The sequence below is a fragment of the Tachyglossus aculeatus genome, chromosome 2 (genome assembly GCF_015852505.1).
Source record: "Tachyglossus aculeatus isolate mTacAcu1 chromosome 2, mTacAcu1.pri, whole genome shotgun sequence".
NCBI lineage: Eukaryota > Metazoa > Chordata > Mammalia > Monotremata > Tachyglossidae > Tachyglossus > Tachyglossus aculeatus.
Genome location: NC_052067.1, coordinates 129,527,665 through 129,586,206, shown reverse-complemented (window position 1 = coordinate 129,586,206; position 58,542 = coordinate 129,527,665). Strand labels below are relative to the sequence as shown.

The window sequence follows — 58,542 nt, the reverse complement described above, 5'->3', positions numbered from 1 at the left end:
CATGACCTCTGACTCCAAAGCCCGGGCTCTTTCCACTGAGCCACGCTGCTTCTTTATCATGGTAATAATAATGATAATAGTATTTGTTAAGCACTTACTACGTGCCAGGCACTGTTCTAAGAGCTGGGATGGAGACAAGCAAACCGGGTTGGACATAGTCCCTGTCCCACGTGGGGCTCACAGTCTCAGTCCCCATTTTACAGACGAGCTAACTGAGGCATGGAGAAGGGAAGGGACTGGTGTGGGCAGGGATGGCTGAACTGTAATTGTAACTCTGTATTGCTGAATTGTACTTTCCAAGCGCTTAGTGCGGTGCTCTGCGTATAGCAAGCGCTCAATAAATACGATTAAATAATACTGATGGCATTTCAGTGCAATAAATATGGTTAATTGACTTACTGATAATAATAATAATAAAGATGGCATTTATCAAGTGGTTACTATGCGCAAAGCCCCTCCTCTTTCCACTGAGCCAGGCTGCTTCTCTAATAGAATAAATGAACTTCCCTCCCTCCTCCTTCCCTTCCCTCCTCTCCCCCTCGTCCCCCTCTCCATCCCCCCATCTTACCTCCTTCCCTTCCCCACAGCACCTGTATGTATGAATATATGTTTGTACGTATTTATTACTCTATTTGTTTATTTATTTTACTTGTACATATCTATTCTATTTATTTTATTTTGTTAGTACGTTTGGTTTTGTTCTCGGTCTCCCCCTTTTAGACTGTGAGCCCACTGTTGGGCAGGGACCGTCTCTATATGTTGCCAATTTGTACTTCCCAAGCGCTCAGTACAGTGCTGTGCACACAGTAAGCGCTCAATAAATACGATTGATTGATGAGAGCTCACCTCCTCCAGGAGGCCTTCCCAGACTGAGCCCCTTCCTTCCTCTCCCGCTCGTCCCCCTCTCCATCCCCCCCATCTTACCTCCTTCCCTTCCCCACAGCACCTGTATATATGTATATATGTTTGTACATATTTATTACTCTATTTATTTATCTTGTACATATCTATTCTATTTATTTTATTTTGTTAGTATGTTTGGTTTTTTTCTCTGTCTCCCCCTTTTAGACTGTGAGCCCGTTGTTGGGTTGGGACCGTCTCTATATGTTGCCAATTTGTACTTCCCAAGTGCTTAGTCCAGTGCTCTGCACACAGTAAGCGCTCAATAAATACGATTGATTGATTGATTGATTGATGTTGCCAACTTGTACTTCCCAAGTGCTTAGTACAGTGCTCTGCACATAGTAAGCGCTCAATAAATACGATTGATTGATGATGAACTTGTCACACAGTAGACAAGGGGCGGAGCAGTTGTTATTTCTTCACATCTTCTGCCAACAGAGCCGCGTTGCTTTTCGCATTGTTTCGGGGCTGCCAAGGGCTGTCCCAAGCGCTTAGTACAGTGCTCTGCACACAGTAAGCGCTCAATAAATACGATTGATTGATTGATTGATTCTGTCTCACGCCAGTCAGCCGTGCTGGTGGGCATCGGTGAATCTGCTTTAGAAGCTCTGTGTGTCTTCTATAATAGTAACAGTGGTACTGTTTTTTAGACCGTGAGCCCACTGTTGGGTAGGGACCGTCTCTATACGTTGCCAATTTGTACTTCCCAAGCGCTTAGTACAGTGCTCTGCACACAGTAAGCGCTCAATAAATACGATTGATTGATCATATCACTACTGTTACATGTCATTGTAAGTACCTAGTCTTTTAGACTGTGAGCCCACTGTTGGGTAGGGACCGTCTCTATATGTTGCCAACTTGTACTTCCCAAGCGCTTAGTACAGTGCTCTGCACACAGTAAGCGCTCAATAAATACGATTGATTGATTGACTGATTGATTGATTACCTAAATTTGCAGTTGGCACTGAAGTCCTGGTGTGATTTATCGAGGGAATTGAACCCGGAGAGAAGATAAACTAATCAGGGAAGGCCTCCTGGAGGAAACGTGATTTCAAAAGGGCTTTGAAGATGGAGTTTGGTGGATCTGAAGAGGAAGAAGTTCCAAGCAAGAGGAAGGGCGTGATCATGAGGTATAATAATAATGATAATGGCATTTATTAAGCGCTTACTATGTGCAGAGCACTGTTCTAAGCGCTGGGGAATTTACAAGGTGATCAGGTTGTCCCACGTGGGGCTCACAGTCTACATCCCCGTTTTACAGATGAGGGAACTGAGGCCCAGAGAAGTGAAGTGACTTGCCCAAAGTCACACAGTTGACAAGTGGTGGAGCCGGGATTTGAACCCATGACCTCTGACTCCAAAGCCCGGGCTTTTTCCACTGAGCCACGCTGCTTCTCTGCGTGAGAAGCCAAAGATAAAGTAGCATGGCCTAGTGGATAGAGAACGGGCCTGGGACTCTATCTTTGGCGTCAGGTATGAAGCAGGACAGATGACTGTGAGGTAAACTGAGTAAGAGCAAACAGGGATATAGAGGAAGTGAATGGTTTAGACGTTGAGCCCCACGTAGGACAGGGATTGTGTCTGATCCACTTGCGTCTACCTCAGCACTTGATCCGAGTCCTAGTATAGAGTAAGCACTTATTCTGACGGTTTTGACACCTGCCTACGTGATGGTGGTGGTATTTGTTAAGCGCTTACTGTGTGCCAAGCACTGTTCTAAGCGCCGGGGGGGATACAAGGTAATCAGGCTGTCCCACGTGGGGCTCACAGTCTTAATCCCCATTTTACAGATGAGGGAACTGAGGCCCAGGGAAGTTGGGTGACTTGGCCAGAGTCACCCAGCGGACGAGTGGCGGAGCCGGGATTGGAACCCGTGACCTCTGGCTCCCAAGCCTGGGCTCTTTCCACTGAGCCACTCTGTTTTGTTTCGTTGTCTGGCTCCCCCTCCTAGACTGTGAGCCCGTTGTTCATTCATTCAATCGTATTTATTGAGCGCTTACTGTGTGCAGAGCACCGTACTAAGCGCTTGGGACGTACAAGTTGGCAACGTATAGAGACGGTCCCTACCCAACAGTGGGCTCACAGTCTACCCGTTGTTGGGTAGGGACCGTCTCTGTTGCCGACTTGTACTTCCCAAGCGCTTAGTACGGTGCTCTGCACACAGTAAGCGCTCAATAAATATGACTGAATGGATGAATGAATGGCAGGAAATAGAAAAGGGTTTAGACTGTGAGCCCACTATTGGGTAGGGACCGTCTCTATATGTTGCCAACTTGTACTTCCCAAGCGCTTAGTACAGTGCTCTGCACACAGTAAGCGCTCAATAAATATGAATGAATGAATGAATGAATGGCAGGAAATAGAAAAGGGTTTAGACTGTGAGCCCACTATTGGGTAGGGACTGTCTCTATATGTTGCCAACTTGTGCTTCCCAAGCGCTTAGTACAGTGCTCTGCACACAGTAAGCGCTCAATAAATATGACAATGAATGAATGAATGGCAGGAAATAGAAAAGGGTTTAGACTGTGAGCCCACTATTGGGTAGGGACTGTCTCTATATGTTGCCAACTTGTACTTCCCAAGCGCTTAGTACAGTGCTCTGCACACAGTAAGCGCTCAATAAATATGACTGAATGAATGAATGAATGGCAGGAAATAGAAAAGGGTTTAGACTGTGAGCCCACTATTGGGTAGGGACTGTCTCTATATGTTGCCAACTTGTGCTTCCCAAGCGCTTAGTACAGTGCTCTGCACACAGTAAGCGCTCAATAAATATGACAATGAATGAATGAATGGCAGGAAATAGAAAAGGGTTTAGACTGTGAGCCCACTATTGGGTAGGGACTGTCTCTATATGTTGCCAACTTGTCCTTCCCAAGCGCTTAGTACAGTGCTCTGCACACAGTAAGCGCTCAATAAATATGAATGAATGAATGAATGAATGGCAGGAAATAGAAAAGGGTTTAGACTGTGAGCCCACTATTGGGTAGGGACTGTCTCTATATGTTGCCAACTTGTGCTTCCCAAGCGCTTAGTACAGTGCTCTGCACACAGTAAGCGCTCAATAAATATGACTGAATGAGTGAATGAATGAATGGCAGGAAATAGAAAAGGGTTTAGACTGTGAGCCCACTATTGGGTAGGGACTGTCTCTATATGTTGCCAACTTGTGCTTCCCAAGCGCTTAGTACAGTGCTCTGCACACAGTAAGCGCTCAATAAATATGACTGAATGAATGAATGAATGAATGGCAGGAAATAGAAAAGGGTTTAGACTGTGAGCCCACTATTGGGTAGGGACTGTCTCTATATGTTGCCAACTTGTACTTCCCAAGCGCTTAGTACAGTGCTCTGCACACAATAAGTGCTCAATAAATACGATTGATTGATTGATTGATTGGTAGGCGGTCTCTTCCCAATTTGCAGTAGACATAACCTAAGAGCGTTAATTGAACCAGTGGGGAGTCCCTAAGAGAGGACGCCAGTCAACTGACAACTTGACAACTGTCCACATGTTTTGTTCTCTGTCTCCCCCTTTTAGACTGTGAGCCCACTGTTGGGTAGGGACCGTCTCTATATGTTGCCAACTTGTACTTCCCAAGCGCTTAGTACAGTGCTCTGCACACAGTAAGCGCTCAATAAATACGATTGATTGATTGATTGATTGTGTGCTCACTGTTTGCAGAGCACTGTAATAAGCCCTTGGGAGAGTACAACGGAGTTAAAAGACACGGTCTCTGCCCACAAGGAGCTTACAGTATAGCCAGGGAGACAGGCACCGAAATAACTTTTATTTTTTAATGGTATTTAAGCCGAAGCACCAAAGCCGAGTCACCTGTGCCGGGCGGCAGTGTCACGGGAAAGAGTCAAAGGCGGATGATCGAGCGATCAAAATGCGTGGAAGAAGAAGGCAAGGGTAAACCGCTTTTAAATCTTTCCCAAGAAACCTTTATGGATACACATTCCAGACTGACCGGAGAGTCCATGGAGTGGCTATGGCTCAGAAACAATTCGACGGCATTTGAAGAGGATTTAAGCCCTTATCCCGGGCCTTGCACTGTTCTAAGTGCTGTGGTAGATGCGTGTTAATCAGACCAGATTAATAATTAATAATAATAATAATGATGGCATCTATTAAGCACTTAGAGCAGTGCTTTGCACATAGTAAGCACTTAATAAATGCCATTATTATTATTATTACTACTACTTAGTGCAAAGCACTGTTCTAAGCGCTGGGGAGATACAAGGTGATCAGGTTGTCAATCAATCAATCATATTGAGCGCTTACTGTGTGCAGAGCGCTTGGAAAGTACAAGTTGGCAACATATAGAGACAGTCCCTACCCAACAGTGGGCTCCCAGTCAATCCCCATTTTACAGATGAGGGAACTGAGGCCCACAGAAGTGAAGTGACTTGCCCAAAGCCACACAGCTGACAGTTGGCAGAGCCGGGATTTGAACCCATGACCCCTGACTCCAAAGCCCGGGCTCTTTTCCACCGAGCCACGCTGCTTCTCAAGATTACACACGGGGCTCACTGTCCAAGTAGGAAGGAGAAGAGGTGTGGCATCCCCACTTTTACAGATGAGGTAACTGAGGCACAGAGAAGGAAAGTGACTTGCCCAAGGCCACACAGCAGGGAAGTGGCAGAGTTGGGATTAAAACCCAGGTCTTCTGACCCCAAGGCCCGGGCTTTATCCAATCCTCCATGCTGCTTCCCAGGTAGAAGGAAGAAGTTGGGGAATTGGTGCTTCAATCAATCAATCAATCAATCAATCGTATTTATTGAGCACTTACTGTGTGCAGAGCAATGTACTAAGCGCTTGGGAAGTACAAGTTGGCAACACTTAGAGACAGTCCCTACCCAACAGTGGGCTCACAGTCTTAAATAGAGGGGTATTTAAGTTTGTATGTATAGACAGGCTCTGAAAGGTTGGAAGTACTTAGTAATATCAATCAATCAATCGTATTTATTGAGCGCTCACTGTGTGCAGAACACTGTACTAAGCGCTTGGGAAGTACAATTCGGCAACACATAGAGACGGTCCCTACCCAACAGTGGGCTCACAGTCTAAAAGGGGGAGACAGACAACAAAACCAAACATATTAACAAAATAAAATAAATAGAATAGATATGTACAAGTAAAATAAATAAATAGAGTAATAAATCTGTACAAACATATATACATATATACAGGTGCTGTGGGGAAGGGAAGGAGGTAAGATGGGGGGGATGGAGAGGGGGGCGAGGGGGAGAGGAAGGAAGGGGCTCCCAACTTTTTCCTCTCCTCCTCCCCATCCCTCCCGCCCCACCTCCCTCCCCTCTCCACAACACCTGTATATATGTTTGTACCGATTTATTACTCTATTTTACTTGTACAGATTTACCATTCTATTTATTTTGTTAATGATGTGCATATAGCTGTAATTCTATTTGTTCATTCAATCGTACCCATTGAGCACTTACTGTGTGCAGAGTAACAGTAATAATAATAATAACGATGATGGTATTAAGCGCTTACTCTGTGCCAAGCACTGTTCTAAGCGCTGGGGTAGATGCAAGGTAACCAGGTGGTCCCACGTGGGGCTCACAGTCTTCACCCCCATTTTCCAGATGAGGGAACTGAGGCCCAGAGAAGTGAAGTGACTTGCCCAAAGTCACGCAGCTGACAAGGGGCAGAGCTGGGATTAGAACCCATGACCTCTGACTCCTAAGCCCATGCTCTTGCCAGTAAGCCACGCTGTTTCTCTACTTAGTAGAGCGCAAGTGCTTAGTACAGTGCTTTGCACTCGATAAATACGACTGAATGAAGTACCAAAGGGCAGAGCTGGTTCAGGAGAGCTGAAAGGTGGCTGGGATAGAAAACGGGTCGAAGATTCCTAATTTTTTTTTTTATCTCCGCTTATCGCAGTCTGTCAACACCTCACGGACTAGTTGTTTAGGGGAAGCAGCGTGGCTCAGTGGAAGGAGCTCGGGCTTGGGTTCTAATCCTGACCCGCCACTTGTCAGCTGTGTGACTTTGGGCAAGTCGCTTAACTTCTCTGGGCCTCAGTTCCCTCATCTGTAAAATAGGGATTAAGACTTGTGAGCCCCACCGTGGGACAACCTGATCACCTTGTATCCCCTCCCAGTTCTTAGAACAGTGCATCGCATAGAGTAAGTGCTTAACAAATGCCATCATTATTATTATTATTTAGGGGAACATTATTGATCATGCCATCATTATTATTATTTAGAGGAACATAATTGATCAACCTCTTTCTTGAGGCCTTGTCTTGAGACCGTTGCTTTCCCGAGATTTGCTTCTTCAAGCGGAATCCTTGGGCCCGATCTCTTTTTCCCATTTCAGTCCCTTTGAGAGTTTGGTTCATCTCAAAGCCTGTGGCCCAGGCTTTTTCCCTTCTCTTTATAATGCCAGCAAAGAAGAACATCAGAATTTAACTTATTAAAGAAATCCAGAATAGCGTTTATTCATCTTCGTATTAATTTGGCAGCAGTAATTAGGAAAGGGGAAAACGTCAAGTCTTCAAAACCCAATAAAACTCCCCTGAGTGAATCTTAGGAAAACTTCCCAAATACATCATTTGACACTTTTTATGTATTTTTACATTCTACCGGCCTGTACATTGCTGTTGCTCTTAGGGCTTGGGTTCACCGAGCTCAACTAGAAAGAGCAGAATTGCTCCCTTGTGACTCACGTTTAGTCATCTAAACTGATCAGGTCAAATTTAGCCGGGGAAATTCTAGAATTTGCTATGTTTGGCAGGGACGGTGCTAACGATTCTTCGTTGGAAGAATAGCTGGTGCCTCCTCATCCTCATCGTTATCAGGCTCTGGCCTGGAAATGCCCTCCCTTTTCCTAGTTGATAGATTTTCATTCTCCCCAATTTCGAAGCCTAATTGGAGGCACATCTCCTCCAAGAGTCTGTCTCCGACTAGGACCTCATTTCCTCTTCTCCCCCTCCTTTCTCCATCCCTCTTGCACTTGGATTTGTACGTCTTATTCACCCCTCCCTCGGTACTCATATATATATAAATTAATTATATATATAATATATATATATTAAATATAATTATATATAATTAATTTATATTAATGTTTGTCTCCTCTAGACTGTAACCTCGTTGCGGTCTACCAACTCTGTTCAGTTGTACCCTCCCAAGTGCTTAGTATAAAAACTACCGCTTCACAAAATGGTATTTGGGCGCTTACTGCGTGCAGAGCACTGAGCGAAGCGTGTGAATCCACATTAATGAGGTTGTATGCCTTTTCCCCTAAGTAGTGGGGAGACTGTGAGCCCACTGATGGGTAGGGACTGTCTTTATATGTTGCCAACTTGTACTTCCCAGGTGCTTAGTACAGTGCTCTGCACACAGTAAGCGCTCAATAAATACGATTGATGATGCTCAATAAATACGATTGATTGATTGATAGTGGATGAGCTCTAACTATACGCCTGGTTCCACAGCTCTCTAAAGTTACTTTGGTCTAACAGGTAATATTTAGAAACTTGACAGCCAGGATGGGGAGGATAAAGGAAGGGAAGGGGAGTTGACCAGCATAATTAGTGCTCCTCTCTCTAAGCTGGAGCAGTTACCAATTTAATTAGACTAATAAAGGACAGAGGGCCGGAAAACTGATATCAAAAGATCTCAGCCAAGTATCCATCTCTTCCCGACTAATGCTCCTATTCAGAGCTGGCCTCGTTGAGTCCAAATTGATGGAATTCAGTTTCACTTGCTAAGAAAAGGTAAAGTGGTTAAGCAAAGCCAGAAAGAAGAAGCAAGAAAACCTGGCACTCCCTGAAAAACTTTTTTAGCTGCCCTCCTTTCGTTGGGGTATTTAAGCACTTACAACGTGCCAGGCACTGTACTAAGCGCCGGGGTAGATACGGGATAATCAGTTTGGACACAGTCCCTGTCCCACATGGGGCTCCCCGTCTAATGGGAGGTTAGCCAGCAGGATCAGCACCCATATTAAAAATCCAGCCATTTTTTGTTTTGTCTCGGCAAAGGAATTTCTTCATACGTTATCTTGATAAATGGAAATTTCATGGGTAAAAACCAGTATTCAAAATTATAAAATAAGTAGAATTCTCTCCTCACAACTACCGATTCGAAAATTTTCAAGAGATTTAAAAGGAATTCCTTTGTCGACGCATGAGGTTTGAATGGATAATAAAACTTCCTTAGGGCTGCAGCGACTGTCGTGTTCCCTCTGGGTCCAAAAATGGACGTTTCGTTTCCCAAGTAAACGGGTTCCCCGCTGTATAAGAATATCCTGGTGTAATTGGTTTCCACTTTCTTGAACTCGGCCCCAAGTTCGGCCAGCTTCTGGTACGTTCTCAAGACGAACCTGGAGCAGTCGTACGATTCGAACCAGACCTCCGACTTCTGGGCTGGGCCGGCTTGGACGGTCCACGTCTCGTAATAAATGCCGGTTTCGTTGTCACGTTTCACCCACTTGACCATCTGATTAAACACGCTTCCTGTAAAAGAGGAAACGGAAGGGTTTATTAAAGTACAGTGAGTGGAAAGGGTCTGGCCTTCGGACTGCACTTCCATCTTTTTTTATGGTATGTGTTAATAATAATAATAGAGAAGCAGCGTGGCTCAGTGGAGAAGGGCACGGGCTTTGGAGTCAGAGGTCCTGCCAGCATTATTATATCATATTATATCATAAATGCCATAATAATAATAATATATAATAATAATTATTATAATTATTGTAATAATAATGATGATAAAAATAATAATAATGGCATTTATTAAGCACTTACTATGTGCACAGCACTGTTCTAGGCGCTGGGGAGGTTACAAGGTGATCAGGTTGTCCCACGGGGGGGGGGAATCACAGTCTTAATCCCCATTTTACAGATGAGGTAACTGAGGCACAGAGAAGTTAAGTGACTTGCCCAAGTCAGCTGACAGTTGGTGGAGTCAGGATTTGAACCCATGGCCTCTGACTCCAAAGCCTGTGATGGCATTTGTTAAGCGCTTACTATATGCAAAGCACTGTTCTAAGCGCTGGGAGGGGGATACAAGGTGATCAGGTTGCCCCACGGGGGGCTCACAGTCTTCATCCCCATTTTACAGATGAGGTGACTGAGGCTCAGAGAAGTGACTCGCCCAAGGTCACACAGCAGACATGTGGCAGAGCCAGAATTCGAACCCATGACCTCTGACTCCCAAGTCCACTGAGCCACGCTGCTTCTCTACGTGCCAGGCACTGTACTAAGCACTGGGGCCGATACAAAATCATCAGGTTGGATACAGTCCCTGTCCCACATGGGGCTCACAGTCCCCATTTTACAGATGAGGGAGTTGAGGCACAGAGTAGTTAGACTAACCTCCCCCTCTAGACTGTAAAATCGCTGTGGATGCCGTGTACTTCCCAAGCGCTTAGTACAGTGCTCTGCACACAGTAAGTGCTCAATAAATACAATTGATTGATTGATTGATAGGGAATGTCTGTTTATTGTTATGTTGTATTCTTTATTCTACCAAGCGCTTAGTACAGTGCTCTGCGCACAGTAAGCACTCAATAAATATGACTGACTGAATGAATGAAAGGTCACACAGCAGGCTTGTGGCAGAGCAGGGATTAGAACTCGGGTCCTTCTGAGTCCCAGGCCCGTTCTCCGTCCACTAAGCCTCGCTACTTCTCTATCTTTGGCTTCTTTCCCCTTCACCCCCCACCCAAAGCAGAGCTTCCCTCGGAGTAATTTTCCTCTCCCAGATCATCATCGGCAGAAAGAGCCCGGGCTTTGGAGTCAGAGGTCACGGGTTCAAATCCCGGCTCCGCCAATTGTCAGCTGTGGGACTTGGGGCAAGTCGCTTCACTTCTCTGGGCCTCAGTTACTTCATCTGTAAAATGGAGATTAAGATGGTGAGCCCCACATGGGACAACCTGATCACCTTGTATCCCTCCAGCGCTTAGAACGGTGCTTTGCACATAGTAAGCGCTTAACAAATACCATCATTATTATTATTATGATCAGCGCCGAGATTTTAAGACTAGTCATCAGCTACGCTGTGCGATAGTTCTTAACTCAAGCTCCTCAGCTGATGGGATATCTTTTTGGCAGAAGACAACCTCTGTCCCTGCCACCTCCATACATGAAGTCAGTTTTTGGCTTCGGAAAAGAGGGACAATTCCCAATTATTTCCCAACTCACCTCCGCCTACTTCCGTCTCAATCCCGGCCAGTGGCCCAGAACCCCTTGATGAGAATCATAATTTGGGTATTTGTTAAGCACTTACTATGTGCTTTTTTATCTTTTAGACTGTCTTTTAGACTGTGAGCCCACTGTTGGGTAGGGACTGTCTCTATGTGTTGCCAATTTGTACTTCCCAAGCGCTTAGTACAGTGCTCTGCACATAGTAAGCGCTCAATAAATACGATTGATTGATTGATTGAGATGTGCAAAGCACCGTTCCAAGCGCTGGGGAGGATACCAGGTGATCAGGTTGTCCCATGTGGGGCTCACAGTCTTCATCCCCATTTTCCAGATGAGGTAACTGAGGCCCAGAGAAGTGAAGTGGCTTGCCCAAAGTCACACAGCTGACAGGCGGCGGAGCGGAGATTTGAACCCGTGACCTCTGACTCCCAAGCCCGGGCTCTTCCCACTGAGCCACGGTAAGCTTCCCTCTTCTCCATCCCTGTTACTTCGGCTCTCCCCCGTTACTGCAAGGGAAAACGTTCTTGACCAACCTCACTTTAATCAATCAATCAATCAATCGTATTTATTGAGCGCTTACTATGTGCAGAGCACTGTACTAAGCGCTTGGGAAGTACAAGTTGGCAACACATAGAGACGGTCCCTACCCACCAGTGGGCTCACAGTCTAAAAGGGGGAGACGGAGAACAGAACCAAACATACCAACAAAATAAAATAAATAGGATAGAAATGTACAAGTAAAATAAATAAATAAATAGAGTAATAAATATGTGCAACCATATATACATATATACAGGTGCTGTGGGGAAGGGAAGGAGGTAAGATGGGGATGGAGGGGGGACGAGGGGGAGAGGAAGGAAGGGAGGAAGAGGAAGAGAGGAAGAGACTTTAAGGAAAACTTGTTATAAAGAATTTGTGTGCTTTGAACGACACTATGCGCATTCATCGCCTCCAAAAATCACATCACACTCTACCTACAAAGTCACAGATCGACAGAAGAACGTCTCCTAATTCCCTAACGCTGTCGCTTCCCAAATGAGAACATGCGATAAGAAAGAATGGAGTAAAACTACTTCCATCTAGAGTAGATCACTAGCAATAATAATAATAATAATAATGTTGGCATTTGTTAAGCGCTTACTATGTGCGAAGCACTGTTCTAAGTGCTGGGGGGGGGCTACAAAATGATTTAGACTGTGAGCCCACTGTTGGGTAGGGATATATGTATATATGTTTGTACATATTTATTACTCTATTTATCTTCTGCATATCTATTCTATTTATTTTATTTTGTTAATATGTTCGGTTTTGTTCTCTGTCTCCCCCTTCTAGACTGTGAGCCCGCTGTTGGGTAGGGACTGTATATGTTGCCAACTTGTACTTCCCAAGCGCTTAGTACAGTGCTCTGCACACAGTAAGCGCTCAATAAATACAATTGATTGATTGATTGATTGATTGACTGTCTCTATATGTTGCCAACTTGTACTTCCCAAGCGCTTAGTACAGTGCTCTGCACACAGTAAGCGCTCAATAAATACGATTGATTGATTAGGTTGTCCCCTGTGGGGCTCACAGTCTTCATCCCCATTTTACAGATGAGGGAACTGAGGCCCAGAGAAGTGAAGTGACTTGCCCAAGGTCACACAGCAGACATGTGGGGGAGCTGGGATTCGAACCCGTGACCTCTGACTCCAATGCCCGGGCTCTTTCCACTGAGCCATGCTGCTTCTCCAACCTAGTAGATCCCCTCCCCACAGCACCTGTATATATGTTTGTACATATTTATTACTCTATTTATTTTACTTGTACATATTTATTCCATTTATTTTATTTTGTTAATATGTTTTGTTGTCTGTCTCCCCCTTCTAGACTGTGAGCCCGCTGTTGGGTAGGGACCGTCTCTATATGTTGCCAACTTGTACTTCCCAAGCGCTTAGTACAGTGCTCTGCACCCAGTAAGCGCTCCATAAATACGACTGAATGAATGAATGAATGAATGATGATGATGATGATGGCATTTGTTAAGCGCTTACTATGTGCAAAGCACTGTTCTAAGCTCTGGATGAATGAATGACTACCTCGTTTTCCGAGATGGTGTAAAGCTTAACTGATTCTCTCGACGCTTTTAAACTCTTAGCTGAAGGTACTATTTTAAACGTGGAACACCTTCCCTGAAATTAAGATCTGGTTTGTTTGATTTGTTAAGATCAGAAGCCGCGTGGCTTAGCGGAAAGAGCCCGGGCTTGGGAGTCCGAGGTCCTGGGTTCTAATCCCAGCTCTGCCACTCGTCTGCTGGGTGACCTTGGACAAGTCACTTCACTTCTCTGTCCCTCAGTTACCTCATCTGTATTTTGTTTTGTTACTATGTTTTGTTTCGTTGTCCGTCTCCCCCTTCTAGACTGCGAGCCCGCTGATGGGTAGGGACCGTCTCTATATGTTGCCAGCCTGTCCTTCCCAAGCGCTTAGTACAGTGCTCTGCACACAGTAAGCGCTCAATAAATACGACTGAATGAATGAATGACTAAGCCCCACCTGGGACAACCTGATAACTGAATCTTCCCCAGCGCTTACAACAGTGCTTGGCATTCATTCATTCAATCGTATTTATTGAGTGCTTACTGTGTGCACAGCACTGTACTAAGCGCTTGGGAAGTACAAGTTTGGATGGTCCCTATCAATCAATCATATTTATTGAGCACTTACTGTGTGCAGAGCACTGTACTAAGCGCTTGGGAAGTCCAAGTTGGCAACATATAGAGACGGTCCCTACCCAACAGTGGGCTCACAGTCTAAAAGGGGGAGACAGAGAACAAAACCAAGCATACTAACAAAATAAAATAAATAGAATAGATATGCACAAATAAAATAAATAGAGTAATAAATAAATAGAGTAATAAATATGTAGAAACATATATACATATATATCCCTACCCAACTGCGGGGCTCACAGTCAAGAAGGGGGAGACAGACAACAGAACAAAACATTTAAACCAAATAAATAAAAAAATAAATAGAATATGTACAAGTAAAATAGAGTAATAAATATGCACAAACACATATATATAAGCGCTTTAACAAATACTGTTATTATTATTTGTTCACCACAGGTCCATGGTATTAAGAAGGCAAGGCCTGCCAGCACTTGGGGAGCTGGAGGTCTGATGAGTTATATATATGTATATATGTTTGTACATATTTATTACTCTATTTTACTTGTACATATCTATTCTATTTATTTTATTTTGTTAGTATGTTTGGTTTTGTTCTCTGTCTCCCCCTTTTAGACTGTGAGCCCACTGTTGGGTAGGGACTGTCTCTCTATGTTGCCAATTTGTACTTCCCAAGTGCTTAGTACAGTGCTCTGCACACAGTAAGCGCTCAATAAATACGATTGATGATGATGAGTTTCAGGCATGGCCCCAAAGCGGGCCATTTTTTCCTCAGGGACTGGAAAGCTGGCTCAATTCCCTTTATTTTCCACTGACACCGGGAAGCAAATGTCCCAGCCCTGTAGCAGTTCTGGGTCAACGAGCGCTTGCTGGGAGAAATAAAAGCCAGAGCAAAGTGGCGAACAGGCCCATCGGACTACCAGCTGAGCTCCGTTTTAACGCAATTTGGGTGGTCCACTAAGAAAGAAGGTGGGACACCAAGTAACAGAAAACATGGCAAGTTTGGGAACCACTCGAATGAAGGAAGGCGTTATTTAGAAGGCCGAGTGAAAGCTCCCCACTCCCGCAGAGGAAGGCCCGCCGTGAAAGCTTCTCACTAACCCCAAAAGACGAGGTGAGGAAATGGAAATTCAACGGTTGGCACAACGAGTTTTAGAGTGTAAGCTCCCCGCTCCCGTAGAGGAAGGCCTGCCGTGAAAGCTTCTCGCTAATCCCAAAAGACGAGGTGAAGAAATGGAAATTCAACAGTTGGCACAATGAATTTTTAGAGTGAAAGCTCCATACTCCTGTAGAGGAAGGCCTGACATGACAGCTTCTCGCTAACCCCAAAAGACGAGGTGAAGAAATGGAAATTCAACAGTTGGCACAATGAATTTTAGAGTGAAAGCTCCACACTCCCGTAGAGGAAGGCCTGCCATGACAGCTTCTCGCTAACCCCAAAAGTCGAGTTGAAGAAATGGAAATTCAACGGTTGGCACAATGAATTTTAGAGCGAAAGCTCCATACTCCTGTAGAGGAAGGCCTGACATGACAGCTTCTCGCTAACCCCAAAAGACGAGGTGAAGAAATGGAAATTCAACGGTTGGCACAACGAGTTTTAGAGTGTAAGCTCCCCGCTCCCGCAGAGGAAGGCCCGCCGTGAAAGCTTCTCGCTAACCCCAAAAGATGAGGTGAGGAAATGGAAATTCAATGGTTGGCACAACGAGTTTTAGAGTGAAAGCTCCCCGCTCCCGTAGAGGAAGGCCCGCCGTGAAAGCTTCTCGCTAACCCCAAAAGACGAGGTGAAGAAGTGGAAATTCAACAGTTGGCACAATGAATTTTAGAGTGAAAGCTCCATACTCCTGTAGAGGAAGGCCTGACATGACAGCTTCTCGCTAACCCCAAAAGATGAGGTGAAGAAATGGAAATTCAACGGTTGGCACAACGAGTTTTGGAGTGAAAGCTCCCCACTCCCGTAGAGGAAGGCCCGCCGTGATAGCTTCTCGCTAACCCCAAAAGACGAGGTGAAGAAATGGAAATTCAACGGTTGGCACAACGAATTTTATGAAGAATGATTTTCATTCTATCGTATTTATTGAGTGCTTACTGCGTGCAGAGCACTGTACTAAGCCCTTGAATTTTCAGAGAATTTTCCGTATTTTCAGAGACTACGGATTGTAATTAAACCCCTGCAGGTAGGGTGAAGGTGGTTTCCTCTATGTGACTGAAAGCAGAAGGGTAGGAGCCATTAGAGTCAACAGATGAAGAAGACAGTGGGGGCCAAGTGTTATGGGAAGCAGCATGGCCTAGTGGCAAGCTTTGCCACTTGCCTGCTGTGTGACCTTGGGTAAGTTCCTTGACTTCCCTGTGCCTCAGTTCCCGCATCTGTAAAATGGGGATTAAGAGTGTGAGCCTCATGAGGGGCAGGGACTTTGTCCAACTTGATTACTTCTCACTCTCGGCTTCAAGGCTGTCCATGCATCCCCTCACCCCCTCCTACCTCCCCTCCCTTCTGTCCTTCTCCAGCCCAGCCCGCACCCTCCGCTCCTCTGCCACCTCTAACCTCCTCACTGGGCCTCGATCTCGCCCGTCCCGCCGTCGACCCCCGGCCCATGGCCTCCCTCTGGCCTGAAATACCCTTCTGTCCCTCCGCACATCCGCCAAGCTAGCTCTCTTCCTCCCGTCAAAGCCCTACTGAGAGCTCACCTCCTCCAGGAGGCCTTCCCACACTGAGCCCCCTTTTTCCTCTCCCCCTCCCCATCCCCCCGGCCCTTCCTCCTTCCCCTCCCCACAGCACCTGTATATATGTTTGTACAGATTTATTACTCTATTTATTTTACTTGTACATATTAACTATTCTATTTATTTTTGTTAATGATGTGCATATAGCTATAATTCTATTTGTACTATTTTGACACCCGTCTACTTGTTTTGTTGTCTGTCTCCCCCTTCTAGACTGTGAGCACACTGTTGGGTAGGGACCATCTCTATATATTGCCGACTTGTACTTCCCAAGCGCTTAGGACAGTGCTCTGCACATAGTAAGTGCTCAATAAATGCATGAATGATTACCTTGTATGTACCCAAGCACTTAGAACAGTGCTTGGCACAGAGTAAGCACTTAACAAATACCACAATAATAATAATTATTATTATTAGAAGGGACAGGGTTGGAGGCACATGGTAGATTTTGAAAGCAGGAGGGAGATCTCTTCTTAAGAGACAGTTGAGAGGGATGAGAAAGAAGATGGGAGGTGGGAGGAAGGAGGGAGCAGAAGGAAAATGGGAGGTCACAGTTGACGGTTATGACTTTGTCAACAAAGTAGTTGCCATGGTCATCAAGGAGGAGGGGGCGGAGGGGATTGCAGGTCTGGAAGAATTGGCGGGAGCAATAGGCTTGGGAATCCATAAGGGAGAAGTGATGAGACTGAACAAAGCTCCGCCACTTCTCAGCTGTGTGACTGTGGGCAAGTCACTTCACTTCTCTGGGCCTCAGTTCCCTCATCTGTAAAATGGGGATGAAGACTGTGAGCCCCCTGTGGGACAACCTGATCGTCTTGTAACCTCCCCAGCGCTTAGAACAGTGCTTTGCACATAGTAAGCGCTTAATAAATGCCATTATTATTATTATTATTAACAAAGGAGAGGGAGCTGGAGCAGGTGAGGAAGAAATTGAGCCGGCCAAGGTGTCTGAATTACTGCCAACGCCACTTCACCCTAGTTCTGCCTTCAGGATTTGGGGAATCATTTAAGCAATTCTAGGGAGTGTTAATTTCTAATCTCCCCATTTTACTTCCCCTGAACTGCTGCTGCCCCATCTAAACACTGGGTATTCATACTCCTTTGATAATCACCCCAGCCCCTCAATGCTCATGTAAATATCCTTCTATTCTAATAATAATAATAATAATAATAATGACAGCATTTATTAAACGCTTACAATGTGCAAAGCACTGTTCTAAGTGCTGGGGAGGTTACAAGGTGATCATCCCACGGGGGGCTCACAGTCTTCATCCCCATTTTACAGATGAGGTCACTGAGGCCCAGAGAAGGTAAGTGACTTGCCCAAAGTCACCCAGCTGACAACTGGCAGAGCTGGGATTTGAACCCACGATTTCTGACTCCAAAGCTCATGCTCTTTCCACTGAGCCACGCTGAGATAATGGTATTTGTTCATTCATTCGTTCAATCGTATTTACTGAGCGCTTCCTGTGTGCAGAGCACTGTACTAAGCGCTTGGGAAGTACAAGCATTTAAGTGCTTACTATGCGTCAAGCACTGTTCTGAGCACTGAGGTAGATACAAACTAATCAGGTTGGACAAAGTCCCTGTCCAAAGGGGGATCACAGTCTTAAAATTGTACAGATGAGGACCCGAGGCACAGAGAAGTGAAGTGATTTGCCCAAGGTCACACAGCAGACAAGCGGCAGAGCCGGGATTAGTTAGAACCCAGATCCCTCTATCTGGTAGGCCACGCCGCTTCTGCTTATTAAATGCTAATAAACTGACCTAATAAATTGATTTTTAGGTCACACTTCCATTCATATAATGGAACATTCCACTTCGCACTTCAGAACAGGAAGCTTTATTCAAATGTCAGTGATTAAAAAGGGCCTAAAACCATTTAGTTTTGGACAATGCTAATTATTTCTGCTGCTTGGAAAGCTCAAGGCTTCTATGGCAATTCAGATGGAGCACTGCAAAACAGGACCTCCTTTTCATTAATCAGCACAAGTGGTAGGACGGATGAATAGATTTCTCTTCAGCGTGTAGCTTAATAGGCAGTAAATTGCATGAGCGATACCTGGATCCAAAGGTTTTTTGATATAGGAGTTTCAGGCATTATTCTTAACAAGTGGGCTACCAGAAGTGGAAAATTTCAGAGCTTCTATGGCGATTATCTCCCCCTTCTAGACTTGTGAGCCCACTGTTGGGTAGGGACCGTCTCTATATGTTCCCAAGCGCTTCGTACAGTGCTCTGCACACAGTAAGCGCTCGATAAAGACAACTGATTGATTGATTAATCTAGTTTATTTGGCTACAGTTACTCCAAATGGAGACACCGTCTCAACCTACCCGATAGGGTCGCGATTAAAGTCAAGGTTCCGTTTTCCTTCCAGTGGCCATCATCGATTCCTTCAAAGAAGCAGGCAGCCCCCTGATTGCACCAGAAAGGTGCCTCCATTTCAGGTCGGAGATGGGGAAATGTGCAATTTCCCAGCTGGAAAAGCTCATACCACTCCATGGTGTAGTTCTGGCCGGTGAGAGTGCTTCGGAACCCCAGGGCATCGTGCATAATTTTCTGGAAATTGAAGGTGAAAATATTAAATATTTGTCAAGCTGGGAAGCCGCGTGGCCTGGTGGATAGAGCGAGGGCCTGGGACTCAGAAGGACGTGGCTCCGCGCACGTGGCTGCTGCGTGACTGGACTGTAAGTTCACCGGGGGCAGGGAATGTGTCCGTTTATTGTTCTGTTGTAATCTCCCAGGCACTCAGTACAGTGCTCTGCACACAGGAAGCGCTCAGTGAATTTGACTGAACGAACGTCACATCTCAATGACCTCATCTCTAAAACGGGATTCCAGATTCAGATGGATCCCTGCAGCTTCTCTTTTTTCCAAACCTCCAGGGTGGCCTCTCCGTCCGAACCGTTTTCCAAGGACAGGCAGTCGGTTGTGGGGTGTTAATCCCCAGGCTTCCTTCAACCATGGAGCAGCGGCGTGGCCGAGTGGATAGCGGCCCCCTCGTCCCCCTCTCCATCCCCCCATCTTACCTCCTTCCCTTCCCCACAGCACCTGCATATATGTATATATGTCTGTACATATTTATTACTCTATTTATTTTACCTGTACATATCTATTCTATTTATTTTATTTTGTTAGTATGTTTGGTTTTGTTCCCTGTCTCCCCCTTTTAGACTGTGAGCCCACTGTTGGGTAGGGACCGTCTCTATATGTTGCCAACTTGTACTTCCCAAGCGCTTAATACGGTGCTCTGCACACAGTAAGCGCTCAATAAATACGATTGATTGATTGACTGATAGAGCACGGAGAGGGCTGGACCCAGGTTTCCTTCAACCATGGAGCAGCAGCGTGGCCGAGTGGATAGTGGCCCCCTCGTCCCCCCTCCATCCCCCCATCTTACCTCCTTCCCTTCCCCACAGCACATGTATATATGTCTGTACATATTTATTACTCTATTTATTTATTTATTTTACTTGTACATATCTATTCTATTCTATTTTATTTTGTTAGTATGTTTGGTTTTGTTCCCTGTCTCCCCCGTTTAGACTGTGAGCCCACTGTTGGGTAGGGACCGTCTCTATATGGTGCCAACTTGTACTTCCCAAGCGCTTAGTCCAGTGCTCTGCACACAGTAAGAGATCAATTGATTGATTGATAGAGCACGGAGAGGGCTGGAAGTCAGAAGGGCCTGGGTTCTAATCCCGGCTCCGCCCCTTGTCCGCTGGGCGACTTTGGGCCCGTCACTTGACTTCTCTGGGCTTCGGTGACCTCGTCTGTAAAAGGGGGATGAAGACTTTGAGCCTCGTGTGGGGCGGGGACCGTGTCCAACCTGATTAGCTTGCATCTACCCCAGCGCTTAGTACAGTGCCCAACAGAGCGCCTGACAAATAGTGAGTTCTCAACAGATGCGATTTAAAAAAACCCCAAAATAACCCCAAATAACAACAAAATCATCTAACCGCACCAGCGGTCAGCAGAGTGCCTGACAAATGGTAAGTGCTTAATAAACCAACAAAAAAACCCCAGAATCATTCAACAGCACTAGTGCCTGCTGTGTACAGGATAATGAGAAGAAGAATCATAACAATAATAGTATTTGCTAAGTACTTAACTATGTGCCAAAGCACTGTACTAAGCACTAGGGTAGATACAAGATAATCAAGTCCCACATGGGGCTCACCGTCTAAGTAGGAAAGAGACCGGGTATCGCATCCCCATTTTGAAGATGAGGAAACTAAGGTCCGGAAGAGTGAAGTGACTTATCCAAGGTCACACCAGACCATGCTTCCTCCCACTGCGTGAAGGTGAAATCACAGCTGAAGACCTTGCGGATGAAAATGCTTTAAAGGGACTGATTATATATGTTGCCAACTTGTACTTCCCAAGCGCTTAGTACAGTGCTCTGCACATAGTAAGCGCTCAATAAATACGATTGATGATGATGATGATTAAATAATAATAATGATGGCATTTATTAAGCGCTTACTCCGTGCAAAGCACTGTTCTAAGGGCTGGGGAGGTTACGAGGTGATCAGGTTGTCCCACAGGGGGCTCACAGTCTCCATCCCCATTTTACAGATGAGGGAACTGAGGCCTAGAGAAGCGACTTGCCCAAAGTCACACAGCTGACAATTGGGGGAGCCGGGATTTGAACCCGTGACCTCTGGCTCCAAAGCCCGGGCTCTTTCCACTGAGCCACGCGGCTTCTCTAAATGAGATTTCTGGAATGGGATCAGGCGAAAAACTCGGTAGCATAATTGTAAGATGGAAGTACTAGTTGGTAGCCACTTTTTGCTTTAACGAGTCCATACAAGTATTTGAGCCTAGAGTGCCCAGGACGCACAGTGCTTTGCACATAATAAGCGCTTAACAAACGCCATCATTATTATAGGTATCATCTTCCTCAAAAATGTGTCTGGGTTGTGAGACAGGGAAATGTAGGCTATGTTGACAACAGGTTTAAATGTAATTTGTTAGTTTTCTGCTCTAGAGCTTGATCTGCACAGTCTACCAACTCTATTGTGTTATACTCTGGCTTCCCGGCTACCTACTTCATTAATCAATCAATCGTATTTATTGAGCGCTTACTATGTGCAGAGCACTGTACTAAGCGCTTGTTCCATTACTTTGTTCCTTTATTGGGACAACTGGAACTCTCAGGCATGGCTCAGTGGAAAGAGCCCGGGCTTTGGAGTCAGAGATCCCAGAGGTCATGGGTCCTAATCCCGGCTCTGCCAACTGTCAGCTGGGTGACTTTGGGCAAGTCACGCAACTTCTCTGTGCCTCGGTTGCCTCATCTGGAAAATGGGGATTAAGACTGTGAGCCCTACCGCACCTCCCTTCTTTCCTTCTAACAGCCCAGCCCGGACCCTCCGCTCCTCCGCCGCCGCTAACCTCCTCACCGGGCCTCGTTCTCGCCTGTCCCGCCGTCGACCCACTTTTAGACTGTGAGCCCACTGCTGGGTAGGGACTGTCTCTATGTGTAGCCAATTTGTACTTCCCAAGCGCTTAGTACAGTGCTCTGCACATAGTAAGCGCTCAATAAATACGATTGATTGATTGATTGATTGATTGACCCCCGGCCCACGTCCTCCCCCTGGCCCGGAATTCCCTCCCTCCGCACATCCACCATCTCTTCCTCCCTTCAAAGCCCTACTGAGAGCTCACCTCCTCCAGGAGGCCTTCCCACATTGAGCCCCCTCCTTCCTCTCCCCCTCCCCATTCCCCCCACCTTACCTCCTTCCCCTCCCCACAGCACCTGTATATATGTATGTACTCTATTTATTTTACTTGTACATATTTATTCCATTTATTTTATTTTGTTAACATGTTTGGTTTTGTTGTCTGTCTCCCCCTTCTAGACTGTGAGCCCGCTGTTGGGTAGGGACCGTCTCTAGATGTTGCCAACTTGTACCTCCCAAGCGCTTAGTACAGTGCTCTGCACACAGTAAGCGCTCAATAAAGACGATTGAATGAATATAGAGGTGGTCCCTCCCCCTATAGAAGGGGGAGACAGACAACAAAACAATGTCAGCCATCAGTTCATGACACCTCCCCAGATTCTATGTATCGTAGTCATGGGGTGAGCCCACTGTTGGGTAGGGACCGTCTCTATATGTTGCCAACTTGGACTTCCCAAGCGCTTAGTACAGTGCTCTGCACACAGTAAGCGCTCAATAAATACGATTGATTGATTGATTGATTGATTGATTGATTGATTGATTGAAAAGCAGCGTAGCCTAATAGAGCACGTGCCAGGGGATCAAAGCACCCAGTTTCTAACCCCAGCTCTGACCCTCGTCTGCTGTGCGACCTTGGGCAGGTTACTTTACTTGAACCCATGACCTCTGACTCCCAAGCCTGCGCTCTTTCCACTGAGCCACACCGTACCAAGCGCTGGGAAAGAATACACAAGTTGGTAAGCCAACTTTAAAATAAAACCGACTTTACATTTCCCGAGGCAGAATGAAACCAAGTGACCGAATAAGTCATTCCTTACCAAATGTCCGAGGAGAGCCCCGTATTTGAATTCCCACACGGGAGCCTGCAATCGGAAGACTTCAATGACGTCATCCTCTCTCATTATTGGCATGGGGGAGCCAGTTGGACAGAAAGTATAAAGAGCTTGACAGTAAGGATCAGGTTTAGGACGGAAATCGAAGCGCCTTTTTATGGAAAAAAGAAAAGATTAGTTTGAAATGAAGGGGCTTAAACTGGTACCCCACAATCAATCAATCAATCGTATTTATTGAGCGCTTACTATGTGCAGAGCACTGTACTAAGCGCTTGAGAAGTACAAATTGGCAACACATAGAGACAGTCCCTACCCAACAGTGGGCTCACAGTCTAAAAGACAATAACCTTTGGAGCATAAATTCACTGGCTTTAACTAAGAACTCTTTTATATTTCATTACAAACCACTTCCACTTGGTTCTGGAAGTGGTTAGAGAAGCAGCGTGGCTCCGTGGAAAGAGCCCGGGCTTTGGAGTCAGAGGTCATGGGTTCAAATCCCGGCTCCGCCAACTGTCAGCTGGGTGACTTTGGGCAAGTCACTTCACTTCTCTGAACCTCAGTTCCCTCATCTGTAAAATGGGGATGAAGACTGTGAGCCCCCCGAGGGACAACCTGATCACCTTGTAACCTCCCCCAGCGCTTAGAACAGTGCTTTGCACATAGTAAGTGCTTAACAAATGCCATCATCATTAATATTATTCTTATTCTGTTACATAGAATTATTAGGCATAATCCTGCCCTCAACGAGTTTCCAATCTAGTGGGGAAGCCAGACATTAAAATACATTTCAAGAAAGGGAAGCAATTGAGTAGCTTGGTAAAAAAAGTGCTTAGTACAGTGCTCTGCACACAGTAAGCGCTCAATAAATACGATTGAGTATAATGATATGTATATATTGGACTGAGCCCCCTCCTCATCCCCCCACCTTACCTCCTTCCCCTCCCCACAGCACCTGTATATATGTATATATGTTTGTACATATTTATTACTCTATTTTATTTGTACATATTTATTCTATTTATTTTCCTTTGTTAATATGTTTTGTTTTGTTCTCTGTCTCCCCCTTCTAGACTATAAGCCCGCTGTTGGGTAGGGACCGTCTCTATACGTTGCCAACTTGGACATCCCAAGCGCTTAGTCCAGTGCTCTGCACACAGTAAGCGCTCAATAAATACGATTGAATGAATGAATGACTGTGTCCAATTTAACTTGAGTCTACCCCAGTTAGAACAGTGCTTGACACACAATAAGCGCTTAAAATACAATAATCATCATCATCATAATGATAATAATATAAATACCGAGGAGCGAGGGGGTGAGGTGAGGACTTCAGTGCAAAGGGTTTGAGGAATCAAATGTGTAGGTGACTCAGTAAAGAGGGAAATATCAATCATCGTCATCATCATCATCAATCGTATTTATTGAGCGCTTACTGTGTGCAGAGCACTGTACTAAGCGCTTGGGAAGTACAAGTTGGTAACATATAGAGACAGTCCCTACCCAGCAGTGGGCTCACAGTCTAAAAGGGGGAGTCAATTAGTGGTATTTACTGGGCACTTATTGGGGGTCGAGCACTGTACTAAATGCTTGGGAGAGTCCAACAGTTGGTAGACACGATCCCTGCCCACACTGAGCTTACAGTGTAGAGAAGATGAATTAAAATAAATAGCAGTGCTGTGGCCCTGAAGTTGGGGTGATGATAATAATAATAATAATAATGGCATTTATTAAGCCCTTACTATATGCAAAGCACTGTTCTAAGCGCTGGGGAGGTTACAAGGTGATCAGGTTGTCCCTCAGGGGGCTCACAGTCTTAATCCCCATTTTACAGATGAGGTCATTGAGGCACAGAGAAGTTCAGTGACTTGCCCAAAGTCACCCAGCTGACAATTGGTGGAGCCGGGATTTGAACCCATGACCTCTGACTCCAAAGCCCGGGCTCTTTCCACTGAGCCACGCTGCTTCAGAGCTTAAGGGTTATAGAGTCAAGTGCCCTGACAACACGGAAGGGAGAGGGGGCAGAGAAAAATGAGGACTTAGTTGGGGAAGGCCACTGGAAGAGATGTGATTTTAACAGGGCTTTGAAAAGTGGTGGGCCGTCATACATAAAAGGGGAGAAAAGGGGAGTTTCAGGTCATTCATTTATTCATTCAATCGTATTTATTGAATAATAAATTCATTATTATTATTATATATAGAAATTATAATGATATAAATTATTATTATAAATAATAATAGAGACAGTCCCTACCCAACAACGGGCTCACAGTCTAGAAGGGGGAGACAGACAACGAAACAAAACAGGTAGACAGGTGTCAAAGTCATCAGAACAAATATTTATTACTCTATTTATTTATTTATTTATTTATTTATTTTACTTGTACATTTCTATCCTATTTATTTTATTTTGTTGGTATGTTTGGTTCCGTTCTCTGTCTCCCCCTTTTAGACTGTGAGCCCACTGTTGAGTAGGGACTGTCTCTATGTGTTGCCAATTTGTACTTCCCAAGCGCTTAGTACAGTGCTCTGCACATAGTAAGCGCTCAATAAATACGATTGATTGATTGATTGAATTAAAGCTCTAGGCCCATCATTATTTATTTATTTTGCTTGTACATATCTATTCTATTTATTTTATTTTGTTAGTATGTTTGGTTTTGTTCTCCGTCTCCCCCTTTTAGACTGTGAGCCCACTGTTGGGGAGGGACTGTCTCTAGATGTTGCCAATTTGTACTTCCCAAGCGCTTAGTACAGTGCCCTGCACAGAGTAAGCGCTCAATAAATACGATTGATGATGATGATGATTAACAAAATAAATAGAAGAGTAAATATGCACAAGTAAAATAAATAGAGTAATAAATCTGTACAAACAGATATACAGGTGCTGTGGGGAGGGGAAGGAGGTAGGGCAGGGAGGATGGGGAGGAGGAGAAGAAAAAGGGGGCTCGGTCTGGGAGGGCCTCCTGGAGGAGGTGAGCTCTCAGTAGGGCTTGGAAGGGAGGTCATTCATTCAGTTGTATTTATTGAGCGCTTACTGTGTGCGGAGCACTGTACTAAGCGCTGGGGAAGTCCAAGTTGGCAACATACAGAGACGGTCCCTACCCAACAGCGGGCTCACGGTCTAGAAGACGGGCTCACAGGTCAGTGGGATGGGCAGTGGGGCAAGATGGAGCTACAGAGAGTAGGTTGGCATTAGAGGAGCAGAGTGCGAGGCTCCATTGTGTAGATGATCAAGGGTTAGTACAGTGCTCTGCACACAGTAAGCGCTCAATAAATACGATTGAATGAATGAGCAAAGTAGAACGGAGAGACTTCTATTGAATTCCCCCCCATCTTACCTCCTTCCCTTCCCCACAGCACCTGTATATATGTATATATGTTTGTACATATTTATTACTCTATTTTACTTGTACATATCTATTCTATTTATTTTATTTTGTTAGTATGTTTCGTTTTGTTCTCTGTCTCCCCCTTTTAGACTGTGAGCCCACTGTTGGGTAGGGACTGTCTCTATATGTTGCCAATTTGTACTTCCCAAGCGCTTAGTACAGTGCTCTGCACATAGTAAGCGCTCAATAAATACGATTGATGATGATGATGATGAATTGTCCTCTCCCAAGCGCTTGGTACATCGCTCTGCCATTGCTCGTTTGATTGATTGGTAAGGACGTTCGTTCATTCGTTCATTCATTCGTATTTATCGAGCGCTTACTGTGTGCAGAGCACTGTACTAAGCGCTTGGGAAGTACAAATCGGCAACAGATAATAATAATGATAGCATTTATTAAGCGCTTACTGTGTGCAAAGCACTGTTCCAAGTGCTGGGGAGGTTACAAGGTGATCAGGTTGCCCCACGGGGGGCTCACAGTCTTAATCCCCCTTTTATAGATGAGGTAACTGAGGCACAGAGAAGTGAAGCGACTTGCCCAGAGTCACACAGCTGGCAATTGGCGGAGCCAGGATTTGAACCCATGACCTCTGACTCCAAAGCCCGGGCTCTTTCCATTGAGCCACAGGTCCCTGCCCAACAACGGACGTTGATGCGGTGGTGAATGGACGACAGCTCTGCAGGTCCTTGAGGAGCTGGGAGGAGTAGACTGAACGGTTTTGGGGGTTTGTTTTTTTTTTTAGAAAAATGATCCGGGAGGCAGAGTGAAGTACAGACCGGAGTGGGGAGAAACTGGAGGCTATTCTATTTATTTACATATCTATTCTATTTATTTTATTTTGTTAGTATGTTTGGTTTTGTTCTCTGTCTCCCCCTTCTAGACTGTGAGCCCGCTGTTGGGTAGGGACTGTCTCTATATGTCGCCAAATTGTACTTCCCAAGCGCTTAGTACAGTGCTCTGCACACCGTAAGCGCTCAATAAATACGATTGACTGATTGATTGATTGGAGGCGGGGGAGTCGGCAAGGAGGCGACTGATGCTTTAGTCAAACTCATCATATGGGGAGGAGATAAGATTAGGCAGGGAAGGCTCCCTGGAGGAGCTGGCAGGTGATTTTAGAACAGGGATCAGTGCTTAGAACAGTGCTTTGCACATAGTAAGCACTTAATAAATGTCATTATTATTATTATTATTATTATTATTATTTTAATAACAGCTTCAAACACGGAGTGGTTTTCAATAGGTCTACCAGAGGAGAAGTACGTGGGAGTTCCGGGCCGGAAAGAGGCAGAGAGCAAAAGGGCAAGAGAGATGAGAGCGAGACTCAGTGAATAGGTTAGAATTAAATCAATCAATCAATCAATCATCATCATCATCATCATAATGGCATTTGTTAAGCGCTTACTATGTGCAAAGCACTGTTCTAAGCGCTGGGGGGATACAAGGTGATCGGGTTGTCCCGCGTGGGGCTCACAGTCATCACCCCCATTTTCCAGATGAGGTAACTGAGGCTCCGAGAAGTGAAGTGACTTGCCCAAGGTCACACAGCAGGCATGTGGCCGGAGTGGGGATTCGAACCCACGACCTCTGACTCCAAAGCCCGGGCTTTTCCCACTGAGCAACGCTGCCTCTCAATCGTATTTATTGAGCGCTTACTATGTGCAAAGCACTGTTCTAAGCGCTGGGGGGATACAAGGTGATCGGGTTGTCCCGCGTGGGGCTCACAGTCATCATCCCCATTTTCCAGATGAGGTAACTGAGGCTCCGAAAAGTGAAGTGACTTGCCCAAGGTCACACAGCAGGCATGTGGCCGGAGTGGGGATTCGAACCCACGACCTGTGACTCCAAAGCCCGGGCTTTTCCCACTGAGCAACGCTGCCTCTCAATCGTATTTATTGAGCGCTTACTGTGTGCAGAGCACTGTACTGAGCGCTTGGGAAGTACAAGTTGGCAACGTAGAGAGACGGTCCCTACCCAACAGCGGGCTAAAGGACCAAAGGGAGAGCAGAATGAGGACAAGTAGGGCTTAGCGCTTAGTCCAGTGCTCTGCACACAGTAAGCGCTCAATAAATGCGATTGAATGAATAGGGTTTAGGGAGTTGAAAGGGTCTGAAGGCTGATGGGGAGGAGGTTCTGCTTAATATGGAGATGGCCGGGCAACCAGTGGACGTTTTCGAGGAGTGAGAAGATCAATCAATCAATCAATCAATCAATCGTATTTATTGAGCGCTTACTGTGTGCAGAGCACACAGTTGTGGGAAGATGGGCGAGGAAGAATTTTTTTTAGCAAAATGAGCCAGGCAGAAGAGTGGAGGAGGCAGGGAGGTCAGCAAGGAGGCTGTTGCAGTAGCTAGGGTGGGATTGCCAACTTGGACTTCCCAAGCGCTTAGTACAGTGCTCTGCACACAGTAAGCGCTCAATAAATACGATTGATTGATTGATTCGGTGACTGCTTGGACTGATATGTTGCCAATTTGTACTTCCCAAGCGCCTAGTACAGTGCTCTGCACACAGTAAGCGCTCAATAAATATGATTGATTGATTGATTCGGTGACTGCTTGGACTATGTTGCCAACTTGTACTTCCCAAGCGCCTAGTACAGTGCTCTGCACAGAGTAAGCGCTCAATAAATATGATTGATTGATTGATTGATTTGGTGACTGCTTGGACTGATATGTTGCCAATTTGTACTTCCCAAGCGCTTAGTACTGTGCTCTGCACACAGTAAGCACTCAATAAATATGATTGATTGATTCGGTGACTGCTTGGACTGATATGTTGCCAACTTGTACTTCCCAAGCGCTTAGTACAGTGCTCTGCACCAGCCAGCGCTCGATAAATACGATTGAACGAATGAATGACTGTGGTAGCATATTGGATTCATTCAATCGTATTTATCGAGCGCTTACTGGGTGCAGAGCATTCATTCATTCATTCAATCGCATTTATTGAGCGCTTACTGTGTGCAGAGCACTGTACTAAGCACTTGGGGAGTACAAGTCGGCAACATATAGGGACAGTCCCAACAACGGGCTCACAGTCTTGTTCTCTCCCAAGTGATTCATTCATTCATTCAATCGTATTTATTGAGCGCTTACTGTGTGCAGAGCACTGTAGTAAGCGCTTGGGAAGTCCAAGTTGGCAACATATAGAGACGGTCCCTACCCAACAGTGGGCTCACAGTCTAGACGGTGCCGAAACCCGGGGTCGAACCAGGGACCTTTAGATCTTCAGTCTAACGCTCTCCCTACTGAGCTATTTCGGCCCCGTGATTAGTAATAATAATAATAATAATAACGATGATTATGGTATTTGATAAGCCCGTACTATGTGCCAGGCACTGTACTGAGCGTTGGGGTAGATACGAGGCAGTCGGGTTGCCCAGAGTCCTTGTCCCACAGAGGATTCACAGTCTTAATCCCCCCATATATGTTTGTACATATTTATTATTCTATTTATTTATTTATCTTACTTGTACCTATCTATTCTGTTTATTTTATTTTGTTAGTATGTTTGGTTTTGTTCTCTGTCTCCCCCTTCTAGACTGTGAGCCCACTGTTGGGTAGGGACCGTCTCTAGATGTTGCCAACTTGTACTTCCCAAGCGCTTAGTACAGTGAGTAAGCACTCGATAAATACGATTGATTGATTGATTGATTTTACAGGTGAGGGAACTGAGGCACAGAGAAGTGAAGTGACTTGCCCAAAGTCACACAGCAAGAGAAGCAGCAGAGCCGGAATTAGACCCCGTGTCCTTCTGACTCCCAAGCTCTATCCGCCAGGCCATACAGTGCTCAAATCAACAACAATCGTATTTATTGAGCGCTTACTGTGTGCAGAGCACTGTACTAAGCACTTATGAAACACACATGTAAAAATGAGCGTCAGTGTTCAATAAATATGCTTAAGGGCTGAGGTTGGATATTAGGAATCAATCAGTGGCATTTATTGAGCGTGAAGGAGTTAGGGTGGCGGGCTATAGGTAGAGCACTGTACTAAGCGCTTGGGAAGTCCAAGTCGGCAAATTGAGAAGCAGCGTGGCTCGGTGGAAAGAGCACAGGCTTTGGAGTCAGAGGTCATGGGTTTGAATCCCGGCTCCGCCACATCAATCAATCAATCAATCAATCGTATTTATTGAGCGCTTACTGTGTGCCGAGCACTGGACTAAGCGCTTGGGAAGTCCAAGTTGGCAACATATAGAGACGGTCTCTACCCAACAGCGGGCTCACAGTCTAGAAGGGGGAGACCGAGAACAAAACAAAACATATTAACAAAATAAAATAAACAGAATAGATATGTACAAGTAAAATAAATAGAGTAATAAATACGTACAAACATATATACATATATACAGGTGCTGTGGGGAAGGGAAGGAGGTAAGGCGGGGGGGATGGAGAAGGGGAGGAGGGGGAGAGGAGAGACCTTGGGCAAGTAATAATAATAATAATAATAATAATAATAATGGCATTTGCTAAGCGCTTACTATGTGCAAAGCACTGTTCTAAGCGCTGGGGGGATACAAGGTGATCAGGGTGTCCCACATGGGGCTTACAGTCATCATCCCCATTTTACAGATGAGGTAACTGAGGCTCTGAGAAGTGAAGTGACTTGCCCAAGATCACACAGCAGCCATGTGGCGGAGCCGGGATTCGAACCCACGGCCTCTGACTCCAAAGCCCGGGCTCTTTCCACTGAGCCACGCTGCTTCTCTAGCCCACGGGGCAAGTCACTTCACTTCTCCGAGCCTCAGTTCCCTCATCTGTAAAATGAGGATGAAGACTGTGAGCCCCCCGTGGGACAACCTGATCACCTTCTATCCCCCCAGCGCTTAGAACAGTGCTTCGCACATAGTAAGCGCTTAACAAATGCCATCATCATCATTATTATTATTATTATATAGAGACGGTCGCTACCCAACAACGGGCTCTCAGATGCAAGGTAGTCAGGTTGTCCCCCGTGGGGCTCAGTCTTAATCCCCATTTTCCAGATGAGGGAACTGAGGCCCAGAGGAGTGACTTGCCCAAGGTCACAGAGCAGACGAGTTGAGGAGCCGGGCTTGGATAGAGCGCGTTCCCGGGAGCGCAGGGACCCCGACCTTCCGCGTCCCCCCCCTCAGGGAGGACTCCAGAGATGTGAAGATGGGACTGACGGCCTAATGGCTAGAGCACGGGGCTGGGAGTCAGAAGGTTGTGGGTTCTAATCCTGCCTCCTCTACTTGTCTGCTGTGTGACCTTGGGCAAATAATAATAATAATAATAATGGCATTTGTTAAGCGCTTACTTTGTGCAGACTGTGAGCCCACTGTTGGGTAGGGACCGTCTCTATATCATCATCAATCGTATTTATTGAGCGCTTACTATGTGCAGAGCACTGGACTAAGCGCTTGGGAAGTACAAATTGGCAACATAGAGACAGTCCCTACCCATATGTCGCCAACTTGTCCTTCCCAAGTGCTTAGTCCAGTGCTCTGCACACAGTAAGCGCTCAATAAATGCGACTGATTGATTGATTGCAGAGCACAAATCGCTCCACTTCTCTGTGCCTCAGTTACCTCATCTGTAAAATGGTGATTAAGACGCTGAGCCCCGCATGGGACGGGGACTGTGTCCAACCCGATTTGCTCGGTGCCCCAGACTGAGCCCCCTCCTTCCTCTCCCCCTCGTCCCCCTCGCCATCCCCCCCATCTTACCTCCTTCCCTTCCCCACAGCACCTGTATATATGTATATATGGTTGTACATATTTATTACTCTATTTATTTTACTTGTACATATCTATTCTATTTATTTTATTTTGTTAGTATGTTTGGTTTTGTTCTCTGTCTCCCCCTTTTAGACTGTGAACCCACTGTTGGGTAGGGACTGTCTCTATATGTTGCCAACTTGTACTTCCCAAGCCCCTAGTACAGTGCTCTGCACGTAGTAAGCGCTCAATAAATACGATTGATGATGATGATTGTACATATTTATTACTCTATTTATTTTATTTGTACGTATTTATTCTATTTATTTTATTTTGTTAATATGCTTTATTTTGTTTTCTGTCTCCCCCTTCTAGACTGTGAGCCCGCTGTTGGGTAGGGAACGTCTCTAGATGTTGCCAACTTGTACTTCCCAAGCGCTTAGTCCAGTGCTCTGCACACAGTAAGTGCTCAAGAAATACGATTGAATGAATGAAAGTATCCACCCGGGCACTCGGTACAGTGCCTGACACATAGTAAGCGCTTAACCAATACCACAGTTATTATTATCTGATGGGACTTGGTGACAGATCGACTATTTGGGTTGAAGGTGATGGATGGTCAAGGAAAACGCCAAGGCCGCAGGCTTGTGAGACCAGGAGAGCGGTGATGCTGTCTACAGTCTCACCGGTCTCAGCTCCACAACATCGCCAAGATCCGCCCTTTCCTCTCCATCCAAACCGCTACCCTGTTCGTTCAAACTCCCATCCTATCCCGACTGGATTACTGCATCAGCCTCCTCTCTGATCTCCCATCCTCCTGTCTCTCCCCACTTCAATCCATACTTCACGCCGCTGCCCAGATTGTCTTTGTCCAGAAACACTCTGGACATGTTACTCCCCTCTTCAAAAATCTCCAGTGGCTACCAATCAACCTACGCATCAGGCAAAAACTCCTGACTCTCGGCTTCAATGCTGTCCATCCCCTCGCCCCCTCCTACCTCACCTTCCTTCTCTCCTTCTCCAGCCCAACCCGCCCCCTCCGCTCCTCTGCTGCCGCTAACCTCCTCACCGTTAGGCCTCGTTCTCGCCTGTCCCGCCGTCGACCCCCGGCCCACGTCCTCCCCCTGGCTTGGAATGGCCTCCCTCTGCCCATCCGCCACGCTAGCTCTCTTCCTCCCTTCAAGGCCCTACTGAGAGCTCACCTCCTCCAAGAGGCCTTCCCAGATTGAGCCCCCTTCTTCCTCTCCCCCTCCCCATCCCCCCCACCCTCCCTCCTTCCCCTCCCCACAGCACCTGTATATATGTTTGTACAGATTTATTACTCTATTTATTTTCCTTGTGCATATTTACTATTCTATTTATTTTATTTTGTTAATACATTTTGTTTTGTTGTCTGTCTCCCCCTTCTAGACTGTGAGCCCGCTGTTGGGTAGGGACCGTCTCTATATGCTGCCAACTTGGACTTCCCAAGCGCTTAGTACAGTGCTCTGCACACTCTCCCCCTTCTAGACTGTGAGCCCGCTGTTGGGTAGGGACCGTCTCTAGATGTTGCCAACTTGCACTTCCCAAGCGCTTAGTACAGTGCTCTGCACACAGTAAGCGCTCAATAAATACGATTGAATGAATGAATGAATGATGGGAAGTCAAGGGGAGGAGAGGGTTTAGGTCAAGCTTGGGAGAATTCAATTTAAGTCAATAAAAATTTAATCTAATGGGGGAGAGCTGTAGTCCGACAAATCGGAGTGGAGGGGAGTGCCAGCGCAGAGAAAGAGTTGGTAGTAGCGGAGATGAATAATAATAATAATATCAATCAATCAATTAATCGTATTTATTGAGCACTTACTGTATGCAGAGCACTGTACTAAGCACTTGGGAAGTACAAGTTGGCAACATTTTTAGACTGTGAGCCCACTGTTGGGTAGGGACTGTCTCTATATGTTGCTAATTTGTACTTCCCAAGCGCTTAGTACAGTGCTCTGCACATAGTAAGCGCTCAATAAATACGATTGATGATGATATAGAGATGGCAATAATAATGGCATTTATTAAGCGCTTACTATGTGCAAAGCACTGTTCTAAGCGCCGGGGAGGTTACAAAGCAATCAGGTTGTCCCACGGGGGGCTCGCAGTCTTAACCCCCATTTTCCAGATGAGGTAACTGAGGCCCAGAGAAGTGAAGTGACTTGTCCAAGTCACACAGCGGACAGTTGGCGGAGCCGGGATTTGAACCCATGACCTCCGACTCCAAAGCCCGGGCTCCTTCAACTGAGCCAAGCTGCTTCTCTAACAAGGACGAGAACAAGGATCTGGTGAGTTCTTTTAGACTGAGAGCCCACTGTTGGGTAGGGACTGTCTCTATATGTTGCCAACTTGTACTTCCCAGGCGCTTAGTACAGTGCTCTGCACACAGTAAGCGCTCAATAAATACGATTGATGATGATGATGATGAGTAAGTTGGGTTAAGAGGTCCAAGGAATAGGATCTGGCGTGCCCTGGGAGAGAGTGGATAAGCAGGAGGGAGAGAGGCGATCAAGTGGCTTCCAGTCGGTGGTCAGGAGTTTCTCCTTTCCTTGGAGAGGAATGGGCAACTCCTGGAGGATTTTAAGGAATAATAATAATAATAATAATGGCATTTATTAAGCGCTTACTGTATGCAAAGCACTGTTCTAAGCGCTGGGGAGGTTACAAGGTGATCAGGTTGTCCTGAGGAGGGCTTACAGTCTTCATCCCCATTTTCCAGATGAGGGAACTGAGGCCCAGAGAAGTGAAGTGACTTGCCCAAAGTCACACAGCTGACAATTGGCGGAGCCGGGATTTGAACCCATGACCTCTGACTCCGAAGCCCGGGCTCTTTCCATTGCGTGTGGAATCGTATTTTAGAGAAATGAGCCAGGCAGCAGAATGCTGCCCGTTGTTGGGTAGGGACCGTCTCTATATGTTGCCAACTTGTCCTTCCCAAGCGCTTAGTACAGTGCTCACTAAATACGATTGAATGAATGAATGAATGAATGAATAAATGAATAGACTGGAGGCAAGAAGACCCGTGAAGAGGCTGATGCAGTGGTCAGGCTGGGCTTACGACACGATTATGTCATATTATGATTATGCTTTGCACCTAGGGAGCGCTTGACAAATACCATCGTCATCATTATTATTATTAATATAATAATAATAATAATTAGAGAAGCAGAGTGGCTCAATGGAAAGAGCATGCGCTTGGGAGTCAGAGGTCAGGGGTTCAAATCCCTGCTCTACCAATTGTCCGCTGTGTGACTTTGTGTAAGTCACTTCACTTCTCTGCGCCTCAGTTCCCTCATCTGCAAAATGGGGATGAAGACTGGGAGCCCCCCGTGGGACAACCTGATCACCTTGTATCCTCCCCAGCGCTTAGAACAGTGCTTTGCACATAGTAAGCGCTGAACAAATGCCATTATTATTATTATTATTATCACAGACTGTGAGCTCGTTGTGGGCAGGGACTGTCTCTATTGCTGCACTGTACTTTCCCACGCGCTTAGTACAGCGCTCCGCACACAGTCGGCGCTCAATAAATAGTACGGAATGAGTGAATTAGGAGGGGCGGGGAGGGGAAGTGGGGCAGGGAGGAAGACGGGAGTGAGGTAAAGGAGGAGGAAGAAAATGGCTTTCGCCATCCTAGTGTTCAGTTGCTGCTGCCTAATCCTGTGTTTGTTCATTTATTCAGTTGTATTTAATCAATCAATCAATCAATCGTATTGATTGAGCGCTGACTGTGTGCAGAGCACTGTACTAAGCGCTTGGGAAGGACAAGTTGGCAACATAGAGAGACGGTCCCTACTTAACAGGGGGCTCACAGTCTACTGAGCGCTTACTGTGTGCCAATTACTGTACTACTACTACTAATAATAATAATGGCATTTGTTAAGCGCTTACTATGTGCACAGCACTGTTCCTCAGTCAAGGAGACTGATCCCCTTGTAACCTCCCCAGCGCTTAGAACAGTGCTTTGCACATAGTAAGCGCTTAACAAATGCCATTATTATTATTATTATTAAACTCACTGTGGGCAGCGAATATGTGTCTCTTCATTGTTGTATTATCCATTCATTCAATCGTATTTATTGAGCGCTTACTGTGTGCAGGGCACTGTACTAAGCGCTTGGGAAGGACAAGTCGGCAACATCTAGAGACGGTCCCCGCCCAACAGCGGGCTCACGGTCTAGAAGGGGGGAGACAGGCAACGAAAACAAGCAATCAATCAATCAATCAATCATATTTATTGAGCGCTTACTATGTGCAGAGCACTGTACTAAGCGCTTGGGAAGTACAAATTGGCATCACATAGAGACAGTCCCTACCCAACAGTGGGCTCACAGTCTAAGAGACTGCTATTTTTTTGCTATTGACAGACATCAATAGCAAAAAAATAAATAGAATTAAAGCTATATACCCATGATTAATAAATAAAATAAAAATATGTACATTCATTGATTCATTCAGTCGTACTTATTGAGCGCTTACTGCGTGCACAGGACTGTACTAAGCGCTTGGGAAGTGCAAGTCGGCGACATAGAGAGACGGTCCCTACCCAACAACGGGCTCACGGTCTAGAAGGGGGAGACACACAACGAAACAAAACATGTGGACGGGTGTCAAGTCGTCAGAAAAAATAGAATTAATGTTAAATGCACATCGTTAACAAAATAAATAGACTAGTAAATATGTACAAGTCAGCTGTGTGACTCTGGGCAAGTCACTTCACTTCTCTGGGCCTCAGTTCCCTCATCTGTAAAATGGGGATGAAGACTGTGAGCCCCCCGTGGGACAACCTGATCACCTTGTATCCTTCCCAGCGCTTAGCACAGCGCTTTCCACAGGAGTAGCAGCGGGGCTGAGTGGAAAGAGCCCGGGCTTTGGAGTCAGAGGTCATGGGTTCAAATCCCCGGCTCCGCCACTTGTCAGCTGGGTGACTTTGGGCAAGTCGCTTCACTTCTTTGTGCCTCAGTTACCTCATCTGTAAAATGGGGATTAAGACTGTGAGCCCCCCGTGGGACAACCTGATCACCTTGTATCCCCCTCAGCGCTTAGAACAGTGCCTGGCACACAGTAGGCGCTTAATAAATGCCATCATTATTATTCTCTGTGCCTCAGTTCCCTCATCTGTCAAATGGGGATGAAGACTGGGAGCCGCACGTGGGACAACCTGATCACCTTGGATCTACTCCAGCGCTTAGAACAGTGCTTGACATATAGTAAGCGCTTAACAAATACCATTATTATTATTATTATTATCGTCATGTGTCAAATGGGGATGAAGACTGTGAGCCCCACATGGGATAACCTGATCACCTTGTATTCCCCTGTCCCAGCGCTTAGAACAGTGCTTGGCACATAGTAAGTGCTTAACAAATACCATCATTATTATTATTATTATTGTTATTATCATCATCATCATCAATCGCATTTATTGAGCGCTTACTGTGTGCAGAGCACTGTACTAAGCGCTTGGGAAGTACAAGTTGGCAACATATAGAGACGGTCCCTACCCAACAGTGGGCTCACAGTCTAAAAGGGGGAGACAGAGAACAAAACCAAACGTACTAACAAAATAAAATAAATAGAATAGATATGTACAAATAAAATAAATAAATAAATATTTAATAAATAATAAATAATATTATCTCATCTGTAAAATGGGGATGAAGACTGTGAGCCCCACGAGGGACAACCTGATCACCTTGTATCCCCCCCCTGCCCCAAAGGGCTTAGAACAGTGCTTGGCACATAGTAAGCGCTTAACAAATACTATTATTATTATTATTATTATTATTATTATTATTATCATCTCATCTGTAAAATGGGGATGAAAACTGTGAGCCCCACGAGGGACAACCTGATCACCTTGTATCCCCCCCCCCCCCCCCGCAGGGCTTAGAACAGTGTTTGGCACATAGTAAGTGCTTAACAAATACTATTATTATTATTATTATTATTATTATTATTATTATTATTATCTCATCTGTAAAATGGGGATGAAGACTGTAAGCCCCACGAGGGACAACCTGATCACCTTGTATCCCCCCCCCCCGAAGGGCTTAGAACAGTGCTTGGCACATAGTAAGCGCTTAACAAATACCATTATTATTATTATTATTATTGTTATTATTATTATTATTATCTCACCTGTAAAATGGGGATGAAGACTGTGAGCCCCATGCGGGACAACCTGATTACCTTGGATCTACCCCAGCGCTTAGAACAGTGCTCTGCACATAGTAAGCGCTTAATAAATGCCATCATTATTATTATTATATTGGGAAGCAGCGTGGCTCAGGGGAAAGGGCCCGGGCTTTGGAGTCAGAGGTCGTGGGTTCAAATCCCGGCTCCGCCACTTGTCTGCTGTGTGACTCTGGGCAAGTCACTGAACTTCCCTGTGCCTCAGTTCCCTCATCTGTAAAATGGGGATTAAGACTGTGAGCCCCCCATCGGACAACCTGATCACCTTGTGTCCTCCTCAGCGCTTAGAACAGTGCTTTGCACATAGTAAGTGCTTAATAAATGCCATCATCATCATTATTATTACATCACAACTTCTCTGTGCCTCAGTTCCCTCATCTGTCAAATGGGGATGGAGACTGTGAGCCCCCCGGGGGACAACCTGATCACCTCGCAACCTCCCGGGCGCTTAGAACAGGGCTTTGCACATAGTAAGCGCTTAATAAATGTCATCATCATTATTATTATTGTCACAACTTCTCTGGGCCTCAGTTCCCTCATGCTTTGCACTTAGTAAGCGCTTAATAAATATCATCATTACTATTATTGTCTCAACTTCTCTGTGCCTCAGTTCTCTCATCTGTCAAAATGAAATAAATAGAATACATATGTACAAATAAAATAAATTCATTCATTCATTCCCAAGCGCTTAGTACAGTGCTCTGCACACAGTAAGCGCTCAATAAATACGATTGATGATGATGATGTCAAATGGGGATGGAGACTGTGAGCCCCCCGGGGGACAACCTGATCACCTCGTAACCTCCCCGGCGCTTAGAACAGTGCTTTGCACATAGTAAGCGCTTAATAAATGTCATCATCATCATTATTATTAAGTCACTTAACTTCTCTGTGCCTCAGTTCTCTCATCTGTCAAATGGGGATGGAGACTGTGAGCTCCCCGGGGGACAACCTGATCACCTCGCAACCTCCCCGGCGCTTAGACCAGTGCTTGGCACATAGTAAGCGCTTAATAAATGTCATCGTCGTTATTATTATCAAGTCACAACTTCTCTGGGCCTCAGTTCCCTCATGCTTTGCACTTAGTAAGCGCTTAATAAATATCATCATTATTATTATTGTCATCTGGGCCTCAGTTCCCTCGTGCTTTGCACTTAGTAAGCGCTTAATAAATGCCATCATCATCATTATTATTATTAAGTCACTTAACTTCTCTGTGCCTCAGTTCTCTCATCTGTCAAATGGGGATGGAGACTGTGAGCCCCCCGGGGGACCACCTGATCACCTCGTAACCTCCCCGGCGCTTAGAACAGGGCTTTGCACATAGTAAGCGCTTAATAAATGTCATCATTATTATTATTATTAAGTCACTTAACTTCTCTGTGCCTCAGTTCTCCCATCTGTCAAATGGGGATGGAGACTGTGAGCCCCCCGGGGGACAACCTGATCACCTCGTAACCTCCCGGGCGCTTAGAACAGGGCTTTGCACATAGTAAGCGCTTAATAAATGTCATCTTCATCATTATTATTAAGTCACAACTTCTCTGGGCCTCAGTTCCCTCATGCTTTGCACTTAGTAAGCGCTTAATAAATGCCATCATCATTATTATTATTATTATTAAGTCACAACTTCTCTGTGCCTCAGTTCTCCCATCTGTCAAATGGGGATGGAGACTGTGAGACCCCCGTGGGACAACCTGATCACCCTGTAACCTCCTCAGCAATTAGAACAGTGCTTTGCACATGGTAAGCGCTTAATAAATGCCATCATTATTATTATTAAGTCACAACTTCTCTGGGCCTCAGTTCTCTCATCTGTCAAATGGGGATGGAGACTGTGAGCCCCCCGTGGGACAACCTGATCACCTGGCAACCTCCCCGGCACTTAGAACAGTGCTTTGCACTTAGTAAGTGCTTAATACATGTCATCATCATTATTATTATTGTCACAACATCTCTGGGCCTCAGTTCCCTCGTGCTTTGTGCACTTAGTAAGTGCTTAATAAATGCCATCATCATTATTATTATTATTAAGTCACTTAACTTCTCTGTGCCTCAGTTCTCTCATCTGTCAAATGGGGATGGAGACTGTGAGCCCCCCGGGGGACAACCTGATCACCTCGTAACCTCCCCGGCGCTTAGAACAGGGTTTTGCACTTAGTAAGCGCTTAATAAATGTCATCATCGTTATTACTATTGTCACAACTTCTCTGTGCCTCAGTTCCCTCATCTGTCAAATGGGGATGGAGACTGTGAGCCCCCCGTGGGACAACCTGATCACCTTGCAACCTCCCCAGTGCTTAGAACAGTGCTTTGCACATAGTAAGCGCTTAATAAATGTCATCATCGTCATTATCATTAAGTCACAACTTCTCTGGGCCTCAGTTCCCTCATGCTTTGCACTTAGTAAGCGCTTAATAAATATCATCATTATTATTATTGTCTCAACTTCCCTGGGCCTCAGTTCCCTCATGCTTTGCACTTAGTAAGCGCTTAATAAATGTCATCATTATTATTATTATTATTAAGTCACTACTTCTCTGGGCCTCCTCAGTTCCCTCATCTGTCAAATGGGGATGGAGACTGTGAGCCCCCCGGGGGACAACCTGATCACCCCGCAACCTCCCCGGCGCTTAGAACAGTGCTTTGCACATAGTAAGCGCTTAATAAATGCCATCGTCGTTATTATTATCAAGTCACAACTTCTCTGGGCCTCAGTTCCCTCGTGCTTTGCACTTAGTAAGCGCTTAATAAATATCATCATTATTATTATTGTCACTTCACTTCTCTGGGCCTCAGTTCCCTCATCTGTCAAATGGGGACGGAGACTGTGAGCCCCCCGTGGGACAACCTGATCACCTCGCAACCTCCCCGGCGCTTAGACCAGTGCTTTGCACATAGTAAGCGCTTAATAAATGTCATCATCGTTATTATTATCAAGTCACAACTTCTCTGGGCCTCAGTTCCCTCGTGCTTTGCACTTAGTAAGCGCTTAATAAATATCATCATAATTATTATTGTCACAGCTTCTCTGGGCCTCAGTTCCCTCATGCTTTGCACTTAGTAAGCGCTTAATAAATATCATCATTATTATTACTAAGTCACAACTTCTCTGGGCCTCAGTTCCCTCATGCTTTGCACTTAGTAAGCGCTTAATAAATGTCATCATCATCATTATTATTATTAAGTCACTACTTCTCTGGGCCTCCTCAGTTTCCTCATCTGTCAAATGGGGATGGAGACTGTGAGCACCCCGTGGGAGAACCTGATCACCTCGTAACCTCCCCGGCGCTTAAAACAGTGCTTTGCACATAGTAAGCGCTTAATAAATGTCATCATCGTTATTATTATCAAGTCACAACTTCTCTGGGCCTCAGTTCCCTCGTGCTTTGCACTTAGCAAGCGCTTAATAAATATCATCATTATTATTATTGCCACAACTTCTCTGGGCCTCAGTTCCCTCATGCTTTGCACTTAGTAAGCGCTTAATAAATATCATCATTATTATTACTAAGTCACAACTTCTCTGGGCCTCAGTTCCCTCGTGCTTTGCACCTAGTAAGCGCTTAATAAATGCCATCATCATTATTATTATTATTAAGTCACTTAACTTCTCTGTGCCTCAGTTCCCTCATCTGTCAAATGGGGATGGGGACTGTGAGCCCCCCGGGGGACAACCTGATCACCTCGTAACCTCCCCGGCGCTTAGAACAGGGCTTTGCACTTAGTAAGCGCTTAATAAATGTCATCATCATTATTATTATTGTCACAACTTCTCTGGGCCTCAGTTCCCTCATGCTTTGCACTTAGTAAGCGCTTAATAAATATCATCATTACTATTATTGTCTCAACTTCTCTGTGCCTCAGTTCTCTCATCTGTCAAAATAAAATAAATAGAATACATATGTACAAATAAAATAAATTCATTCATTCATTCCCAAGCGCTTAGTACAGTGCCCTGCACACAGTAAGCGCTCAATAAATACGATTGATGATGATGATGTCAAATGGGGATGGAGACTGTGAGCCCCCCGGGGGACAACCTGATCACCTCGTAACCTCCCCGGCGCTTAGAACAGTGCTTGGCACATAGTAAGCGCTTAATAAATGTCATCATCATCATTATTATTAAGTCACTTAACTTCTCTGTGCCTCAGTTCTCTCATCTGTCAAATGGGGATGGAGACTGTGAGCTCCCCGGGGGACAACCTGATCACCTCGCAACCTCCCCGGCGCTTAGAACAGTGCTTGGCACATAGTAAGCGCTTAATAAATGTCATCGTCGTTATTATTATCAAGTCACAACTTCTCTGGGCCTCAGTTCCCTCATGCTTTGCACTTAGTAAGCGCTTAATAAATATCATCATTATTATTATTGTCACAACTTCTCTGGGCCTCCTCAGTTCCCTCATGCTTTGCACTTAGTAAGCGCTTAATAAATGTCATCATCATCATTATTATTAAGTCACAACTTCTCTGGGCCTCAGTTCCCTCGTGCTTTGCACTTAGTAAGCGCTTAATAAATGCCATCATCATCATTATTATTATTAAGTCACTTAACTTCTCTGTGCCTCAGTTCTCTCCTCTGTCAAATGGGGATGGAGACTGTGAGCCCCCCGGGGGACAACCTGATCACCTCGTAACCTCCCCGGCCCTTAGAACAGGGCTTTGCACATAGTAAGCGCTTAATAAATGTCATCATCATTATTATTATTATTAAGTCACTTAACTTCTCTGTGCCTCAGTTCTCCCATCTGTCAAAAGGGGATGGAGACTGTGAGCCCCCCGGGGGACTACCTGATCACCTCGTAACCTCCCGGGCGCTTAGAACAGGGCTTTGCACATAGTAAGCGCTTAATAAATGTCATCTTCATCATTATTATTAAGTCACAACTTCTCTGGGCCTCAGTTCCCTCATGCTTTGCACTTAGCGCTTAATAAATGTCATCATCATTATTATTATTATTAAGTCACAACTTCTCTGGGCCTCAGTTCCCTCGTGCTTTGCACTTAGTAAGCGCTTAATAAATGTCATCATTATTATTATTAAGTCACAACTTCTCTGGGCCTCCTCAGTTCCCTCATGCTTTGCACTTAGTAAGCGCTTAATAAATGTCATCATCATCATTATTATTAAGTCACAATTTCTCTGGGCCTCAGTTCCCTCGTGCTTTGCACTTAGTAAGCGCTTAATAAATGTCATCATCATTATTATTATTATTGTCACAACTTCTCTGTGCCTCAGTTCCCTCATCTGTCAAATGGGGATGGGGACTGTGAGCCCCCCGGGGGACAACCTGATCACCTGGTAACCTTCCCTGGTGCTTAGAACGGTGCTTGGCACCTAGTAAGCCCTTATAACATATGATGATGATGATGATGATGATGATTATTATTATTATTATACTAATGATGCTAATTCTTCTTTCTCTTCTTGGAGGCTCTGGGTGGGGGGCGGGGCCTGCGGCTGGCCGCCCCGTCCCTGTCCTTCCTCCGTCGGCCGCTGGGGGCGGGGCGGGGCCGTGCGCGGCACTCACCTGTAGGGCACGGGCCACTGCCGCCGGGGGGCGCTGCCGCTCCCGCTCCCGCTGCCGTCCCCGCCGAGGCCGCCAGGGGGCGACGCCCGCCCCGAGACCCCCGCCAGGAGGACCCCCAGCCACAGGCCCGCCCACGGACCCGGACCCGTAGCCGGAGGCGCCATCGCCGCGCACGCGCACACAGCCCTTCCCTTCCCCTCCCCTCCCGGCCCCGCCCACCGGCCCGAGCCCCGCCCGCCATTGGCCCGTCTCCTCCCGGGCCCCGCCCACTCCCAGAGGCCCTCGCCCACTATTGGCCCCGCCCCTCCACGGCCCCTCCCACTACTGGCCCCCCTCTCCTCCCGGGCCCCGCCCACTCCCCAGGGCCCCGCCCGCTCCTGACCCCTCTCATCCGTTCTATTCTATTCCTTCACACTACTGGCCCCGCCCACTCCCCGGGCCCCACCTACGATTGGCCCCTCTCTTCCCGGGCCCCGACCACTGCTCATGGCTCCTCCTCCCATTGGTCTTTCCCCTCCACGGCCCCGCCCACTCCTGACCCCTCTCCTTCATTCTATTCATTCCTTCACACCATTGGCCCCGCCCACTCCCCGGGCTCCGCCTACGATTGGCCCCTCTCTTCCCGGGCCCCGCCCACTCCCCTGGGCCCCTCGTCCCATTGGTCCCTCCCCTCCACGGCCCCGCCCACTCCCCACGGCCCCGCCCATTATTGCCCCCTCCTCCCGAGCCCCGCCCGCCATTGGCCCCGCTGTTCCCGGGCCCCGCCCACTCCCCCGGCCCCCGCCCACCATCGGTCCCTCTCCTACCGGGCCCCGCCCACTATTGGTCCCGCCCATCCGCGGCCCCGCCCACTCCCCGAGCCCCGCCCGCCATTGGCCCCGCTCTTCCCCGGCCCCTCCCCCCATTGGTCCCTCTCCTTCCGGCCCCCGCCCTCTCCCCAGGGGCCCGCCCGCCATTGGCCCCTTTCCTCCCGGGCCCCGCCCCTCCACGGCCCCGCCTACTACTGGCCCCCCCTCTCCTCCCGGGCCTCGCCCCCGCCCGCTTCCCCGGGCCCCGCCCACTACTGACCCCTCTCATTCATTCTTTTCATTCGTTCACACTATTGGCCCCGCCCACTACTGACCCCTCTCCTTCATTCTATTCATTCCTTCGCACTATTGGCTCCGCCCACTCCCCGGGCCCCGCCTCCCATTGGTCCCTCCCCTCGCGGGCCCCGCCCACTCCCCCGAGCCCCACCTTCCATTGGTCCCCCACCTCCACGGCCCGGGCCTCACCTACGATTGGCCCATCTCTTCCCGGGCCCCGCCCACTCCCCCGGGCCCCACCTCCCATTGGTCTCTCCCCTCCCCGGGCCCCGCCCACTCCTGACCCCTCTCATTCCTTCTATTCATTCCTTCACACTATTGGCCCCGCCCACTCCCCGGCCCCCTTCCTCCCATTGGTCCCTCCCCTCCCGGGCCCCGCCCACAGCTCCGGGCCCCTTCCTCCCATTGGTCCCTCCCCTCCCGGGCCCCGCCCACTGCTCCGGGCCCCTCCTCCCATTGGTCCCTCCCCTCCACGGCCCCGCCCACTCATGTTGTCGACTTGTCCTTCCCAAGCGCTTAGAGCAGTGCTCTGCACACAGTAGGCGCTCAGTAAATATGATTGATTGATTGATTGATTGATTCTTGGGTCCAGTGCTCTGTAACACTAGGTGTTCAATAAATGCTATTCTTTGGAAGTTCCCACATGACCATGCATCTTATCTTGGACTCTCCCAAGTGCTTAGTATAATCAATCAATCAATCAATCAATCGTATTTATTGAGCGCTTACTGTGTGCAGAGCACTGTACTAAGCGCTTGGGAAGTACTCTGCACCCACTAAGCGCGAAATAAATACGACTGATCTCCCTAAGTGCTTAGTATAGTGCTCCGGACCCAGTAAGCGCGAAATAAATGCGACTGATCTCCCTGAAAAATGGTATTTGTTAAGCACTTACTATGTGCTTAACAAGCGCTTAGTACAGTGCTCTGCACATAGTCAGCGCTCAATAAATACGATTGATTGATTGATGTGCCAAGCACTGTTCTAAGCACTGGGGTGGATACAAGGTGATCAGGTTGTCCCACGTGGGGCTCAGTCTTAATCCCCACTTTCCAGGTGAGGTAACTGAGGCACAGAGGAAGTGAAGTGACTTGCCCAGGGTGACACAGCAAACAAGCGGTGCAGTCAGGATTAGAACCCACAGCCTCTGACTCCCAAGCCCGGGCTCTGGCCGCTAAGGAGTTTACTTGGCTTACCATCTGAAATTGGCCTGGCAGCACCTCTGATGGGATAGAGAAGCAGAGAAGCAGCATGGCTCAGTGGAAAAGAGTGTGGGTTTGGAGTCAGAGGGCATGGGTTCAAATCCCTGCTCCACCAATTAATAATAATAATAATAATAATGGCATTCGTTAAGCGCTTACTATGTGCAAAGCACCGTTCTAAGCGCTGGGGGGGGATACAAGGTGATCAAGTTGTCCCACGGGGGGCTCACAGTCTTAATCCCCATTTTACAGATGAGGTGACTGAGGCACAGAGAAGTTGAGGGACTTGCCCAAAGTCACACAGCTGACAAGTGGTGGAGCTGGGAGCTGGGATGTAGTGGGCTTGGGCGTCCGAAGGTCACAGGTTCTAATCCCGGCTCTGCCACCTGTCTGCTGTGTGGCCTTGGGCGAGTCACTTCACTTTCTCTGGGCCTCAGTTACCTCGTCTGGAAAATGGAGATATATATGTATATATGTTTGTACTTATTTTTTACTCTATTTATTTATTTATTTTATTTTGTAAGTATGTTTGGTTTTGTCCTCTGTCTCCCCCTTTTAGACTGTGAGCCCACTGTTGGGTAGGGACCGTCTCTAGATGTTGCCAATTTGTACTTCCCAAGCGCTTAGTACAGTGCTGTGCACATAGTAAGCGCTCAATAAATACGATTGATTGATCGATTCATTCGATCGTATTTATTGAGCGCTTACTGTGTGCAAAGCACTGTACTAAGCGTTTGGGGAATACAAGTCAGCAACATAGAGAGACGGTTCCTACCCAACAACGGGCTCACAGTCTAGAAGGGACAACAAAACAAAGCATGGTTAGCCCTTAGCAAATACCATACTGTGTTATTATTATTACTGTTATTATTATTATTAGCAGCGTGGCTCAGTGGAAAGAGCCCGGGCTTTGGAGTCAGAGGTCATGGGTTCAAATCCCAGCTCCGCCAACTGTCTGCTGTGTGACTTTGGGCAAGTCACTTCATCATCATCATCATCATCATCAATCATATTTATTGAGTGCTTACTGTGTGCAGAGCACTGTACTAAGCGCTTGGGAAGTACAAGTTGGCAACATATAGAGACAGTCCCTACCCAACAGTGGGCTCACAGTCTAAATTGTGATGCCAATTTGTACTTCCCAAGCGCTTAGTACAGTGCTCTGCACATAGTAAGCGCTCAATAAATACGATTGATTGATTGATTGATTGATTAAAAGGACTTCACTTCTCTGGGTCTCAGTTCCCTCATCTGTAAAATGGGGATGAAGACTGTGAGCCCCCCGGGGGACAACCTGATCACCTCGTAACCTCCCCAGCGCTTAGAACGGTGCTTTGCACGTAGTAAGCGCTCAATAAATGCCATTATTGTTATTATTATTATTCTTCTCTGTGCCTCAGTGACCTCATCTGTAAAATGGGGATGAAGACTGTGAACCCCCCGGGGGATAACCTGATCACCTCGTAACCTCCCCAATGCTTAGAACAGTGCTTTGCACATAGTAAGCGCTTAACAAATACTATTATTATTATTATTATTATTCTCTGTGCCTCAGTTACCTCATCCGTAAAATGGGGATTAAAACTGTGAGCCCCCCCCCGGGGACAACCTGATCACCTCGTAACCTCCCCAGCGTTTAGAACAGTGCTTTGCACATAGTAAGTGCTTAACAAATGCCATCATTATCATTAGTATGATTATTCTCTGTGCCTCAGTGACCTCATCCATAAAATGGGGATGAAGACTGTGAGCCCCCTGAGGGACAACCTGATCACCTTGTAACCTCCCCAGCGCTTAGGACAGTACTTTGCACATAGTAAGCGCTTAATACTGTTATTGTTATTATTATTATTATTATTCTCTGTGCCTCAGTTCCCTCATCTGTAAAATGGGGATGAAGACTGTGAGCCCCCTGTGGGACAACCTGATTACCTTGTAACCTCCCCAGCGCTTAGGACAGTGCTTTGCACATAGTAAGCGCTTAATGAATGCCATTATTGTTATTATTATTATTATTCTCTGTGCCTCAGTGACCTCATCTGTAAAATGGGGATGAAGACTGTGAGCCCCCCGTGGGACAACCTGATCACCTGGTAACCTCCCCAGCGCTTAGGACAGTACTTTGCACGTAGTAAGCGCTTAATACTGTTGTTATTATTATTATTATTCTCTGTGCCTCAGTTCCCTCATCTGTAAAATGGGGATGAAGAGTGTGAGCCCCCCGGGGGACAACCTGATCACCTCGTAACCTCCCCAGCGCTTAGAACAGTGCTTTGCACATAGTAAGCGCTTAACGAATGCCATTATTATTATTATTATTATTATTATCATTATTATTATTATTATTATTATCGCACTGAAGCATCGTCGCCCCAAACCTGGCCCGCCCCGAGAGGCTTCTCGCCCCTCCCTCTGCGGCCTGGAGGGGGCGCGCGCGGAGAGCGCATGCGCCCGGAAGCGGAGAGGGCGCATGCGCGCTGCGGGAGCCCAAGGGGCGCACGCGCACTGCGGGAGCGGCGGAGAGGGCGCATGCGCGCTGCGGAAGCGGCGGGGAGGGCGCATGCGCGCTGAGGAAGCACCGCCCTCACCGTTGCATCGCCGGGGGCGGAGTGCGTGCGTGCGTGCGTGCGCGTGCCCGAAGACAAGCCCGGCTGCGTGCGTTCGGGAGGTGCGGCCGAGGAGGCGCCATGGGGCGGCCCCGGGTGGCCGTGGTCCTGGCGGGCTGCGGGGTGTTCGACGGCAGCGAGCTGCACGAGGCCTCGGCCGCCCTGGTGCACCTCAGCCGCGGCGGGGCCGAGGTGAGGGGACGGGGCCGGGGGCCTAGCTTGGGCAGGAGGGGCGTGACGTGATCCCGGGGCGTGGTCGGAGCCGAGGGGCGTGACGTAATCGTGGGGGGCGTGGCACGGGCATGAGGGGTGTGACGTCATCACGGGGCGTGGCTTGTGTCGAGGGGCGTGGCGTAAGCACGGGGCGGGCGTGGCTTAAGATGATAGGATGGGCGTGGCGTAGGCTTGGGGGCGTGGCGTAAGCACGGGGGCGTGCGTGGTGTAAGATGACGGGTGGTGCCTGGGCGGGAGGGGCGTGGCGTAGACCGAGGGCGTGGCCTGGGCGGGAGGGGCGTGGCTTGAGGCTGAGGGGCGTGGCCTGGGTGGGAGGGGCGTGACGTAAACATGGGGCGTGACCTGAGAGGGAGGGGCGTGATGTAAGCAGGGGGCGTGCCCTGGGCGGAGGGGCGTGACGCAAGCAGGGGGCGTGTCTGGGGCGGGAGGGGCGAGCGCGGGGGCGTGGCTTGGGCGGGAGGGGCGTGACGCGAGCGCGGGGGCGTGGCCTGGGCGGGTGGGGCGTGACTAGGATGAAGCGTGGCTTGAGACCAAGGGGCGTGGCCTAGGTGGGAGGGGCGTGGCGTAAGCACGGGGCGTGCCCTGGAGGGAGGGGCGTGGCGCGCACGTGGGGGCTGTGACGTGGGCGTGGCTTGAGACTGAAGGGCGTGGCCTAGGCGGGAGGGGCGTGGCGTAAGCACGGGGCGTGCCCTGGAGGGAGGGGCGTGGTGCGCACGTGGGGGCTGTGACGTGGGCGTGGCTTGAGACAGAGGGGCGTGGCCCGGGCGGGCGGGGCGTGACGTGAACGTGGGGGCGTGGCCTGATCCGGAGGGGGCGTGGCCTGGGCGTGGCGTAAGCATGGGGGCGTGACCGGAGCCTTGGGGGGGCATAAATAGAATATAAAAAAGAGTATAGAAATATGAATATACAAATATGAATATATAAACATGAATATATAAATATGAATTGAAATTATAAATTAATAAACTCGTCATTAATAACTAATAATTTAATCAATTTACTAACATATCAATTTATTGATCATTTAATTATTTATTAATAAATAAATAATTATTAATGATTATTGGTATTAATAAATTAATAATAAATTATATATGGGGTATAAATATTATATGAGTATATATATAAAAATATAAATATATAAATATGAATATATGAATGTGAATATATAAATGGCATTTATCAAAGGCTTATTATACTACTACTACTAATAATAATGGTATTTGTTAAGCACCTACTATGTGCGAAGCACTGTTCTAAGCGCTGGGGGGATACAAGGTGATAATAATAATGGCATTTATTAAGCGCTTACTATGTGCAAAGCACCGTTTTAAGCGCTGGGGAGCTTGCAAGGTGGTAATAATAATCATAAAAATGGCATTTACTAAGCGCTTACTATGTGCAAAGCACCGTTCTAAGCTCTGGGGAGGTTACAAGGTGATAATAATAATAATAGTAGTAATAATAATGGCATTTATTAAGTGCTTACTATGTGCAAAGCACTGTTCTAAGCGCTGGGGGGATACAAGGTGGTGATAATAATAATAATGGCATTTATTAAGCGCTTACTATGTGCAAAGCACCGTTCTAAGCACTGGGGAGGTTACAGGGTGATCAGGTTGTCCCACGGGGGGCTCACAGTCTTCATCCCCATTTTACAGATGAGGGAACTGAGGCCCAGAGAAGTGAAGTGACTTGCCCAAAGTCACACAGCTGACAATTGGCGGAGCCCGGGTTTGAACCCATAGTAATAATAATAATAATAATAATAGTATTTGTTAAGTGCTTACTATGTGCAAAGCATTGTTCTAAGCGCTGGGGAGGTTACAAGGTGATCAGGTTGTCCCACGGGGGGCTCACAGTCTTCACCCCCATTTTACAAATGAGGGAACTGAGGCACAGAGAAGTGAAGTGACTTGCCCAAAGTCACACAGCTGACAATTGGTGGAGCCCGGGTTTGAACCCATAATAATAATAATAATAATAATAATGATGATAATAATAATAATAATAGTATTAAGCGCTTAATATGTGCAAAGCACTGTTCTAAGCGCTGAGGAGGTTACAAGGTGATCAGGTTGTCCCACGGGGGGCTCACAGTCTTCACCCCCATTTTACAGATGAGGGAACTGAGGCCCAGAGAAGTGAAGCGACTTGCCCAAAGTCACACAGCTAACAATTGGCAAAGCTGGGGTTTGAACCCGTGACCTTTGACTCCAAAGCCCAGGCTCTTTCATTCATTCATTCATTCATTCATTCATTCATTCAATCGTATTTATTGAGCACTTACTGTGTGCAGAGCACTGTACTAAGCGCTTGGGAAGTACAGGTTTCCATTGAAGGAAGCTTTCCCGTGATGGAGCGGGGGGTTCCACAGGCCGCACTAAGGTTGACGTTTGTCGACAAAGTTTGTCGACATAGTTTGACGTTTGTCACGGGGGGCTCACAGTATTAATCCCCATTTTATCAGGTTATCCCACAGGGGTGGGGGGGGCTCCTAGTCTTCTTCATCAATTTGTACTTCCCAAGCGCTTAGTACGGTGCTCTGCACATAGTAAGCGCTCAATAAATACGATTGATGATGACGATGATCCCCATTTGACAGATGAGGGAACTGAGGCACAAAGAATAATAATAATGGCATTTGTTAAGCGCTTAGTACGCGCAGAGCTCTGTTCTAAGCACTGGGGAGGTCACGAGGTGATCAGGTTGTCTGCCGGGGGGGGGCTCGTAGTCTTCATCCCCATTTTCCAGATGAGGTCACTGAGGCCCAGAGAAGGAAAGTAAGTTGCCCAAGGTCACCCAGCTGACAAGTGGTGGAGCTGGGATGAGAACCCACATCCCCATTTTACAGACAATAATAATAATAATAATGATGGCATTTGTTAAGCGCTTACTATGTGCGAAGCACTGTTCTAAGCGCTGGGGAGGATACAAGATGGTCAGGTTGTCCCACATGGGGCTCACAGTCTTCATCCCCATTTTACAGATGAGGGAACTGAGGCTGTTGGGTGGGGACCGTCTCTATATGTTGCCAACTTGTACTTCCCAAGCGCTTAGTACAGTGCTCTGCACACAGTAAGCGCTCAATAAATACGATTGATTGATTGATCTGCACACAGTAAGTGCTCAATAAATATGATTGAATAAATGAATGAATGAGGCACAAAGAATAATTATAATGGCATTTGTTAAGCGCTTACTCTGTGCAGAGCACTGTTCTAAGCGCTCGGGAGGTTACAAGGTGATCGGGTTGTCCCCCGGGGGGCTCACAGTCTTCATCCCCATTTTCCAGGTGAGGTCACTGAGGCTCAGAGAAGCGAAATGAGTTGCCCCAAGTCACCCAGCCGACAAGCGGCGGAGTCGGGATTCGAACCCATGACCTCCGAGTCCCAAGCCCGGGCTCTTTCCACTGAGCCAGAGGGGCGTGGCCGGGGTCTGGGGGCATGCCCTGGGCACCCTCTGGAGGCTGAGGAAGTAGTCATGGTGGGAAATAAGACCTTGGGCAAGTCACTTCAGTTCTCTGTGCCTCAGTTCCCTCATCTGGAAAATGGGGATGGAGACCGTGAGCCCCACATGGGACAGGGACTGTGTCCAACCCCATTTGCTTTTAATAATAATGATGGCATTTATTAAGCGCTTACTATGTGCAAAGCACTGTTCTAAGCACCGGGGAGGTTACAAGGTAATCGAGTTGTCCCCTGGGGGGCTCACAGTCTTCATCCCCATTTTACAGATGAGGGAACTGAGGCCCAGAGAAGTGAAGTGACTTGCCCAAAGTCACAAAGTAGACTGTGAGCCCACTGTTGGGTAGGGACTGTCTCTGTATGTTGCCAGCTTGTACTTCCCAAGCGCTTAGTACAGTGCTCTGCACATAGTAAGCGCTCAATAAATACGATTGATTGATTGACAACTGGCAGAGCCGGGATTTGAACCCGTGACCTCCGACTCCAAAGCCCGGGCTCTTTCCACTGAGCCACGCTGCTTCTCTTTTATCCACCCCAGCACTTAGTACAGTGCCTGGTGCAAAGGAAGCAGCGTGGCCAGTGGAAAAGAGCCCGGGCTTTGGAGTCAGAGGTCACGGGTTCGAATCCCGGCTCCGCCAACTGTCAGCTGGGTGACTTTGGGCGAGTCACTTCACTTCTCTGGGCCTCAGTTACTTCATCCGTAAAATGGGGATTAATCAATCATCAATCGTATTTATTCATCATCATCATCATCAATCGTATTTATTGAGCGCTTACTGTGTGCAGAGCACTGTACTAAGCGCTTGGAAGTACAAGTTGGCAACATACAGAGACGGTCCCTACCCAACAGTGGGCTCACAGTCTAAAAGACTAATCTAAAAGATTAAGACTGTGAGCCCCCCGTGGGACAACCCGATCACCTTGTAACCTCCCCAGCGCTTAGAACAGTGCTTGGCACATAGTAAGCGCTTAATAAATGCCATCATTAATTAAGCACTTAACAAATACCATTATTATTATTATTATTATCGCTGTGGAGGGAGGAGGAGGGATGGAGTTTAGAGATCATCATCATCATCATCAATCGTATTTATTGAGCGCTTACTATGTGCAGAGCACTGTACTAAGCGCTTGGGAAGTACAAATTGGCAACATATAGAGACAGTCCCTACCCAACAGTGGGCTCACAGTCTAAAAGGGGGAGACAGAGAACAAAACCAAACATACTAACAAAATGAAATAAATAGAATAGATATGGACAAATAAAATGAATAAATAAATAGAGTAAAAAATATGTACAAACATATATACATATATACAGGTGCTGTGGGGAAGGGAAGGAGGTAAGGCGGGAGGGATGGAGAGGGGGAGGAGGGGGAGAGGAAGGAGGGGGCTCAGTCTGGGAAGGCCTCCTGGAGGAGGTGAGCTCTCTGATGATGACGATGGCATTTACTAGGCGCTTACTAAGTGCAAAGCACTGTTCTAAGCGCTAGGGAGGTTACAAGGTGATCAGGTTGTCAATCAATCAATCGTATTTATTGAGCGCTTACTGTGTGCAGAGCACTGGACTAAGCGCTTGGGAAGGACAAGTTGGCAACATATAGTTGTCCCACAATTAATGCCATCTTCATCATCATCAATCGTATTTATTGAGCGCTTACTGTGTGCAGAGCACTGTACTAAGCGCTTGGGAAGCACAAATTGGCAACATCTAGAGACAGTCCCTACCCAACAGTGGGCTCACAGTCTAAAAGGGGGAGACGGAGAACAAAACCAAACATACTAACAAAATGAAATAAATAGAATAGATATGGACAAGTAAAATAAATAAGTGAATAAATAGAGTAATAAATCTGTACAAACATATGTACATATATACAGGTGCTGTGGGGAAGGGAAGGAGGTAAGGTGGGGGGATGGAGAGGGGGACACGGGGGAGAGGAAGGAAGGGGCTCAGTCTGGGAAGGCCTCCTGGAGGAGGGGAGCTCTCTGATGATGACGATGGCATTTACTAGGCGCTTACTAAGTGCAAAGCACTGTTCTAAGCTCTGGGGAGGTTACAAGGTGATCAGGCTGTCAATCAATCAATCACTCAATCATATTTATTGAGCACTTACTGTGTGCAGAGCACTGGACTAAGCGCTTGGGAAGGACAAATTGGCAACATATAGTTGTCCCACAATTAATGCCAGCGAGTGTTCTTTATTCATTCAGTCGTATTTATTGAGCGCTTACTGTGTGCAGAGCACTGGACTAAGCGCTTGGGAAGTCCAAGTCGGCAACATCTAGAGAAGCAGCGTGGCTCAGTGGAAAGAGCACAGGCTTCGGAGTCAGAGGTCATGGGTTCGAATGCCAGCTCCGCCACATGTTTGCTGTGTGACCTTGGGCAAGTCACTTCACTTCTCTGAGCCTCAGTTCCCTCATCTGTAAAATGGGGATGAAGACTGTGAACCCCACATGGGACAACCTGATCACTTTGTATCCCCCCCCCAGCGCTTAGAACAGTGCTTTGCACATAGTAAGCGCTTAACAAATGCCAACATTATTATTATTATTATTATTATATAGAGACGGTCCCTACACAATGGTGGGCTACGGATGTACGTTCTTGGCCATATGACTTGGGCTGTGGCCGGGAAACGGTCTAAGTGACTTGCCCAAGGTCCCACAGGCAAGCGGGAGCAGCAGCGTGGCTCAGTGGAAAGAGCCCGGGCTTTGGAGTCAGAGGTCATGGGTTCAAATTCCCGCTCCGCCGCTTTCAACTCATTCAATCGTATTTATTGAGCGCTTACTGTGTGCAGAGCACTGGACTAAGCGCTTGGGAAGTACAAGTCGGCAACATATAGAGACAGTCCCTACTCAACAGCAGGCTCATAGTCTAGAAGGGGGAGGCAGAGAACAAAACAAAACATATTAACAAAATAAAATAAATAGAATAAATGTGTGTACAAATAAAATAAATAAATACATAGAGTGATAAATCCGTACAAACATATATACGTATATACAGGTGCTGTGGGGAGGGGGAGGAGTGGGAGAGGAAGGAGGGGGACCTTGTCAGCTGTGTGACTTTGGGCAAGTCACTGCGCTTCTCTGGGCCTCAGTGACCTCATCTGTAAAATGGGAAGCAGCGGGGCTCAGTGGAAAGAGCCCGGGCTTTGGAGTCAGAGGTCATGGGTTCAAATCCCAGCTCCGCCACTTGGCAGCTGTGTGACTTTGGGCAAGTCACTTCACTTCTCTGGGCCTCAGTTCCCTCATCTGTAAAATGGGAATTAGGACTGTGAGCCCCCCCCCGTGGGACAACCCGATCACCTTGTAACCTCCCCAGCACTTAGAACAGTGCTTTGCACATAGTAAGCGCTTAATAAATGCTATAATTATTATTATTATTATTATTAAAATGGGGGTGAAGACTGTGAGCCTCCCGTGGGACAACCTGATCACCTTGTAACCTCCCCAGCTCTTAGAACGGTGCTTTGCACATAGTAAGCACTTAATAAATGCCATAAAAAAAAGAACCCATGACCTTCTGACTCCCGGGCCTGTGCAGCGTGGCTCAGTGGAAAGAGCCCGGGCTTTGGAGTCAGAGGTCATGGGTTCGAATCCCGACCCCGCCACATGTCTGCTGTGTAACCTTGGGCGGCAAGTCACTTCTCTGAGCCTCAGTTACCTCATCTGGAAAATGGGGATTAAGATGGTGAGCCCCCCGTGGGACAACCTGATCACCTTATATCCTCCCCAGCGCTTAGTACAGTGCTTTGCACATAGTAAGCGCCTAACAAATGCCATCATTATTATTATAGGAGGCCTTCCCTGACTGAGCCCCCTCCTTCCTCTCCCCCTCGTCCCCCTCTCCATCCCCCCCCGCCTTACCTCCTTCCCCTCCCCACAGCACCTGTATATATGGATATATGTTTGTATGTATTTATTACTCTATTTATTTATTTTACTTGTACATATCTATTCTGTTTATTTTATTTTGTTAATATGTTTCGTTTTGTTGTCTGTCTCCCGCTTCTAGACTGTGAGCCCGCTGTTGGGTAGGGACTGTCTCTCTATGTAGCCAACTTGCCCTTCCCAAGCGCTTAGTCCAGTGCTCCGCACACAGTAAGCGCTCAATAAATACGATTGATTGATTGATTGATTGATTGTGCTGTATTCCGTAGGCCATGCTGCCTCTGGGGTTGGAAGAAAAGGCTTGTAAGCGGACGCACGGTACTGAACACCATGGGTAGACTATATACGGTTTGGAGCCAGAGGTCATGGGTTCAAATCCCGGCTCCACTACTTGCCAGCTGTGTGACTTTGGGCAAGTCGTTTCACTTCTCTGGGCCTCAGTTCCCTCATCTGTAAAATGGGGATGAAGACCGTGAGCCCCCCGTGGGAAAACCTGATCACCTCGTAACCTCCCCGGCGCTTAGAACAGTGCATTGCACATAGTAAGCGCTAATAAATGCCATTATTATTATTATTATTATCATTATTACTGAATGCTGGCCACAACCCCTACATTCTGTTTCACTGGAGCTACTCCGGGAGGGTCACGTAGTTTCTTGAATTTCAGAATTAACTTATTTTTTCCAAATGCAGTTTGTTACACACTTACTAAGCGCCAGGCATTGTACCAAGCGCTGAGGTCGGTCCAAGTTAATCAGGTTGGACACGGCCCCTGCCCGACGTGGGGCTCCCGGTTTTAATTCCCGGTTTTCCGATGAGGGAACTGAGGCCCAGAGGAGTGAATGAAATGACTGGACCAAGGACACCCCGCAGACAAGGGGCGGAGCCGCCTTCCCTCCTTCCCTTCCCCACAGCACCTGTATATATGTATATCAATCAATCAATCAATCGTATTTATTGAGCGCTCACTGTGTGCAGAGCACTGTACTGAGCGCTTGGGAAGTACAAGTTGGCAACATATGGAGATGGTCCCTACCCAACAGCGGGCTCACAGTCTAGAAGGGGGAGACAGACAACAAAACAAAACATATTAACAGAATAAAATAAATAGAATAAATATTCGTTCAATCATATTTATTGAGCGCTTACTGTGTGCAGAGCACTGTTCTAAGCGCTTGGGAAGTACAAGTTGGCAACACATAGAGACAGTCCCTACCCAACAGCGGGCTCACAGTCTAAAAGGGGGAGACGGAGAACAAAACCAAACATACTAACAAAATAAAATAAATAGAATAGGTATGTAAAGTAAAATAAATAAATAAATAGAGTAAATCATCATCATCATCATCAATCGTATTTATTGAGCGCTTACTATGCGCAGAGCACTGTACTAAGCGCTTGGGAAGTACAAGTTGGCAACATAGAGAGACAGTCCCTACCCGACAGCGGGCTCACAGTCTAAAAGGGGGAGACGGAGAACAAAACCAAACATACTAACAAAATAAAATAAATAGAATAGATATGTACAAGTAAAATAAATAAATGGAGTAAATATATTTACTGTAAATATGTTTGTACGGATTTATTACTCTATTTTACTTGTACATATTTATTCTATTTATTTTATGTTGTTAATATGTTTTGTTTTGTTGTCTGTCTCCCCCTTCTAGACCGTGAGCCCGCTGTTGGGTCGGGACCATCTCTAGATGTTGCCGACTTGTACTTCCCAAGCGCTTAGTACAGTGCTCTGCACACAGTAGGCGCTCAATAAATACGATTGAATGAATTAGAACCCAGGCCCTCCGACTCCCAGGCAGCATGGCGTAGTGGAGGGATGGAGATCATAGCTTCTAATCCTCGCTCCGCCACTTGTCAGCTGTGTGACCTTGGGCAAGTCACTCTACTTCTCTGGGCCTCAGTTACCGCATCTGTAAAATGGGGATTGAGACTGTGAGCCCCACGTGGGGCAGGGACTACATCCAACCCCCAGACTGAGCCCCCTTTTTTCCTCTCCTCCTCCCCATCCCCGCCGCCCTACCTCCTTCCCCTCCCCACAGCACCTGTATAGATGTTTGTACAGATTTATTACTCTATTTTACTTGTCCATATTTGTATTCTATTTATTTTGTTAGTGATGTGCCTTTAGTTTTAATTCTATTTGTTCTGATGACTTGACACCCGTCCACATGTTTTGTTTTGTTGTCCGTCTCCCCCTTCCAGACTGTGAGCCCGCTGTTGGGTA

General features: G+C 46.9%; 2 protein-coding genes and 1 non-coding gene across 3 annotated transcripts in view; 1 reads left to right on the top strand and 2 right to left on the bottom strand.

The window, feature by feature from the left end:
* Positions 1-8,306: 8,306 nt before the first annotated feature.
* CLN5 (CLN5 intracellular trafficking protein) lies at positions 8,307-43,973 on the bottom strand. Its single transcript, XM_038763023.1, has 4 exons — positions 43,810-43,973; positions 22,974-23,139; positions 18,808-19,033; positions 8,307-9,391 (listed from the first exon to the last, which is right to left on the bottom strand). The coding sequence occupies exons 1-4, from the start codon at positions 43,971-43,973 to the stop codon at positions 8,880-8,882; spliced, it is 1,068 nt and encodes a 355-aa protein (XP_038618951.1). The 3' UTR covers positions 8,307-8,879.
* TRNAF-GAA lies at positions 29,570-29,642 on the bottom strand. Its single transcript has one exon. It is a non-coding gene; the product is annotated as a tRNA-Phe (tRNA).
* Positions 43,974-48,727: 4,754 nt separating the features above from the next.
* LOC119949087 (ES1 protein homolog, mitochondrial-like) overlaps positions 48,728-58,542 on the top strand; it is a 25,134-nt gene continuing 15,319 nt past the window's right edge. Inside the window, exon 1 of the mRNA XM_038770555.1 lies at positions 48,728-48,894. Within this exon, the coding sequence (XP_038626483.1) occupies positions 48,784-48,894 (111 nt within the window). The 5' untranslated portion in view covers positions 48,728-48,783. The remainder of the gene's footprint in view (positions 48,895-58,542) is intronic.

Bases quoted from the DNA above. Each gene is read 5' to 3' on its own strand.
- CLN5 (XM_038763023.1), bottom strand. From the start codon at position 43,973: ATGGCGCCTCCGGCTACGGGTCCGGGTCCGTGGGCGGGCCTGTGGCTG. The intron at 19,034-22,973 runs GTAAGGAATGAC...TTCAATTTCCAG, and splicing joins GGGCTCTCCTCGGACATTTG to AAAATTATGCACGATGCCCT. The intron at 9,392-18,807 runs GTAGGTTGAGAC...CCTCTTTTACAG, and splicing joins TTTAATCGCGACCCTATCGG to GAAGCGTGTTTAATCAGATG.